Below are 72,089 nucleotides of genomic sequence, written 5' to 3'. Positions count from 1 at the left end.
TACTCGGCGAGTTCCAATGTGTGACTCGGCGAGTCGGAGCGTCAGACAGAGGGAATTTCGGATTTTATTGTTGTTTTGCTTAAGGATAATTACCATATTTTTTTTAAACTTATAAAATACAATTTTTAATGTTTCTAAAAAATTTTCCTTGCCAAAACACAAGATAATTACCAATTGATTAGATAATAACTTCCTTATATGATTAAAGATTGATTATTTGTATTAATTGGGTAACTTATCTTGCAAGAAATTGAAATTAGGTCAAATATAGATAATGACAAAATTAATTATTTAATTTCTATTATTTGTTATTTGATCCTTGTGTTGTGAAAAAGTTTCATTTGTACCCATGTAAGTTTTATGGTTTAAATTTAAACTTAAAGATTTTGTTTTGAAATTTAAATAGTTGAAACCCTAATGTTTTGAAATGTTTCAAAACTTGCCCTAGTGTTTTGGAATTTAAAAGTTTATTAAAGTTTAATTTAGAAATGTTAAATTCTAAAAACCTAGTATTGTTTTTAAAAGTTCAAATCACACCCTTATGGTTTTATTAATTAATTAAAATGTATAATTATTAAATTTGACCACCTAGTACTTTAAAAGTGTAAAATACACCCTATACTATATATAACATTAAAAGTCTAATATATATATATATATATATATATATATATATATATATATATGTATGAGTAAAAGTCAGGCTTACTGTTAGTAGGCCTCATTCACGAAGCTGGTCTATAAGGGGTGTTTAAGGAAATTGCATATAAAATGGCGATTGAATGGGTATCCACTCTTACCCACCACACTCTTGACTAGTGGAGGTTCGTTAGCCGAACAGGTAGGATAGGACATAAACCTTCCATTATAAGCATAATGAAGTACAAAAGTAACTAAATGCTTTTACAAATTCCCAATCTTAGTTACTTTAGACAAAAGTGAATTGATGCAATTCCATGAAATTACACTTTCTGCCCTTGCGAAGACGTTAATGGAGCGTGTGTGGTTAACCGGTACACTAAATGGTTCTAAGAAAAGGTAGCAATGGGTGACTCAATGTTTGTCATAGTTCGGTGGAGCGTGTGTGGTTAACCGGCACACATAATAGGTGACTGTAACATGTGGGGGCACCATGTAAGTCTGCATGGTTATTCACACCCACTTTGTGATCCTCGGTATCCCAGTCACAAACTAGAGGGGCATATCGAGATTTAAACATGTCATTAAAAAGTTCAATGAATCTCAAAAGATCTAGGAATTTTCAATAGATTTAAAACTTAAATTTCGTTTTCGTTTTTCATGGTGGAAATTAGTGAATCGTCATTCACTTACCTTCAAATATTCTGCAACTAGATTACGGCATCCCTTTTCTAGGTTGTAGAGTATTGTGTTGGGTCCTAGCCTTAATATCTCATTTGGGTGATTTATTAAGGACTCAATCAATCAAATAACTTGAATTTAATTTTTCTCCCGTTTTGTAGATGTGAAAGTATGACAACTATGGTCTTCCCAAATCCCGTGGAACAAGCTTTTCACATGAAGATGATATTCCACGATTCGATCGAGGAACACGAGATCATGCTTCGCTTCCTCCACCTCCTCCTATTGTTCTCCCTAACCCACGAGTTCATAAGATTGAAAAATTCAAACTCACTCAAGCCCTTTTTGCAAGAAAACATGTAGAAGGAAAGTCAATGTGTGCACACGTCCTAGAGATGAAGTCACACATTGATAGGTTAAGAATGTTGGGATCTATTTTCTGTGAGGACCTGGCTGTTGTTTGGGTTCTTCAGTCACTTCCTGACTCATATAGTGAGTTCGTAAGAGAGTACTATATGATGAACCACGACATAACCCTCATCGATCTCACCTATATGCTTATTGATGCTGAATCAGCAACGATTTGGCACACTGGAAAAGCAAAGTTGAATGGTGGATCTGCCTTCCAGACCTCTATGGATATAGGCAATGGCAACGAAAGGCATGCCATGATCGAAAAGTTTGATAATAAGAGAAAGGCAATGTCAGAAGTAGTTCCATGTGATGTTCCAAAAGAGTCAATTTGCTTTTATTGCCAAGAGAAGGGGCATTAGAGACGAAGCTGCCCTATTTACCTAGGAGATCTAAGAGATGGGAGAGTCAAAAAGTATGGCTCTACTTTAGGTAAATTCCATTAACTAACTCTTTTAAGTTCCTTGTAACAACGTAATTTTTCAAAACAATTTTTCATTTCTTAAAAACATAATTTCATCCAAATCAAACCATAAAAATCCAATGTAACATAGTCATGATACAAAACATGTCAAATCCCAAGATCAACTAAATCTAAATCCGCATGCGGGTGTGTGTACGAGTCATACCGGCTCCTTCCCACGGTCCTCGCTAGTACCTGAAACACATAACACAACAACTGTAAGCATAAATGCTTAGTGAGTTCCCCCAATATACTACTTACACACATACGCCCTTCCAGGCCATGACCTTCCGGTCCATGTGTCTTAGGGGATTTCCGTCCCAACCCGGTAAACCTTCCGGTCTTACCCGTGTTGACCTTCCGGTCCATAACTCTCTGACCTCCTGGTCCACATCATAATGCCTTCCAGCCCACAACATAATGCCTTCCGGCCCATAACATAATGCCTTCTGTCCCATATCAACATAGCATACAAATCACATACATAGCGCATACGAAACAGGCAACTCATACGATGCATATATCTCATAACATACCAAACCTTCCGGTCACACATAGGTACCCTTCCAGGTACAGTATAGTGAGAAGACTTGCCTCGTATGATGTTTAAGTCTCACGTGCTCGATATGTCTGATTCTCGTAACCTCGAACTAGCCTCGCCTAATCATGTCAAATAATCATTCTAAATCATTAATGGATCGCAAGGCTATACTATATTCCTTCTAACATTCCACAGAAGGGTAAAAGACCTTTTTACCCCTCCCTGACTCAATAGTCCACATGTTGACTAAAACCCTAAAAGTCAACAAAAGTCAACAGCAAGTAGTACACGGGGCATACCAGCTCCTGTACGTGGGGCGTACTCTTGCATTCCAGAAACGGGGTACTCAACCCCTTACGCGGCACGTACTGGGATTACGCCCGACATAATGCCCAGTTTCCTTATTCAGCACATTCAGGTCTTAAACAGTTAAGACTTGCATCCAAACTTCAAATCTGACTCCTCTAATATGTCTTAAACCATAAAGTTGGAACCTTTAAGCCTTTGCATGGCTGAAAAGGTCACTTTGTGCTCAAAACACCTTTCCTCTTTCCATAATGAGACTATAACTCATGCATGCCACAAGATCCACGTCCAAGACTCGATTTTTATGACTCCTCAACACATATTACACTAGAAAAGGTCAGATCTAAGCTTATGGAGACTCTTTGCACATAAAGTCTCCAACTTTGGACCAAAAACCTTAAAAATGGTCCAACAAGAAAAACTTATGAAGAACAAGGAAAGCTTTGAGCTTTTTACCTCAAGAAGTATCTCCAACCATTGTAGAACTCGGATCTACACTTGTTCTTGAACTTCTAGCTCCAACAATGGCTCCTTGTTCTCCTTTTTCACCTTGAAAAGACAACTTCAAGCTCAAAAAATCACACACAAGCTAAAGCACAAATCTCAGCTCTTCAAGGGCTCTCTCAAGGGTGTATGGTGGCTAGGGCAAAGGACTACATGTTCCTTTTATAGTGCAAGGCCACAAATTAGGGTTTTGCATCTGGGCCGATTACGCCCGGCGTAACCTTGGGTACTCCCAGCGTACCCGGATGACCCGCGTACAAATTAAGCGCGCGAGTACGCGCGGAGTACACCCCAGTACGCCCAACGTACTCTCCCATTACACCTTTCACTTTAAGGGACTAACTAGCCAATTCTCGAAAATAGAAGGGTTATAAAGCCAACCTGGATTTCGGACTATTACAATTCTCCCCCACTAGAACCAGACTTCGCCCTCGAAGTCTCATGTTGTGAACAACTCTGGATGCTGCTCCCGCATCTCCGACTACGGCTCCCAGGTTAGCTCGGACCCTCTCCGATGTTGCCACTGGACCTGAACCAGGGGCACTTCCTTGTTCCTCAAAACCCTGATCCTCCGATCCAAGATTGCGATCGGCTTCTCAGCATAATTCAGACTTGCGTCCACTTGGATATCCTCTAATGGTACCACTGCCAACTCATCGGCAATACACTTCCTCAACTGCGACACGTGGAAGGTATCATGAATCTGGTCCAACTCTGCAGGTAGCTCCAAGCGATATGCTACCTTGCCCACCCTTGCGATCACCCTAAACGGCCCAATATACCGGGGTCCCAGCTCGCCCCGCTTCCTGAATCGGATCACTCCTTTCCAAGGAGATACCTTCAGGAGCACATAATCACCGACCTGGAACTCGAGATCGGATCGTCGCCTATTTCCATAACTTTTCTGGCGACTCTGAGCTGTCAACAGCCTCTATCTAACCTGTTGTATCTGCTCTGTTGTCTGAAGCACTATCTTTGTACTACCCATCACACGCTGCCCTACCTCGCCCCTGCAGATGGGGGTCCGACACCTCCTCCCATACAACAGCTCAAAAGGTGGCATACCAACGCTCGAGTGATGGTTGTTGTTGTAGGAAAACTCAGCCAAGGGAAAATACGTGTCCCAACTTCCTCCGAAATCCAATACACACGCCCGAAGCATGTCGTCGAGCATCTGAATCGTCCGCTCACTCTGTCCGTCCGTCTGTGGGTGGTATGTGGTACTGAAATGCAGCCTCGTACCCAACTCCTCGTGAAACTTCTTCCAAAATCTGGAAGTAAATCACACATCTCGATCTAAAATAATCGAGATCGGAACTCCATGTCGCGATACCACCTCCCTCACATACAACTCTGCCAACCTCTCAGTAGAAGAGCTCTCACTGATAGCAAAGAAGTGAGCGCTCTTCGTCAACCTGTCCACGATCACCCAAATCGCGTCGACACCCCTTGCAGTCCTCGGCAATTTGGTGATAAAATCCATGGAGATATGTTCCCACTTCCACTCGGGAATGTCTAATGGCTGTAACTTACCATGCGAGTGCTGGTGCTCGGCCTTAACCTTGCGACAGGTCAAGCACCTCTCTACGAACCATGCAACATCCCTTTTCATACAGGGCCACCAATACTCCTTCTTCAGGTCCAAATACATCTTAGTGACCCCGGGGTGGATCGAGAACTTCGATCTATGCGCCTCTTCCATCAAGATGGTATGCGTTCCGCCTACAAACGGTACCCAAACCCGACCCTAGAAGGTCATAAGTCCTCGACTATCGGTAACAAACTTCGATACCTGCCCGATTACCCACTCCCTTTTGTGGTTCTCTGGTCTCACGGCCTCTGCCTAGGCCCCTCGAATGGTGTCCAACACCGAAGCCATCACTGTCAATCTCATGCAAATATTTCGAATCGGGGCGCCCTCCGCCCTACGACTCAGGGCATCGGCTACCACATTAGCCTTGCCCGGGTGGTACAGGATCTCACAATCATAATCCTTTACCACATCCAACCACCTCCTCTGGCGCATAATCCATCAAATACTTCAAGCTCTTGTGGTCCGTGTATATCATACACCGAACCCCATACAAATAGTGACGCCAGATCTTGAGGGCGAACACTATCGCTCCTAATTCCAGATCATGAGTGGGATACCTCGACTCATGAGGCTTAAGCTACCTCGATGCATATGCTATCACATGCCCCCTCTGCATAAGCACCGCTACCAATCTGGATATCGATGCATCACAATATACCACAGAATCCTCCATCCCCTCCGGAAGGGCTAACACCGGGGCTTCGCATAATCTCTGGCGAAGTGTCTCGAACGAGGTCTGTTGCTCCGGACCCTAAGAAAATACAACACCCTTCCAGGTCAACTTGGTAAGTGGCACGACGATCTTGGAGAAATCCTTAATAAATCTCTGATAATAACCGGCCAATCCCAGAAAGCTCCTGATCTCAGTGGGCGATCTCGGCACCTCCCACCTCATGACTGCCTCAATCTTGGCCGGGTCGACCAATATCCCATTCTGGTTGACGAGATGTCCCAAGAACTGAACCTCTCGTAACCAGAAATCGCACTTGGAGAATTTGGGATAAAGCCTATCCGACCTCAATACCCCAAGAATCTCTCTCAGATGCTCCTTGTGCTGCTCTCTAGATTTCGAATACACCAAAATATCATCAATGAATACGATCACTGACCGATCCAACATCGGCCTACACACCCTGTTCATGAGATCCATGAACGCAGCTGGTGCATTGGTGAGCCCAAAAGGCATCACCACGAACTCGTAATGCCCATAACGAGTTCTAAACGCTGTCTTCTGGATATCTTCATCCCGAACCCTCATCTGATGATAACCCGATCTCAAATCTATCTTGGAGAACCAAGACGCTCCCTGTAACTGATCGAACGAATCGTCGATCCTCGGTAACGGATAACGGTTCTTGACTGTCAACTTTTTCAACTCCTGGTAATCAATACACATACAGTGTGAACCATCCTTTTTCTTGACAAAAAGGATCGGCGCTCCCCAAGGTGAGCTACTCGGTCTAATAAACCCCATTCCCAACAGCTCCTGAAGCTGCGAGGATAACTCCTGCATCTCTGGCGGCGTGAGGCTATATGGCGCCTTGGCGATAGGTGCTGCTCCCGGAACCAAATCGATACGGAACTCCACTTGCCTCTCGGGAGGCACACCCGGTAGTTCCTCGGGAAAAACATCCGGAAACTCGCACACTATCGGAACCTCATTAATCGAACTTGGCCTCCCAGCGGCCACTCGTGTGTCCATCACATAGGCTACGAATCCACTGCAGCCTGGCTACAAACTCTATCTCGCCCTTGTAGCCGAACAAAACACTGACCCACATCGGGTTCCCTCACCGAACACCGTAAGTACTCCCCTACTAGGGTCTCGTATCGTCACCAACTGACGCTCGTAGTCTATAACAGCTCCATTTCGGCTCAACCAATCCATGCCCACTATAACACACACATCCCCCATCGCAATCGGGACCGGATATATCGGGAACTCCACACCGAAGATCTCAAGGATACATCCTCGAATCACATCTGTAGCATACACTGCTCGCTCATCAGCTATGAAAACTCGCAGAGGTCGACCTAACGCCTAGCCACGGATACTAATGTGCTGACTAAATGCCAAGGAAACAAATGACCGACTCGCACCCGAGCCAAATAACACCAAAGCAGGTACAGAACTCACAAGAAAAGTACCTATGCATATCATCATATAAGCACAATATCTCAAAGGAAAAGATAAATACAAAATACATACCAGCCACGACATCGGGCGCTACGCGGACCTCCTCCGCAGTCAACTGGAAAGCTCTCCCACGAGCCTTCGGAGCCTCGGCCTTCACCGGTCGAACCTCGGTAACCCTAGCAGCAGGTGCAGATCCCTGTGCTGACCCCTGATGCAACTGTGGACACTCAGCCTTTCGATGGCCAGTCTGGTTGCTTCGAAAGCAAACCATAAATCCGTTGGGGCAATCCTTGGTGATATACCCCTCCTTGCCACATTTGTAGCAAACACCCGATCAACAAGCTCCCTCATGACTCTTGCCGCACCTCCCGCAAGTGCGGCCCTTCTAGCCTCCAGTCCTCGAATTAGCGGGCTTGGACCGCTTAGCTGCCGGCTGAGACTAAGCCGGTCGCCGATCCATTCTCTGAGACTCGGCCTCCTCCCTGGCCTGAGTCTCCAACTCGATCTCTCGTTTCCAGGCATTTTCCTGAAGCTCAGCAAATGTACGATACGTCGAGTTCTACACGAACTCTTGAATGTCCCTCCTCAAAATGCCCAAATACCGGCTCATCCGTGCCTGCTCAGTCGACACCTGCTCAGGGCAGAACATCGCCCTCTCATGAAACTTCCGGGTAACCACAGTAACTGAATCATTACCCTGCTTGAGGGTCAAGAACTCTTGAACCAACCGTTCCCTCTCCACCGGGGGAACATACTCATCCCTGAACATGGCGATGAATCTCTCCTAGGTCACCTAAGAAATCTCTGCCAGAGTGAAGCTTGCCGTCACGAACTTCCACCAATCCTTCGCTCCCAAGTGAAGCTGGTTCAAAGAGAACCGCACCCTCAAGTGTTCCGGACAAGAACACGTATAGAAACATCCCTCAATGTCAGAGATCCACCTCATCGCCGCAATCGGGTCATGCGTCCCATCGAACTCTAGTGGCTTCGTGTTGCTGAACTCCCGAAACAACAACGAGTCACCTCCCTGAGGTCTGACAGTAGCAATAGTTGCGGTAGCTGCAGCAGCTGCAGCCTCAGTCACCACTGCATACCGCTCGTCAAAGGTCTCAATCAGTGTGGTCTTGATGTCCCCAAAAATCTCTGGAATCTCAGCCCGGATGGCAGCAGCCACCTCCTCATGAATCAATCGACGGATCTCCTCGTCACTGACCCCACTGCTCTTAGGTGTGTGTCGTGTCCCAACCATGATGCCTTTGAAATACAAAATAAAATATCAGAGACTCGATCGAGCATACTCGCACTCGATAACGCGACCCTACTCGTCCTCCAATACCCAAAGGATTCTTACCTGGGCTGCTCACTGATCCGGTGTCTTCAGTAGTACGGGCCCTATACTACTGACCACATCGCATCAACATTCATCCCAAGCCCTCCTCCTTGGATCCTGGATCACAAGTACTCTACTCTCGCTATGCATTGGCTACCCTCCGATAGACCTCTCATGAGCTCCTAACTGCTACCTACTCGCTCTCAAGGCAACTCAACAACAGAAATCTCCTAGGCTAAGGCATCACAAATCAGGCCACTCTAGTCCTAATATGAATACCTAGCCTACTCTAGCATGCATAATATAACATAGCATATCTCATAACACATAATGTAAGGGTAAATTGGGGATTCACCGTTCGGGTGCTGGCTGACCGTACACACTGCTTTGTTCTGGTTGTCTCAAAACCTCTTGCTCTTTTAGAAAATTCAGTTTTTATTGTTGAAAATTTCTCAAATCCTCAGTTTGAGTTCAGACACGCCCAAAGGTGCATCCGAGTCCCTCAAACGAAGGCTCTGATACCAACTTGTAACAACGTAATTTTTCAAAACAATTTTTCATTTCTTAAAAACATAATTTCATCCAAATCAAACCATAAAAATCCAATGTAACATAGTCATGATACAAAACATGTCAAATCCCAAGATCAACTAAATCCAAATCCGCCTGCGGGTGTGTGTACGAGTCATACCGGCGCCTTCCCACGGTCCTCGCTAGTACCTGAAACACATAACACAACTATTGTAAGCATAAATGCTTAGTGAGTTCCCCCAATATACCACTTACACACATACACCCTTCCAGGCCATGAACTTCCGGTCCATGTGTCTCAGGGGACTTTCGTCCCAACCCGGTAAACCTTCCGGTCTTACTCATGTCGACCTTCCGGTCCATAACTCTCTGACCTTCCGGTCCACATCATAATGCCTTCCAGCCCATAACATAATGCCTTCCGGCCCATATCAACATAGCATACAAATCGCATACAAAGCGCATACGAAACAGGCAACTCATATGATGCATATATCTCATAACATACCAAACCTTCCGGTCACACATAGGTACCCTTCCAGGTACAGTATAGTGAGAAGACTCGCCTCGTATGATGTTTAAGTCTCACGTGCTCGATATGTCTGAATCTCGTAACCTCGAACTAGCCTCGCCTAATCATATCAAATAATCATTCTAAATCATTAACGGATCGCAAGGCTATACTATATTCCTTCTAACATTCCACAGAAGGGTAAAAGACCTTTTTACCCCTCCCTGACCCAATAGTCCACATGTTGACTAAAACCCTAAAAGTCAACAAAAGTCAACAGCAAGTAGTACACGGGGCGTACCAGCTCCTGTACGCGGGGCGTACTCTTGCATTACAGAAACGGGGTACGCAACCCCTTACGCGGCGCGTACTGGGATTACGCCCGGCATAATGCCCAGTTTTCTTATTCAGCACATTCAGGTCTTAAACGGTTAAGACTTGCATCCAAACTTCAAATCTGACTCCTCTAATATGTCTTAAACCATAAAGTTGGAACCTTTAAGCCTTTGCATGGCTGAAAAGGTCACTTTGTGCTCAAAACACCTTTCCTCTTTCCATAATGAGACTATAACTCATGCATGCCACAAGATCCACGTCCAAGACTCGATTTTTATAACTCCTCAACACATATTACACTAGAAAAGGTCAGATCTAAGCTTATGGAGACTCTTTGCACATAAAGTCTCCAACTTTGGACCAAAAACCCTAAAAATGGTCCAACAAGAAAAACTTATGAAGAACAAGGAAAGCTTTGAGCTTTTTACCTCAGGAAGGATCTCCAACCACTGTAGAACTCGGATCTACACTTGTTCTTCAACTTCTAGCTCCAACAATGGCTCCTTCTTCTCCTTCTTCACCTTGAAAAGACAACTTCAAGCTCAAAAACTCACACACAAGCTAAAGCACGAATCTCAGCTCTTCAAGGGCTCTCTCAAGGGTGTATGGTGGCTAGGGCAAAGGACTAAATGTTCCTTTTATAGTGCAAGGCCACAAATTAGGGTTTTGCATTTCGGCCGATTACGCCCGGCGTAACCTTCGGTACGCCCAGCGTACCCGGATGACCCGCGTACAAATTAAGCGCGCAAGTACGCGTGGCATACACCCCAATACGCCCAGCGTACTCACCCATTACATCTTTCACTTTAAGGGACTAACTAGCCAGTTCTCCAAAATAGAAGGGTTATAAAGCCAACCTGGATTTCGGGCTGTTACATTCCTATTCTAGATTCTTAATACATGATGTGATAAGATTGCCTTTCGATGTCTTGTAGGATCAAAGAAAAGAAAGGAAGCTTAAGGGAAGAAGTGAGCGGAATCTAATCGTGAAGAAATGGATTTCGATCGCATTACTTAAAGATTAGAATCTTGAGCTACTACTTGGAGTTAGAATAAGATTGTTAAGAAATATGTATTGACATAGTGTTTCAATTAAATTGCATTGTAAGGACAAATTTTTTCCGCAATAAAATAAATTTTGATTTTATATTATTTATTTATCCTTGCAATGGCGTGTATGAAAAATTGATGTTTGTAAGTTTCTATTATTAGCAATAATGGATTTGATTCTTAATTATGTTATTTGTGGAAAGGTCAAGAATTTACCAAATAGGGAAAGTTTCTCATCGCCCAAGTTTCAATTGGATAGAAACTTGGAATCATACAACTTGGTTGCATGATGAATCAGAAATTTCATATTTGGAAATTAGACTAATTCATTGACAAAGTGTCAAGAGAAGGACTAGGAGATCGAGTACACAAGGTTGTGCGTTGATCAAGTCCACCACAAGAGTAACAAAGATATTCGTCATGATTTACTAAGGTTAAGTAAATATGATTATACTTATGAGACTAAGTGTAATTCTCAGTTGATTGAAAGAGTTTCAATCAATAGCAGAACGAATAAGAAGAATCAAATAGGCAGAAAGATAAAAGTTTCTCTATTCTAAGAAGAAGGGAGAGTACTTTTATTATGTTTTATGATAAGTCTTAATGATTAAGAACCATATCTCAATTGATCCTCTATGTGAGTCTTAGTGCAATTGTATGTCTGAGAAGAGGAATCAAGAATTGAAGAAATGGTTAAATCAAGAAGTCAATCATACTTCGTTCCAAACCAAGTCTTAGAGTTAAGATTGTGACATTGAGTGACAAGTCTTAAGAAAGCTTATAACATTCATCAAATGTGGAATTTGAAAAAGTTTTCTTATTTTTGAAATTGGAAAGTTGTGATGTCTTGGATAAGACAAAGACCAACTAGAACTAATTTTGTGAAGTGTTTTGTCTTGATAAAAGCTACACTAACTCTTGAATATTTGTTTGTCAAGAAATGTTTGTTGACAAGAGAATCTTATATGTCAAGGAGTCAGTGGGAGTCTTAATGGTCTTGAAAGGTTTCAAGAACTAATCAAGAATAAACCTTATCAATCATCACTAGCACACGACTTGAGGTTTACAACCTATCGTGTTGACACTATCTTATTTATGTGTCGTTCCAATTGAGTTAATTATGCATGTGAGTTCTATGAGTTATCATTTGAATGCATAAAAGGCAAGGACCTTGATCAATGAAAAGTACATTGATAAGAAAGGATGAGCTACTTAACTACTTGGAAGACATGGTGGGCACTCGTGTTACCATAAGGTAAGAAATCAAGATTAAGAAAGTTCGGTCCATAAGAGTTTGGATCTGTCGCAAACTTTGGTTTTGGAAAAATTCGCATGGATAGGAACACATACACCATTAAAATCTAAGTGTCATAAGATTCCCTCCTTCATGAAAATAATTGTGAGGAAATACTTTCACTAAGAGAGATTTTAAGAAGATAGTGATTGTGCAAATTGTATTCTCAAATTCGATTATGGTTACGGTATCCCTTTCCATAATTCGAATTGTGAAATTTGGCAATTAGTCTGAATTGTTTAAACACACATATGAGCTATCTAAGTCAAAGGTGTATAAGTTTAAGAAGCTTAGATAAAGGATTATCATGTCAAAGCTAGTGGGAGCATAAGTGTTATGCTTATTTGATAATAATCATCATGATAGTGGGATCATAAATGTTGTGCTTGTATGATTATTAAGGCAAGTATTGCAAGTTAGCAATATTAATTATAGAAAACAATAGTTATACTTTGCAAAGTCGTAAGGGTTGAAAAGTTCTTTTGCTATAATTAAGGGAGAGAATATTGTACTTCATTTCAAGTCTAAAGGCTTAGGTTGTGGAATGTTAATAAATTTAGTCACGGATACATAGTGTTTATGCATTGTTTGAATTGTGAGAACGTGGCACATTAAATATTATGGCAGAAGATTGATAAAGTATCATATCTTTATGTAAGACATTATGCATCATATCCCATACGCTTCGGGTATAGGATTGATTGCTAGTGCTATTATATTTGACCATTCTAAAATTTTCCAAATGTCTAGCGTATTTAGAGGGAAAAAGGACTAGAATCGGTTTTGACTAAAATAATTAAACAACTATCAAAGGATGATCCAAAGCTTGCTGAGGATTGGTCGCTTGTGAGTAGTTGGAAGTATGGTATTGGATGGACCATATCGACATTATTATGAATAGATAAGATTCTATTAAGAACAACCTGTCGTATGGCAAATATGGAAATGTTTCGATATTGGGAGTTGGATATTGAGAATCTATGTCTAGATTATAAACTTTTATGCAAGAAGGATGTTCAAAGGAATGTACTTTGAATGAGAGACATCATATCTATAGAATTGCTTCTGATAGAGAATGGCCAAGTCTTGATGATTTTGAGCTATGAATTTACGAAAGGATCATTTCATAAAATGTTAGAATCTCGCATATTCTATAAGTGGCAAGAATTTGATATTCTTATACTTATGATAAGGATTGGGAATTGTGAAATGAGTATGATTGGAAATGTTTTCATTTGATCTATTTCACAAAGTAAGGACCGTAGGTAAACATTGTGTGCATGCTAAGAGCATGGGACAATTGTTGTTATAGTTCAAGTAAGAAGTTGATTACCCGAAGCAACAAATAATGAGTAATCAATATGGTGATTAAATAAAATGTTTTATTTATACCCAGAGTTTGGGGCCATATGGGATTAGTATTATTCTTGTGTTTCACTTTGCATGTTTTGACTTCCTGAATAATTAAATTGATTCAGAACAATCAAATTATTCGAACAGACCATAGTCGTTCATATGTTAGAAGTAGGTATGAATGAAGACTGTTGTGAATTGGTGTGTGGATTGTCTAAAGTGTATTAGACATAAGCAAATGTTTTCTGCAACGTTCATGACTGCTTATGAATATGATTTGAGTATTGGATTAAACCCACGCTCACTTGGATCACTTCATGGATTTTATCACGAGTGATTGGTGAGACGATAATATCTTATATTCTTGAAACCGAGATGTGTGAGTTGTATCTTGTGAGTTAGTTACACATTGATAATATGTAAACGCACCAGTAACTTGGTGTCATTAAACATATTGTTGTGTGTGATTCGGTGAGTGAGTACAAGCAAGCATTGAATCAAAGTTTATTCGTTCCTTTTATCCAAAGTAGGATGAAAGCGATATCTTTGGGCCCCTCGATGATTTAATGATGACACTAAGTGCTTGGCCAACCCGGGACTAATTTGATGTGTTCAATTGTAGTCTTTTGTCAGTCGTCATAAATCGGAAATCGAGAAACAACACATAGACAGAGAGAATGATTTAAATCCATGTCACAGTCTATATGATATCTAGAATAGAGGAATATATGATCCCTTATCTAAAGGAAGCGTCTCTGATAAGATCAGAGTTGACAGCAGCTTTTGAAAGCTACGATTACAGATCAGGATCTGAAGTCATACGCAGAATAGTTATTAGACTTATCCAAGTGGGAGACTGTTGGATTAGTGTCTAAGTCCATAACTATTTTGGTACGTACTTGACCCGATGGTGCATGGTCCTTTTGGGTTGCCTTCACGAAAGCAACTTGATAGGATGAATTATGGAGAGAGAAGATTAATTATGATTTATTAATATATTATGAGAATAATATATTAAAGGAGAAATCAAATTGTTTAATTAATATTAGTCAAGAATTAATTGATAATTAATTTTGTGGCTAAAAGAGTTAAGGGATTGGAACTGTAATTATAAGATAATTGCATTTGGGCTATGGATTACCTTGGAATAATATGTTGGATGAATTCTATGGGGAAACCCATTAGAAATCGTCCAAGGGATATTCTAAAAGAGTCCATGGGCTGCTTAGGGCTTAAGTAGTCAGATTAGGGTTTCCTAGTTGAAAACCCTAATAGCCTACATGTATATATAGTACCCTTAAGCCCCAAAAACGGGGCTAAGAGTTCCACTAGGGTTTCTGGACGTTTTTGGGCAGCCTCCTCTCTCCTTATTCTTCATCCTCTTGCTCTTGGTGTTTGTGAGCCATTAGAGGAGTGACAATTGTGACTCTAAGCTTTCTAAAGTCATTACAAGGAGGATTTGAGATTGTTATTGCTACATAATAATCAAAGGTAATTCTCTAAACCCTAATTTCAGTTTATAATATGTTAGATCTAAGATTGTAAGTCTTGGATACATTGCATGTGCAATAGAGAAACCAAGATCCAAGCATTAGGGTTTGCATGAGCACATAGAATGTTCTTATGGCTAAAACCCATCAAACACATCAATTCAGTCCTGACAGAGCCCGACACATAAGTCAAACCAAATCATAGAGGATCCCATATATCGCTTTTACCCTCTTAGGATAAAAGGAACAGATAAACTTTGACTTATATGCATTTACTATTCACTCATCAAATCATGCATAACAATGTGTTTTGTAACATCAAGTTACTAATGCGTTTACGCATTATCAATGCACAACCAACTTGCAAACAATAAACTATATATCTAGGTTTAAAGACTATATGATATTATCGTCTTACAATCACTCGTGATAAATTCCATGAAGTGATGCCAGCAAGCGTGGGTTTAATCCAATGCTCAAATCCTATTTCATAAGCACTCATGAACGTTGTAGCAAACTTTTGCTATGTCTAATACACTTTAGACAGTCTACAAACCAATTCATGATAGTCTTCATTCATACCTACTTCCAAAGTATGAGCGACTGTGGACTGTTCGAATAATCTTATTATCCAGGAAGTCAAAACATGCAAAGTGAAACAATAGGTAAATAATTAACACAAGATAGTAACTTTACTTATAAATAATACTTCGTTATTTAGTCATCAAATGTTAATTACAATTTATATATTACACGTTTTGAAACTATCTAATCTAAACTAATATCGTCCTTCAACCCAATGCTCCTAGCGTGTTGCAAGTGTTTAACCCTACTGAGTCCCTTCGTAAAGGGGTCTATTGGGTTATCCTCTATCGATACCCTCTTTACCATGAGGATTCCCTCTTTTACCCAATGTCTAATAAAGTGATATTTCCTGTCGTTATGTCGAAATCTGCCATGAACCTTTGTTCCTTGGTCAAGGCAACCGCTCCTTCATTATCACAGAAAATCTCCTTAGGCTCCTTTATGGCTGGCACAACTCCAAGGTCTCCGATGAGATTCTTCAACCATATTTCCTCCTTTGACGCTTCGCTCACCTCTATGTACTCTAATTCACACGTTGAATCAGCTACAGTCGCTTGCTTGGAACTTTTCCAAGTCACTACTCCTCCATTTAGGGTAAAGACCCATCCCGACTGAGAGCGGTAGTTGTCCCGGTCGGTCTAAAAGTTGGCGTCACTATACCCTCGCACCCTTAAGTCATCACTCCCACCGAGGACAAGAAACCATTCCTTGGTCCTCCAAAGGTACTTAGAATATTCTTGATTGCGCTCCAATGTGCTCTACCAGGATTCCCTTGATATCTGCTGACTACGCTCAAGGCGAAGGCCATATTAGGGTGAATACAAGTCATAGCATACATGATCGAGCCAACTGCGGAAACGTAAGGTACTCGACTCATCTCTGCTATCTCGACTTTGGTACTCGGGCTTTGAGTCTTACTCAACTTCGCATTGCTTTGGATCGGTAACTCCCCTTTCTTAGAATTCTCCATACTAAAATGTTTTAGTACCTTGTCCAAGTAAGTATTCTGACTAGTTTCTATTAGTCTTTTACTCTTGTTTTTAACTATCCTTATTCCCAGAATATAGGCAGCCTCTCCGAGGTCCTTCATAGCGAAACACTTCCCAAGCCAGGACTTAACTTCCTGCAAGGTTGGAATGTCATTTCCTACGAGTAGTATGTCATCGACATAACATACGAGGAAGCTAACTATACTCCCACGACTTGCACATACACACATGACTCATCCTCACTTCGCAGGAAGCCAAACTCTTTGACTTTCTCATCGAAACAAAGATTAAATCTGCGAGATGCTTGTTTTAATCCATAAATGGATTTCTCAAGCTTACAAACTCTATTAGGATGCTTTGCATCGAAAAAACCCTCTGGCTGACTCATGTAAACATCCTCAGCCAACTTCCCATTAAGGAAAACGGTTTTGACATCCATCTGCCATATTTCATAATCATGAATGTAGTTATGGCTAGCATAACCCTAATAGACTTTATATTTGCAATTGGTGAGAATTTCTCATCATAGTCAACTCCGGGAGTTTGAGTAAAGCCCTTTGCAACCAATCGCGCTTTATAAGTGTGTACCTTCCCATCCATGTCGGTCTTCTTCTTGAAGATCCATTTGCACCCACTCGTCTTACGACCTGGCACATTGTCAACCAAATTCCAAAATTGGTTGTCATACATGGACTGAATCTTGTAGTCCATCGCCTCTTTCCATTTCGCAAACTTTGGGCCTGCCATGGTTTCTTTGTAGATGTTAGGTCCATCCAAATTTATTAGTGTACTATCACTAATAAATGTATCATGCTCACTTGTTATATGAAAACCATACAATACAGGCGGAACACTAACTCTATTGAAACGTCTAAGAGGTAAGTACTCATCAATCAGTTCAACAAGAGTTTCCTCCTCAGGTTGAGTGCCAGTGTTTGAGTTTCCTTCATCGTTCGATTCTTGAAGCTCTTCAAGATCAATTTACCTCCCACTGTCCCCTTGGCTTATGAGTTCTCGCTCTCGGAAAACCCCTCTCCTCGCAACGAAGACAACATTGTCACTCAGTCTATAAAAGAGATTGTTGGGTTATGAGCATTCTAACACTCCTATGGTGTACATGCAACCCTATAAACCTTGGATCTATGTTTTCTCTATTATACATGCAAATAAGAACTTACCAAGGCTTTAATCCTAACTAGCATATTATGAGGCTCTTATACTACAAAGTACTAGTTAGATGACATACCTTTTGATGTAGCTTGATGTCTTCAAGCTTTAAGAGCTTAGCACTAATAGTGTGGAAGCCTCAATTGGAATCACAAATCACCAAAACACCTTGGAAGACTTTAGAGAATATGGATACTTGGTTCTCTCTAGTGAAATCGGCTAGCCCTTTTTGTGTAACCACACTAGTGCCAATTTCACCAACCAATGACATCTTTATATAGTATGGAAACTAGGGTTAAACCCATGACCTTTAATTTCATATGATCCATGGGTTAAACACTCCATGGACTATCCATGAAAGTTTAGTCCAACCTAAATGAACTTGGCCCATTCCATATATATAAGAGTCCATATTTAATTAGTTCATTTTGATCACTTAATTAATTCTAAATTAATTCTAGATCAATACTAATTAAAAAATATGATTCCATATTAATATATTAGAACTTATAATATATTAATATAAATCATAAATATACTATTCTCAAAAGACTATCCATATAAATTGTGTCGGTGAAGTGAAACCCAAATGGACCATGCCGGATCGGGTCAAGTACATACCAACTATAGTTATGGACTTAGACATTAATCCAACAGTCTTCCATTTGGATAAGTCTAAAACTATTATTGAGTATGACTTCAAAACCTAACTAGCAATCGTAGCTCTTAAAGCCGCTGTCGAACTCTGATCTTTGTCAACGAACTTGTCCATTAGATAAGGGATCATATATTCCTCCATTCTAGATATCATATGGACTGAGACATGGATTATAATCATTCTCTCTGTCCATTTGTTGTTTCCCGATTTCCGATTCATGACGACTGACTGATTGAACAAATCAAATCAGTCCTGGCTTGGCCAAGCACTCACATGTGTCATCATTAAATCATCGAGGGGCCCACATATATCGCTTGTATCTCGAAGGTAAAAGGAATGGATAAACTTTGACTCATATGGCTTGTTCTACTACTTGTTGAATCATATACAAAGGCACGTTTTATAACATCGAGTTACCAATGCGTTTTCGTGCAATCAATGTACTATCAAATCATAGTAACAACTCATATCTCTAGGTTTGAAGAATATAAGATATTATCGTCTCATGATCACTCGTGATAAAATCCATGAAGTGATTCAAATGAGCGCGGGTTAAATCCAATACTCAGAACTTATGAGCACTCACGAGTGTTGTAGCACAACTTTGTCCACCAACTTGGACCTCTACAAGCCAACCCATGATAGTCTTGATTCATATCTACTTCCAACATATGACAGACTGTGGATGGTTTGAATAACTTAGTCATTCTGGAAGAATAACCTAGTTTATTCTGGAAGTCAAAACATGCAAAGTGAAACACAAGAATAAATGAATCAAATATGGTATCAAAACCTATGAATATAAATAAACACGTTTATTTATCACCATACTGATTACTCATTATTCATTGTTTCAGTTTTATCAACTTTATACTTGAATTAAAAACACTAGTTGTCCCATGTTCCAAGCATGTACACTATGTTTTTCTTAAACAATAGCTTTGCCATACACCAAGTATGCACTCTATGTTTTTCTATGATTCTTACTTTGTGAATTCGATCGATTGAACATAACTCCAATGATCATCTTTTCACAGTCCCAAACCCTTACTACAAATGCAAGAATTCAAAATTCATGTCATTTACTGAAATCTGCTAGATTCTAAACTTATATGCATTGATCCTCTTGTAATGATTATGCACAAATTCACTTGGCAACAATCATTACAGAGTATTCCAAAGGAGATCAACTCCTTGGAAACATCCTTCTTGCATTAAGTTTCTTAATCTTACACAGATTTATTGAACAACTTCCACCTATGTGATCATTTCCATATTCCCCTTTTGACTATCACTTCTAAACAAGAGTTGCCTCTTTCCAGAATATGTCAATATGGTCCTTCCAACAATTAACACTATACTTCCAATTGTCCTTGAGCAACCAATCTTTGGTAAACCTTAGATTGTCCTCGACAACTGCTTAATCATTTTAGTCATATCAATTTCTAGACCTTTTTTCCTTCTTAATGCCCCAGGCATTTGGAAAAACTTAGAAAGAATGAATATAACACATGTAATCGATCCTATATCCGAAGCATATGGGACACGATTCATGATATCTCACATAAAGACTAAACCAGTCTTTTGCTATAATACTTCCATTTCTATATTCCAAGTTCTAATAATTCAGATTATGAAAAGGGATGTCGTAATCATAATCGAATTTTAGAACGCAAATAATGAACCCATATATAGAATTTCCTTATGTTGAGCCATTCCAACATGAAATTCATATATATTCTTGACTAAATACGATTAAGATCTCAATCTAAGCTTTTAGATTTGAGATGAAGTATAATTTCCTCTCCCTTAATTATAGCAAAACAATTTTTTCCCAATTGAGACCTTTTGTTTTCTATAATTAACATTGCTAACTTGCAACCTTTATCATAATTATCATGCTCCCACTAATATGATGATTAATAGCATAACACTTATGCTCCCACTAGCTTTGACATGTACCCAGTAATCAACTGGACTTCTAGAAATCAATACTTTATTGACTTTCTTACCAAAGTTCAGATTTCTGATACGAGATTGCCTTGATAAGACTTTATCAAAATCATACACCTCTCTTAGATAGCTCACAAGTGTGTCTAAACAATTTCAGAACAATGAAAAGGGATGTCGTAATCATAGTCTCAATTGTTTAGACTTTTTTCCATTTCCACAATTGCTATCTACTCAAAATCTACTTATTGAAAGAGTTTCCTTACCATCATTTTCATGAATCGAAGAGAAACCTTATGACACTTAGATTTTATGGTGTAAGTGTTCCTATCCATGTGAATTTGTCAAAACCATAATCACAAGACTAGGTTAATGACAAATCCTAACTCATATGGATTGACCTTGTGCAATCTTAACTTCTTGCCACCTGGCAGATCAAGGGCCTGCCATTGCTTCCAAGTAGCTATCCAAACAACTGAGAACAGGTAGAACTCAAATGTATAGCCAACTTAACTGGAATGGGCATAGAAATGTCATCACGATAGGTTATAAACCGATAGTTGTGTGCTAGCGATGAAATACAAGTTTTATTCTTGATTACTTCTTGAAACCCTTTCAGGATCTTTTAGACTCCCACTGTCTCAAGACAGACACTTAACATTATTAGCCTTAGTTGGTCTTTGTTTTATCCAAAACATCACAGCTTACCAATTTCAAATGTACAAGATTAGAAAACTTTTACTCTTACATTTGACAAGTGTTTTAAACCTTCTTTAAGACATGTCACTCAAGTTACTATCTTAGAGTGTAACTCTATGAATTGTTTTGGAATGAAGTATGAATCATCTTCTTGATTTAACCACTTCAACAATTCATAACTCCTCTTCTTAACTATCAGAATGTACTTAGAGGATGAATTGTGATAAGGTCTCAAAATCATGAAGATGATCTTAAAACATGATACTAAAGTACTCTCCCATCTTTTCAGATTTGAGAAACTTTATTTCCTTCTGCCTAATTTGATTCTTCTTATTCGTTCTGTCATACATTGAAAATTTTCCAATGCTTCAGAATTATACTTAAGCTTGTAAGTATAATCATATTTACTAAACCTTAGTAAATCATGACGAATAGTCTTATCCATCTTTTTTGGTGGACTTTGACAAGTGCACAAAAAAGTGCACTTGATCCCTTAGTCCTTCTCTTGACTCACACATCCATGTGGACATGCAGTTAGTCTTAATTTTCCAATGCTCGAAAGTTCTCATTCATCATACTATACAACTTGCATGATTCCAAGTTTCTATCCAACTGAAACTTGGGTGATGAGAATCTTTCCTTATTTGGTAAATTTAGACACTACCACAAATGAAAGACTCAAATTCATATTTCCAATATTGCTATCAATGGAATCATATAAGCAACATCTTTTTTTCCCAAATGCCATTGTAAGGATACTTTAAAATAAATAAAATTAAAACTTTTCTTTTATTTTAAAACTTTGCGGAAAAACTAATCCTTACAATGCAAATGTATATGAAAACTTGTTTTCATCTATTCCTAAGCAATCTATCACAACTCTTAAGCACTTGGTCAAAATTCTGATCACCGAACCATGCGATTGAAATCCATCTTCACGATCAGAATCAGCATATACTTTCTTTAAGTTTCTTTACTTTTCTTTGATTCTTAAAACATCAACATGTGACCGAGCCACATCATATAATAAGAATCTCTAATTAGGAACTTAATAGAGTTAGACAATGGACTTTACCTGAAATAAAGTCAAACTTATTGACTTTACCATCCTTAGGTATGTTTGGCAGCTTCGTAACCAAAGCCCCTTCCTTTGGCAATAGAAACATATGGACCCTTAGGTAATAGTACATTGGACTATCTCAAACTTAGCCTTTCTGTTTACCATTTGGTCAACCAAGTTGACTATGGCCAATCCCTTTCCATTGGGAAGAGAATGCATTTCTGGATTTCCTATGTCACTATTATCCCTGTCCATAAAGTTTTGGGAAGTTGATCTCCTAATCAAATTTGCTTTACTAGTACACTAAATCATTTTTGATTTAGCAGCACCAAGCAAATAGATAAGATCATTAAGGGTCTTGTCATAGTCTATTTCATAGGAGTCCTAAAGGAACTCACTATGTGACTTAGAAAGTGATTGAACCACTAACTTTCTCAATACTTTGACACCCAACTCTCCCGACTTGACAATATGTGAATTCATCTCCAAGATATGTTCACACCTAGACCTTGCCTTGCCAATAGGGTTTGAGTGACCTTGAACTTGTGGGTTAGGGAGAATAATTGGAGGAGGTGGGGGAAGTGAAGTTCCAAGATATTTGGGAAGATCATAGATGTCTGAACTAGACATATTTTTAGGAGATATTCAAGATAGTTGATTTAAAGTCCTTATTATAACACCCAATATGAAATATTAAGGCTAGGACCCAACAAACTATTTTATAACTTGGAAGAGGGATGTTGTAATCCAAGTTACAGAATATTTGAAGGTAGGTGAATGACGATTCACCAATTTCCACCATGAAAAACGAAATAATTTATTAGGTTTTAATTGGATTTGAAACTCCTAGATCTTTGAGATTCATTGAACTTTCAATGGCATGTTTCAATCTCGAGTGTACCCTTCAGGTTTTGTGACTGGGATGCCGAGGATCACAAAACAAGGTGTTAAGTAACCATGCAAATTACTTGGTACCCTTAAGTGTTTACCCCTCAATCGATGTGTCGGTTAACCACACACGCTCCATCGATAATATGATAAACATTAAGTTACCCTTTGCCTACCTTGTTAAATACGAGTTAGTGTGTCGGTTAACCACACACGCTCCACTAACCGACTTAAACAAAGTGCAAAGTGTAATTTCATGGATTAGCACCTTATTCACATTTTCCTAAGTATCTAAGATTGGGTATTTATAAAAGGTTTAGTTACTTAGTATTTATCATTAATACTTTTAATGAAGGGAGAATTATAGTCCTTGCCCTACCCGTTCGGCTAACAATCGTCCACCAGTCAAGGAAGCGGTGGGTGAGAGTGGACACCCATTAAACTGCCATTTTATAGGCAGTAACCTAATACCCCCTTATAGACCGGCTTCGTGAATGAGGTCTACTAACGGTAAGACTGACTTGCTCTTATACATATATATTATTAACTTATAATATTATAAATTATAAGGGTTGAATTTTTAACTTTTAAAATTCTAAGGGCTAAACTTGGAATTAAAGTATTCATAAGAGAAAACTTTTCAAATTCCAAAACTTGAGGGCAAGTTTTGTAACTTTCAAAACTTTTCTATTCCATAACTTATGTGTTTAAAGTAGTTTTAATTAAAAAATTCTTCAAGTTCCATAACTTGAGGACAAGTTATGGAAGACATTAAATGAATTAAGAAAGTGACTCTTCATAATTCATAACTTATGGAAGTTTTATGAGTTAACTAAGGTTACACATATTTTATTTAATGAAGAGACTCTTGAACCTCCACAACTTGAGGACAAGTTATGGAGTCAAAAAACCATTTAATAAGAACACGACTCTTCATTTTGTAACCTATGACAATTTCTATTAGTTTTAAGAAACTTAAATGTGACTTTTCATGTAACTTGAGGACAAGTTACACAAACACATTTTAGAATCAACTTTTAGATTAAAATGGATTAAAAACAACTATTCAATTAACTTTTCTATTAATCTTAAGCAACTCATATGAACAAAGATAATACACATCAAACTTTTTCATGTAATTAGCATAATTTGTAAACTAATACAAAACATGAATCTATTGACAATTATCTTTGAAATTGGATTAGCATGAACATTACCACATCAAAAACAAGTTTATAAGTCTAAAAACATCTTAGGGTAATGTTCCTAGTCCAATTCCAGCCAAAACAGTCGAATTTATGTTGTCTGGGGGTCCAACTCGTCGAGTGCATGAACCAACTCGGCGAGTTGGATCGTTTTGATCACTTTTTAGGCATGGACTCGCCGAGTCTCCTGATGGACTTGCCGCGTCTGATGCCCAGACAGCAAAAAACTTCGATTTTTAAGCAGATTTGCAAGGATAACAAGAAAACAAGCCTAGGATCCGATACCACTATTGGGTTATGAGCATTCTAACACTCCTATGGTGTACATGCAACCCTATAAACCTTGGATCTATGTTTCATGCAAATAAGAACTTACCAAGTATTTAATCCTAACTAGCATATTATGAAGCTCTTATACTACAAAGTACTAGTTAGATGACATACCTTTTGATGTAGCTTGATGTCTTCAAGCTTTAAGAGCTTAGCCCCAATAGTGTGGAAGGCTCAAGTGGAATCACAAATCACCAAAACACCTTGGAAGACTTTAGAAAATATGGATACTTGGTTCTCTCTAGTGAAATCGGCTAGCCCTTTTTGTGTAACCACACTAGTGCCAATTTCACCAACCAAGGACATCTTTATATAGTATGGAAACTAGGGTTAAACCCATGACCTTTCATTTCATATGATCCATGGGTTAAACACTCCATGGACTATCCATGAAAGCTTAGCCCAACCTAAATGAACTTGGCCCATTCCATATATATAAGAGTCCATATTTAATTAGTTCATTTTGATCACTTAATTAATTCTAAATTAAGTCTTGATCAATACTAATTAAATAATATGATTCCATATTAATATATTAGAACTTATAATATATTAATATAAATCATAAATATACTATTCTCAAAAGACTATCCATATAAATTGTGTCGGTGAAGTGCAACCCAAATGGACCATGTCGGGTCGGGTCAAGTACATACCAACTATAGTTATGGACTTAGACATTAATCCAACAGAGATATCCAAAGGACTTTTTTGGGTAGCTGATGAAAATGCACCGCTCACTACGAGGTTCGAGCTGGTCGTGTGTCTCTCGTCTTACGAAAGCCTCGCAACCCCAAACCTTGATGTGTGCCAACGAGGGAGCTTTCCCTGTCCAGATCTCGTGAGGTGTTTTGGTAACCTTCTTTGTAAGGACTAGGTTAAGGATATGAGCGGCAGTCTGTAAGGCATACCCCTAGAATGAGATAGGTAACGAAACCCAACTTATCATGGAACGAACCATGTCTAGCGAGGTTCGATTACGCCTCTCAGCCACACCATTCAACTGCGGTGTCCTAGATGGTGTTAATTGCAAAACGATTCCACATTCCTTGAGGTAGTCATGGAATTCAAGACTAAGGTACTCTCCACCTCGATCGGACCGCATCATCTTGATTTTCCTGCCCAGCTAATTCTCCAGTTCTTGCTTAAACTCTTTAAACTTTTCAAAGGTTTCTGACTTATGCTTGTTTAAGTAGATATATCCATATCTGCTATAATCATTGGTGAAAGTCACATAGAAGTGGCTTGCATCCCTTGTGGTGGATCTAAAGGGCCCACACACATCGGTGTCTATGAGATCAAATAAACCCTCACCCCTTTCACAAGTACCAGTGAAGGGTGACTTGGTCATCTTTCCAAGTAAACAAGACTCGCACACGTCATTGTACCTAAGGTCAAATGACTTTAACACTCCATCCTTTTGGAGTTGGGCTATGAGTTTCTTGTTGACATGTACAAGATGACAATGCCACAAGCATGATTTGTCCAAACTATTGGAAGAGTCGATATGCAACACATCATTTCCTAAGTTGTCTATAACCATCACAGTTTCATATATTCCATTACAAGGCAATGCTTCCAAATAAAAAATACCAATAAGAAAAGCATTAATAGAACCTTTTTCATTATCAAACGAAAATCTAAATCCTTGTTTATACAAACCATGAAAATAAATGATGTTTCTTGCCATTTCTGGCGAATAGCAACAATTATTCAACTCTAGTCCTAACCTACTACTAAGCACTGAAGAATAAACTCCAATCTTGGTGACAGACAACGATCTTCTGTTCCCCATGATCAAGTTTATATTCCCATGCTCCACATCCCTATTTCTTCTTAGGCCTTGCAAATCAGAACAAATGTGAAAACCACATCCTATATCAAGAACCCAAGAAATAGCATGTGATGAGTTATTAAATTGAATAGTATAAATACATGAGAAGGACGGCTTGATCTTCCCATCCTTGATATCTTGCAAATATTTCAGGCAGCTTCATTTCCAATGCCCCTTCTCATGGCAGTAGTAGCACTCTGTATCCTTTGGGTTGGAGGTGGGTGCAACAGGACCAACCTTGGTTACACTAAAAGAGGTGCCATCATGGGACTTTCCCTTATGGTGGCTCTTGGAAGGAGTTGATGCAATGTGTGTCCATTGAGAACATTGAAATTTAAGGAATGTGTGTCCATTGAGAACATTACTAACCAAAATGTTTGATAAATACATGTGGATTTGAGCCATGTGACATTGAAATTTAGGCAGTGTGTCCATTGTGAACATTACTATATTATATTGTAATCATACTTTATTACTTACTAGATAGTAGCTAGTGTTAGAATTATATTCAATTTAAACCCCTAAAATTACATAAAGCTATAACATTACCTCATAAAATTTAGGTTACATTTTAAAAGTTGTAAGAAAGAGAAATTTACCTAGGGGATATAATATATGCAAAGAGAAGAAGAATAAAAACATGTTATGTAGACAAATACCATAGAAATCAAGTGACTTCCATAAATGAGATACGGATGGCACACCTCTTTCAAGCATTATATCAAACACTTGAAGTGCTTCATTAGCATATCCTCTAAATGACAACCTTATGATTACATATTACAAATCAACACATGAAGTGAAATCCCAATATCATTAACCCTAAGAAAGTAATATGCATCACAAAAAAAAATTTGTGCAAACACCTTGCGAAATAGTTTGGAACATGCTCTTCCAACGGAAAATGACTCTAACTCAATAAGCTTCTGAAAATGGACATTTTCCTGTTTGAGTTTCCCTAATTTGTAATAATATGCTATCATGGAACTTAATAACGGAGAGACATGCTTAATCCCTTGTCTCATTATCCTGTTAATATACAAATATTTGTGTTTCACCCTTATTCACAAGTCTACAAATGAGAGAACAAGTGGAAAATTCATGTTTCAGACCTTGGAATACAACAAAATTAATGATGGAAATCTCATCAGTGATGGCCAGTGACTAAGAAAACCTTGAATAACACTTCGAGAAGATGATAAAAGCCAAAATTTAATTAAGTTTTTGGAAAAGGAAAAGCACAAGGATTTATGGAATCTTCACAAAGGGATATGTAGAAAATGAAGAACCTGATGAAGAATCTGGTTAAGGTAGAGGGCATGTAGCGAATGATTTTACTATCGATTTGAAGAAAGGTTTGAATAAATGTGGTTTATGATGAGGAGTAGGTAGCAATGTAGACGACAGAGAAATGCAACACTAACATTGGTATCGACAAGGGTTTTTAGAGAGAGGAGCATTTTTGAACTTCAGTTAAGGGATGGACAATTGTGAATTTGGATATGAGGCTAAGGTTTTTATTAGTAAACATGATATAGGAGATGACCCTTAGGATAATATCTTTTGGGAAGATTAAACGAAGATAATGGGGATGGGTAATTGGGTTGATTGTTTGATAATGGAATATAATAAATGTATTTTTGTGGGTTGAGAACCCTATTTGCTCACCAGGCTCTCAAGCCTGACCCACTCAGTTTTCTTTGCATTACAGGTAATGACACAAGGGTATAAGTTGGTGGACTTGACGAGAGATTTTGGATTATAGATCAGTAGTTATAAATAACTGTTGTAAGGTTTATTTTATATTGTTTATGCTTTTGGTCTGTATCGAACATGACATCCCAAGGTTTTATTATTTAATGAAAATACATTCTCTTTGAGAAATGTTTTGGATAAAATTCTTATCATATTTTATTTTGGGAACAAATTCCGCAGCTGTTTTAATCAAAAGATTACTTTGATTTTATAAAACAAAGCATAAACAAATCGGTCTTTTCTGGCCGTGAAATTGGGGATGTCACAGTAACTGCAAAAAGGTAGCGACTTTAACCCTTTTCATGTCAATACGACTCAAATTCATGCTCTATTGGCTTATGTCGTACAAATAACATTAGATGTTTAATCTAATTTAAAGCGATAGCAATGCTATTTTTAACGTTTCTGCTTAGAAATTTTGAATTAATCATGTGCTTTTTTGTTTTATTATGATTTTCATATTTTCAGCAAGTTAGTTGGGTCACAATTGGTTGCCTTGGGGGTTTTACTGTGATAGTTGGTGTTTCGAATTCCTTCTGTAATTTTTTTTGAGTTATAATTTCTGATATTTGGTGTGAATTTTCTGATCTCTGTTGTGATTTTCTGATTTCTGGTGTATATACAGTTCTCAATCACGACATCTAAAAATTCGACTTCACCATCAGTGGGATCAACCATTGTGACCCCTTCAAAATCTTTTTCCATTTACATGTTTGCAAATTATTTATGCTTAACTTATTACAACTATTTTCATATCTATGCAACCCATTTATCCCTAATTTCATTTTTTTTTGCTTTTACCTTCCACCTAATAGCAGATAGCAGGTTTGTGTGTGTATGGCAGGTGGTTGGGGCATAACAGAATGAAATGATGTAAGTTACTATTTCTTCCATGTAGATTCACGAGTTGCATAGCCGATGTAGCAAGATCCAACACTATCTTCAATACTCACTGCCTCCCAACATGAGGGGTAAATTTGTCCAAAAAAAACACTAAAAAATTCAACATGTTATGTAATGCAGATTGTTGTTCCAGACCATCAACATCACCATCATCATCAGGGGCAACTTATTTCCAGTCGGATTAAGTTGGACTAATAGAATTCTAATGATTGGGTGAAATGAACTTTGGGAATCAAATTTTGCAATGTTCAAAACAAATTCAAATTGTCATTGCTTGTTCATAAACCATGATAAGAAAAAAAAAATTAAGAGTACAAATTCTATAATTAAATAGATTTTAATTCATTATTAACAAAAGCTTGAAAGTGCAATGTTGAAGGAAGCAATTAAACTTGGGTGTTTGTTGCTATTTCTTTCATTCAGCCCTAATTGGACAGATGTAATTTTTCAGATTATAAGGTTTTAACATTCAAGTGGGTTGTAGTAGTTTACTTATAGTTTTGAAATGCTGATTGTTTGTGTAATGTAAAATAGTGGTTTATTCTGATATTGTTTTGAATTAAAATGATTTTAACCTTAATTTTGTTTTTATCCTTTTGGCTTGGAAGTACCCAAAATACCCCCGAAAATGATTCTTCCAATTTTTATATTCAGTTTTTTTTTCTTACTAGAAGTTGTGAATAGGTGTCAAATATTGATATAGTTAGATGCAATAATTGGCAGGACTTCGACAACCCCTTCGTATTTGTGTCCATTTATCCTTAATGCCTCTAGTCTTTGTGTCAAAGTATCTAACTTTTCTTTTGGTGTTGTACAAACAACGACACCATCACATACAAAAAAATATTGTTTCAAGTAATTAGATCAACATTGTTTACACAAGTATCCATACGTACCAATAGACTAACTTTTTCCATTGTTTGACTAAATTTCGTCATATATGTAAGGAGTATAATGTCTAGATATCTCCACCTGTAGGGAATCATTTATTTTTCAACAAGTGCATAGTTTTTAGGCTTTAATCTACATAAATTACCAAAATGTAGTTTCGTTTTTATGGGATGGAATGGGTCATTCCCGGATATGTGATTCAATTATTAATAATGACTGATTTTCATTCCATGCCATTTTGATATGGAATGAAATTTTAATTTAACTGGTCTTAATCATTATCTTTGTAATCTTTTCTAGCGGATAAATTCATTTAAATTAATTTTGGAACTTTAATAATATTGCTAAAATTTAACTATCTTTGACCGTGTGCATCATGTCTAATTTCCTTTCTATGTGATATACGTTTTTTTGGTTTCCAAACGGCAGTTATCACTGTTTTGTTCGTTAACTAAGACTTAATACTATCTAGAATCCACTATATGTTACGTGTTATTATTGGACCAAAAAGAGTGACACATATAGTTACTTTTTAATATTAAAAAAATTAAACAAAACTAAAGTTAGTATGATGATTTAGGATATGGAGTTTTTCGTGAGGTACAACAAGAATGTTCTATAATTTTAGAATCTAAACATTTATAAGTTCGAGATTTCCACGTGCCAATACAAAAGTATTACCGAAGTCTGACGAATAATTCAACGTCAATGAAGTCTATACATCAAATATGGTGTATAAAGAACCGTTGCACGATTAATAACGAACAATCAATCATATGTTTATGTATATTTGTAAAAAATCCTAAGTTTTTATTTTTAATCTTATTGAGTTTGTTTCTACTAGCATGACTGTTATTGATAATTGTTTAGATATAGTAAATCATTTGCACAAAAGAACTAATTGCCTCTAGAAACTAATTTCTGAAAAACCTATTCGTACTCGTCGCTTGGCGCGGGTAAACGGCTAATATATATATATATATATATATATATATATATATATATATATATATATATATATATATATATATATATATATATATATATATATATTCTAAACTTTCATCCAGATATAAGAAATGATTACTAGAAAATCACGATGTTCCGACGGAAGAATCCGTCGGTAATGGCCTTACCAACAGATTTTCTACAGTAATATTTTTGCTCGTGTGTAAACTTGACCGATAGGTTGCCGATGGAACACAGTTTGACCTCGTTTTACAATTTTACCATTTGTCACAAAAATAAGTAAAAAAAAAAAAATAAAAGAAAAACTTTCTTTTACTTAAAATTTAAGAAAAAAAAGAACTCAATACATTAAACTTATAATAAAATGTTTATTCAACCACAAAACTAATAAACATTACAATTAACTTTGCCAGTTATAATATTGCACTTTGTATTACTCAACGTATTTCTTAAAAGTATCTTAAATACAAACCAATACAATTAATGCAAATACAACACATTTTAATTGTTTTACCGTACTTTATACAAGATATTCCTTGTACTTAATTTACATAAAAACTAGGCGTAAACTCATGCGTTGCGCAAGAATGCATTTAAGTGGTTAAAATAATTATGAAAAAAGTAGAAATATGTTGAAATTTACGTTTTTAGTTATGTTTTGGGCATTAACCGAATTATCAAATAACATAAAAATTCATCAACTTATATTTTGAAACTATCTAATATAATCCATACCTTATAAACTTTACTTTTACTTTTATAATATCCAATATATTATAAGTTTTTGGATAACATTAATATAATCTATTTTCTTATGTCCGATAATATTTTTTTGGGTCAAAAATATGGTTTATACTTTGTTTTTCTAGGAAAATATATTTTTGTGTAATGTTGTATGTGTTTGTGGTTTGTGTGTACGGCCGCACACTCTGTGTACGGTCGTACACAGGGTGTGCGACTGTACACATGTATGGCTGAGGGTCCATATAAATAGAGGAGTGCATGTGGGAGTGAAAGGGTTAGACGGCAAGAGAAGAGAGAGAAAGTAAGAGAGAAGAAGTGTGTGTGTGTGTGAGAATCTATTGTAAAGAGCATCAATCATATCATCAATACATTAGATTCAAGTTATTCTTCTTCTCCTTCTCTTCTATATTGATCTGACATCATCCAATTGATTGGGATTCTGCACCATCAATTGAATCTAATTGATACACAAGTAATTTTGGGGACTTACAATTGGTATCAAAGTTTGGTTTGTATCAGTCAATTTTGTGAAATCTGGAGCTTATTTGATCTTATTTTGAGAAGATAATAGCGTTTTTGGATAGATCTCGGAAAATTAAAGCGGGTTACTTCTTTGCATTTTTCATCAAAACGAGTTTTTGATCGAGTTTTGGAGCAAAAAAGAGTGAAAAACGTTGTTTTTTCGGGAATCTGTTGAAGGTGTGCGGCCAAACTTTGAAGGTGTGCGGCTCAGCAGCCTCGGTGTGCGGCGTCGGAGTGTGTGGTCCTCGTCCTCGTCCTCACATTGCAACCTCGCTTCGCAACCTCGCATCGCATCAGCAGCGCCTTTATAGAAAAACTAAACGTGAATTGGGGCTGCCGGGATTCGAAACTGGGTCCCTTAGTCCAACAAACAAGCGCCTTACCATCTCTTCTAACCTGAATCTTGTTATTTAACTCCTGTTTTTTATTCTTAAAGACTCCCATTTGGTTCCAAACTTTCACAATTTGACAAAATCAGCCCAAAAATTAAAAATTTTATTTTTTAAAATTTTATTTTTTAAAATTTTATTTTTTAAAATTCTATTTTCAACCAAAATTTTAGTTTTTAAATTTTAACTTTTATTTTTGATTTTTTACTTAAATTTTTGACTTTGACTTTTAAAAGTTGACCTTTGACTTTCTCGTTTGACTTTTAAATTTTCAAATTTGGCTTTTCGGTTTGACTTTTCAAGTTTGACTTTTGAGTTTGATTTTTTAAATTCGACTTTTAAGGTTCACTTTCTCGGTTTTTAAGTCAAAAGGCAGTTAAAAATATAAAAAAAATGAGTTCCTCATCAATTCCGGTAAATGAAGTTTCATGTACTCCATCTTGTAAAGCTACGATTAAATTTCTTTGCGAACAAATTGATTTGCTAAAAAAGGAAAATGAGGACCTCAAATACGAAGGCTATACTCTTAGGAAAGGTCAGAAACCTTTAAAAGCACAATTAGAGGCCAAGACTAAGGACTTTAGGAAATTACAAGAAGACTACAGCAACAAGTGTGAAAATTATGATCACATTAAACACAAACTTGCTGCTGTAACTGAAGAACTTGACGCTTTGAAAATAAAGTGTGGAAAAACAGATGTTAGTTTCAAAAATTACACTGCGTCAAGTAAGACAATCGAGTCCTTATTTTAAAATCAATTGAAATTCAAAGATAATCAAAACAAGGGTCTAGGGTATGATAGTGTTGCTCCCCCTTTCAATCATAACTATATATCCATGCCTTTGACTCAGGAAGAGATTGACCAAGAACCGTTTATGGTATATGGTAAACCAGTTGTTGAACAGGCAACTGAGGATGTTGAGATGAACAATACTAATGATTCTACTTCTTGTGCAGGTAAAGTAGTAGATGATGAGAACAAGGAGAAAACTATTGAACAATCCAATGACTCCTTGAACTCTGAATCTGTTGCTTCGAACTCAATTGCTTCTGATCAACCTGCCGTTGAGAAATACAGGCCTCCAAAACAAGCGAAGCCAACGGCCTGTTGCAATTGTGCTTGTAGGAACAACCAGAAACAAGGCAAGGATACGCCACCAGGGGCAGGAAGAAACAACTCCACAGTGAAGAAAAAGACATGTTTTCACTGTGGAACACCTGGACACATTGCCAGAAATTGTCTTAATCGCGTATACATTCCCTACTATGCACAAGGCTGGAAAAATGCGCCAAGAGGCAGATACTTCAAAAGAAACCCTTCCAGGTCTAATTCAGACAATGGTGACTGGAACGCGCAGAAGGCCAAGAGTTCAACTCCCAAGGCCAAGAATCCGAATCCAAAGAACAAGAAGGGAATGTCGGCCAAGAAGCCAAATCCAAGAGATGCGCCCATGAAGTCAAAATCAAAGTCATCTCAACGGCCGACATCTAGAAAAAAACAAGTACTAAGCCACCCATTGGATCGAAAAAGAAATGGGTTAAACCCAACTACAAATGGGTTCCAAAGGATCACTCTCCCAAATCATCTAACGATTCTAATATTTTTACATCTTCTGTTTGTGATAAACAGGATATTTCATGAGAGAGAGTACCCTGCAAAGATGACAAAGGTCGACCCAGTTTCAAAATGGACTGGGTTCCAAAGACCAACTGATCCTGCTCTGTGTCGGAGCAGCTATGGAGGCATATCATCATACTTCGGTTTGTTGGTAGTGGCTACTCCTGGCACACGATAGGGGACATCTCTCAACTTTACAACACTCAGAACCTTGTTTAAGAGTATGTGTCCTTTGCGGGAGAAAGGAAAGAAAGGAAGGGATCACATGGGGTCTGTGCTTAACGACATGAAGAATTTTCGGATCTGTTCTGAGATTATGCGTGCTATTCTCAGACCTTCTAGATGCAAATTCAATCGGTGACTTACGGTTTGAGTTTTCTTCTCTATTTTTCTTAAGCCGATTCGCTTTAAAGACAAAATTTTGTTTTAGGATAGTTTAAATTTGCGCATTTACTTTCATTTCTCTCCTATGCACAAATTTAGGGGGAGAAATAAAAACAAAACAAAAATTAGAAAATTTAAAAAATAAAAAATTAGAAAATCAAAATAATAATATGTTGGTTATGGAATGTGCTTGATGGAGATGTTTTGGGAAGTGATATGATTATGTGATAACAGGCAACCTGAGTCTGCGTAACGTACCCAAAGTTGAAGGGTCTATGCTCTAGTTTGATGCGTCGGTAGACACGAAAGATTCTAAATGGACAGGACTAGGTAGAGTTGAACTTAAGAAATCAAATGACTTGATAAATCTTGACCTAGATAGTTCCGTTTAGCCTGACAATACGACGCTTGGATAGGTTGAGCAGGGAGATATATATGGGAATCTACTCGTCACATTAATTGAACCCGTATCTGGAACAGTGGTTTAACTTTTCCTCCATGGGGCAACTGGTAAATTCCGATAAATTAGGTCTGTAGAAAATCATTTTCTTTCTTTCTGTCTGTTAGTCATATGTTACCTCCTCTGCGTGATTGGAAGAGATCTGACCTGGACTGCAACATATGCAACTCTATTTATATGCATATTATACATACATACATACATACATATATATATATATATATATATATATATATATACATATGAAATTCCTCTCATCTGTTAGCCATATGTTGTCTCCATTGCGTGACTAACAATCTGACCTGGTACATAGCATATGCACTATATGTGATAATACTCTGAATCTATCTTCTCCCTTAATGATGGTCTGCTCATCCGATGTAAGGAGTACTCTGGAAGTCCTTGATTACCGGGGCATATCTGGAAGCGGGAAACATGTTCCAGTACAATCAAAATTGAACACTCAAAGATTGTCTATAGATCTCGCTGCTCAATTTAGGTGGACAACAATATCCCTGGTCGTCGTCAGCTGAATGGTCCTTAAGATATAGTATCTAGAAACTTAGGATCAGATATAATATCTAGGAACTTAGGATCACATTGTCTTGTCACTTATAGTATGTCCTAATTTTGTCACAATTTTTCGTGTTTAAGTGGACAACAATACCGGCGATCGACCAGACAAAGATGTGAAGATGGAAGGTACCGACAATCGGATAAAAGTTGTCTAACAACTTTGATCCCAAATCATTCTCAAAGTTAGATATCATTTTATTAAATTTGTTTATAGTTTTCCTTTATGTACAAATTTTAGGGGGAGAATTAAAAATAAATCAAAAATCAAACAAAAAAATCAGAAAAATTCAAAAATCAAACAAAAAAAAATAGAAAATTAAAAAAAGTGTTATTTCTGTTTTATTTTTCCAGAAAATATCAAAAATCCAAAAATATTTTTTTGTGTGCTAATTTTTCTTTTAGTTTTGTTTTGTCTTGAAAAGTGATTTCAGGCGTAGATGAGACTCGTGGAGACTGTATTGAAGATCTTCTGAGCAAAGGCTTCATTCGTGAGCATCGAAGAATTCACATTCGAAGGAGCAAGAAATGAAGATTATTCTTTCGACATTCAATCTGTCAACCCCAGAAGCAAGGTGAAGCTGAAATTGAAGATTATGTGACAGATTGCATTGAAGCCTCCTCAATTAGTCTGCTGCTATCTTAAACCAGCTGAAGTGATCCACTAGATTATTTCTCTCCGTTGTTCTCTCTGAAGATTCTCAAGCTGAAAGCTCTATCTTTCAAGAATCTCTACAAGAAGCCTCCTCACCCGACGTGCGTTCAAAGCCAAATTCTGAAGAAAAGCCCAACCGCTCAATATGAAGTCATTCATTGAAGATTCATCAAGTTCATCTTGAAGCTATGAAGAAATCAAAGATTTAAGTTGAAGCCAAGCTCCCATTGAAGATTAACAAGAAAAGGCCATCTACTTTTTAGGGGGGGTTTGTTGGGCCAATTAGAAAAGAAAGCTATAAACCAAGGGGGAGATTGTTGGGTCAAAAATATGGTTTATACTTTGCTTTTCTAGGAAAATATATTTTTATGTAATGTTGTATGTGTTTGCGGTTTATGTGTGCGGCTGTACACATATGTATGACTGGGGTTCAATATAAATAGAGGAGTGCATGTGGGAGTGTAGGGTTAGACGGCAAGAGAAGAGAGAGAAAATAAGAGAGAAGAAGTATGTGTGAGAGAGAATCTATTGTAAGGAGCATCAATCATATCATCAATACATTAGATTCAAGTTATTCTTTTTCTCCTTCTCTTCTATATTGATCTGACATCATCCAATTGATTGGGATTCCGCACCATCAATTGAATCTGATTGATACACAAGCAATTTTGGGGACTTATAATTTTGTGGATAAAATAAGAAATAAGTTTTTTTGAATGAGCTATTAATAAACAATATTGAACTAATAAACCTTGTATTATACTATTTATATTACACCAAAACATTCAAGGTTTCATATATGAACTTTCAAATATTAAACATTGAAATTAAGAATGAAGTCATACAAAATATATCAATATACATAAATGTCATCAAGAGTTTTTAAATAAGTTGATTAGTAAATATGATATTTAATTTTAATTACATATTTTTCAAGCCGTACGTTTGACTTTATGTTGGTGCGCTGAGAATCCTCTTCCAAAATTTGTACCTAAAAAATTAAGATGAATCGGAATATAAAATAGATATTACTAATCATTAATATAAATAATTAAAAAGGATATGTGGATCTCCTACCACCGGTTAAAGAAAACATACGTCTCTTGTGGTATTGATTCCTATGTGAAATTGAAGTAGTCATTCTATGTAAACCTTGTTTTCTAATTACATAAACAAATATGAGTAACCAAACATTAAAATGTTATCTTTAGGCAGAAAAATATTTTAGTTAACTAACAAATTAAATAATATAAGTTTAAGAGTTTGGAGTTTCAAAACATTAATATTTTTATTAATCAATCAAATAAATAACAAATGTTGAAATTTTTACAATCATTACTAAAAAGCATTTGAAATATTAGATTTTAAATGAATTTTGGTTAAAGTGTTTTGACCTCTATAATATATATATATATATATATATATATATATATATATATATATATATATATATATATATATATATATAGAGAGAGAGAGAGAGAGAGATGGAAAGTATAACATATGTATTAGTTTTAATTAATTATCTTTTTGAAACGGTACAATTACAAAACAAAAAGCATATTTAAAATATTTAATTAAATATTTTCGACATCACCCTATATAACATATGATCACTATATTAACGATTAAACCACAATATACAACGACTGTATTACAATAATCCAAAAACGAAGAAAATATAAAAACGAATTAGTATAACAAACTTACAAATTAAAACCTCTAATATAATAGCATATCTGCAAAATTGGTCATCAGACCTCAACCCAACACAAAAACCTTTGAGTTTGTTTTCTTTCTGAAATTTGTATATGATTTGTATGCATGTCTTCCCAAAAGAGTGACTTCTTTATAGTAAATTTTTCACTAAATGCTAATTAAACATAATATAAGTTATAAAACTTTTGAGTGTTAAATCATAATTAAGAAAACTTTTGAGTTGCATTAGTTAACAAATGTGGTTTGAGGAAGTTAAAAAAGAGGGTTTTAAATGCATGATATTCAAGAAAAATGTTAACTTTATAAGTATGTATGATACATGAAAATAGATGGCCATTTACATACTAAATGTATGAGCGAGTATAACTTTTTATAGCTCTTAAACCTTGGTATAATGACCTGTAATAAAATCTAAGATTCAGTACATCAGTCATTTATAAAATAAAGAAAATGAGAAAAACAAGTAATTATAGAGAATAGCAACGTACTATACTCCCTCTGTTAATTTGAATCTTCGGACCAGGAACCTAGGCAAGAATGGTTCAATATGACCAGTTTTATGCTAAGTTTTAAATCAGATTGAACCGTACAGTTTCTTCAAAAACTGTGTTGAATCGGTGCGATAGAACCAATAAAAATCGTTTGAACTGATTTATTAAATTTGGATAATTAGATTTCACTTAACTCATTAAAAAACAGTCAATTCCAAATAAAATTAAATAGTTTGATCAATCAGGTTATCATAAGTATATACGACTCGAAGGCCGACGTACAGTATAACCGGCCGAATCGGTTGAACCGGAAAGTTCAACTAAAAAACTGATTTTTAAAAGATTGATTCTAATGGTTAAGCCGCATATTTTCATTAAAGGGTCTTCATGTACTACTTACATAAATAAAGGGTCTTATTCTGAAATTTTAAAGCGACTTTCTTTTTACGATTTTTTTTGTCTTTACCATAGGATGCACCCGCGAACTCGCCACGCTCTGTAGGGGTGTTCATGATCCTGTTTTTTCGGTTTTTAGGTCAAATCGAAGTCAAACTGTTAGTAACGGTTTTTGTCAAGCAAAAACCAAAATCAAACCATTGAAAATTTAAAACCAAACCAAACCGTTACTAACGGTTTGGCTTTACGGTTTGGGCTTTTTAGGCTCATTTTAATTGAGTCCCTTAAACTAATTTAGTAAAATGAATCGATTACATTTGTACATGAAAAAGAAAAACTTGCAAAAATAAAAATAATCTAACAGGACTAAGTTACATGATATTTACTAATTTAAATAACAAAACATATGAAAACACTATTGTTGTCCATATCCTTTTTTAAATATTGTAAAACAGATGAACCTAGAAAAAAAACATATTAGATGAAAGTTTTCCTTGGAGAACAAATGTTGTCCATAATACCCTCGGGGGTTCTGAATTCTGAATGTTGAGTCTTATTGATTGAGATACCAACATCTCATGCACTCTATTCTTCAACCGGAAACCACTACAACAAACATATGGAATGATATAGTTGTAATTTTATTTATATAATCTTCAAGACCAATAATATTTACAAAGGTTGAATTAAACCAAATAGACCCTAGGTCTCTTTTATACATTTATATATCTAGAAAATATCTAGCAACTCTAGAAAAACTCGCAATAATTATATGTTGGGCTTCATTTACACCACAGTGGTACACAAAAGAAACTATTTTTAATCTGGGCTAATTAAACGTGGGTTTTAAATTTTATTATTTGTATATAAAAATTAATTTATAATACAATAATATATATATATATATATATATATATATATATATATTATGGTCCGGTCCGGTTTTTTATATAGTTTGAAATCATAAAAACCGTAAGCTGAACTGTTCACTACGGTTTGAAAAGTTCGAAACTGCCAGTCAAACCGTAACGAAAATACAAACCGTAAAACCAAACCGATGACCGGTTTGGCCGGTTTTACGGTTTCAAACCGTACCGCGAACACCCCTAACTTTCTGTAATGTTTTAGTTAATAAGGACCCATGGTGCCCCGCATAAGTCATAAAGATGGAACACCAACATAATGAAATTGTCTATAAGACTATAATTAGTTAACTACGAAAATAATCACACATAATATTGCATGGCTAACCGACACCACAATTCATCCTCTTCTCAGCTGCCCCGAAACGAGACTTCTTAATCTGTCGCAGCTGGCGGCTCATCCAGCGGCCACCTAGTTCACCATGGTATCCGATTGCGAGATGGGAAATGGGTGTCTGAAATTCGTGAACGGGAAAATGACTTAAAAGCCTAACGAAGTTTCCAAACCATTCAAAAAAACCCAATCATGTTTTGTATGTTCAAAAAAACCCAATGAACTTAACATTTTGTCTAAAAAGTCCAACAAAGTTACAAACCGTTTCAAAAAATCCTAATTTTGTTTTATTTAAGTTCGTTAGGTTTTTTTTGAACAGTCAAAACATGATTGAAGTTTTTTAAACGTTTTGGAAACTTCGTTGGTCTAACAAGTCATTTTATCGATACGGTAATAAGCCATGTCATCTGTTTTTCTTATTTGACTTTCAGGAAAGTGTAACTTAGTTGAGCTTTTTAGACAAAATGTTAAGTTTGTTGGGTTTTTTTGAACAGACAAAACATGATTGGGGTTTTTTGAACGGTTTGAAAACTTCGTTGGGGTCGTAAGTCATTTTCCCTTCGTGAACCAAACAAGTCCAGTCGCATATGGCTTGGATCCTATCCAACACCGGAGATGGCATTCGCTGCTTATGACGTGGCTGCATTGGCACTTAAAGGTACCTATGCAATCCTACACTTTCCAGAATCTATTATCTCAAATACGCTTCCGGAGTGTCCTACGACTGGCAACATCCGTGCTGCAGCAGCAAGAGCAGCTGCTGCTCAATCATCGGTGTATGAAAGTGATAGCAAAAGCATGAAGGACGTGCGTGGTAGAGTTGCAGCCCCTCCTGGTGTATACATGGACGAGGAAGCAGTGTTTGGGATGTCGAATCTGTTATCGGAAATGGCGGAGGGAATGCTCTATAAGTCCCCCAAGGCTGGATTCTCTTCCGTCGGACGATGAGACACATTATTATGGCGGAGGCAATCTGTGGAACTACTAATAAGGCAAGTGTCGTAACAACCGGGGGCTTTACTGTTTGTGTTTTAAGTTTTAACGATTAAATAATAAATGTAACATAATTGGCCTATCTTGGTGATGTACTAAAAAAAGACAGGTTCAGTTGACGTTTTGTTTAATGTTATTGATACAGGTTCTGTTTCGTTTATCATAACAAGTTTTGATCATCGATCGTTACATTTTCACATTGTATGCGAACGACACAATTTTCAATAGGTTACGACAAATGTTTTTGACTTTTTACACTATCAATACAACTATTAGTACATATTGGTACGTGATGATATATAACTTGTATTAATATTGGCACTTGATGATAACTTATGCATGACACTTCCTTAATAATTGTGCTTGATTATAGAGTCTTAGACATAGTTGTCCCTTCTTTTATATTTGTGATATAACTTTTTGGAAACGGTGAAATTTATTAACCACTACTTAGAAAGCGCCTAAGCAGGGAAATGAAAAAAACAATTACATAATGGCAAAATGATTGCAACACCAAACCCCCCAATTACAATTCCCAAATCTCCTTATATGCTTCACCCAATTGAAAACTGAAACAACACATTTTCAGCAACTTTAGACGGAGAGATACAAACATTGTTGAAAGCTTTTTGATTCCTCGCCTTCAAAATGCAGCAAATAGAGCCATAAACAATGGTAAGAAGAATCCTCCTTTTTTAGGGCAATTCCCCCAATTAATCACAAAAGTAATGATCTCCTTTAATATTTATCAGTTTGTTTAAGAAATTGTTGTTGTTTTGCTTTAGCTTTTAGTTCAACATAGGTGGGTGATGAAATCTTTAATGTGTATATTACTTTAAGTTCATTCACATATTTTAAAAGTGATTTAAAGGCAAATCTAAAATGAGGCTAACGTCTAGGGGGGGGGGGGGGGGGGGGGGGGGGGGGGGGGTTTAAGATTGCTTTATAGTTGATGGACTATATTAATCATGAAGACTTATAATTTGCTTTAAGTTTAATAACCAAAGGGAAGGAAAAGAAATGAAATGAAAAGAAAATCCAAATATCTAGTTGTGTTATTAAGTTGGAAGGGAATGCAAGGTAAAATATATTCTTTAAGTTAGAAAGAAATTGAAGGAAATCAAAATAGAGGCGGGTCTATGAAGGTTTATGTGGGTCACTTAACTTATCTAAAATTTAAAATTTATAAAAAAAATAATATAAAAGTAATTTTAGGACATACTTTAAATATTTGGAGTGATATATTTTATTTTGTTTGAAAAAAATTACAAAACAAAATTTTTAAAATCCGTATTTTATGTTTTAGCATACCAAATACTCAATCCATTTATAATATTACCTATTGGAATCTTGTGGCCTTGTTCCGTTCATCCTCCACCATCTTGCTTTATTAACACACGCAAGGGCACAAGACTAGTCAAGTGATCGATAATTCCAATAAGTCAGACAACTCACATCATCCCGACCGTCAGCAGCCTCGGACCTCCTCCCGTCAGTCCGCCTCGACCCTCAGTGGTCTCTGATATAGTTGTAAGCATATCTTAAGATATAAAAACTCATATGGTACAATTATAAAGACTTTTGACCTTTTTTTTGAAAGATTAATAAACATGATTCAAGATCAATTTATACATAAACATCAAGAACCCTAAATGATTTAAAGAAAACTTACTTGGAGAAGATTATATCCTTTGATGTTGAAGATGAATAACTTCATATTATGATTCTTCCACTTCACATAATGGTGTCTTATTCTGATGGATAGAATAATACACACGATAATGGTGTTCTTATAGAGAGGATTTTGAAAATGGAAAATAAAGAATCATATTCTCTCCATGACACATGCGTCCTCTCACATGTGTGTTTTAATTGATCATTTACACCTTATGGAAAGTATTAGAAGTTTAGAACCACACATAATTGGTCCCTAGAGTTATGGACAAATGTCATATCCACCATACTACATATAATTAATCCTAGGGGCCTGATATGTCACATGGAAAATGTTACAATACATATTATAATTGTACGCAACACATAAAAAACATTACAAAATAGTACGATGACCACATTAATAGGTTATTCTCCAACATTCTCCCACTTGGTCGAGTGATTATTTGTATACATGTTCTTTTATCTTGTCCAAATTACATTCATCTTGTTTCATATTAACACCAAGAGCAGAAAAGTACAGCCTCACGTTCCATATTAAACATGGGACCCTGACTGATATATTTTGGTACTTCATATGAAACTTACGATTAATTTTAGCTATATGACTTTATTGTTAAGTGGTAATGCATTACATTTGTGTATATAAATAGTAAGTGTGCACAAGTTAGTAATATAGAAAAATTGCATATTATGGTGGAAGAATGATCAAGTACTTGAATAATAAAAATTTTAGTAAAACATTATGCTATAATTACATTATACTAGGTCTAGCCATAAATCCATACTAATGACATGTTGAAATGTTGTGGGTGCTAGACCATTTGTAATTGGATCCATTAGCATATCATTACTACTGATATGCTCGATACAAATATCATTCTCCTCCACTTGCTCTTATACGAACAAGTACTTTGTATTGAGGTAAATCCCCACTCAACTTTCACTATTGCTAGTGGAAAAGATTATAGGGGAAATTTTATAGCAATAAAGTTTCTTTTAAAAGCTTTAAAATGGAATTTATAATTATGAGTCTTTTAATTGAATTTCTCAACAAAACTAGATGACAAGTTGCATTATATATTTCAACATATTTTGTCATCATAGTTGATGTAGTCTTCAAATTTTGATTAGGACTCTTCCATAATATTTGGCCAACTAATAGCACAAATATGTATCCCAATAATGACTATTTATCTTTGCATGTTGCAAATTCAAAGTCTAAAATCATAGCACTTATAAGTTTTCACTTATTGTATAAACAACTTTGTAATTTTTAGTCTCATGAAAAATCACAAAATTTCTTGGCAACCTTTTTTTTAATGATTTAGATTGTGATTTGATTGATAATGACATATGATACCAATAACACACGTGATTTTGAGACGAGTACAAATATAGACATATATAAATCTTCCAACTACTGAAGCATAATCTATTGAAGTCATTTGATCTCATTCTGCCTCTATTTTTTAGGTATTGAAATAAACCAAAAGTATCTTCTTTAACAATGGAAGCAGCTGAAGGGAAGCAATGTGCATGTTATATCGATCTACTACATACTCGATATATACCTTTTGGAATGATACTAAAATCCTTTAGTTTTCTCGATGTATTTATATGCCCATTACACATGAGGCTTCTTAGAGAATTTTCATATCGAGGTGATGTGATAGTAAGTGTTCTGATCAACATATCATGTTATTTATTTTCCAATATAATTTCATCTATATATAGAAAAAGCATGAAAAAGTTCCTCCCACTCAACTTAAGGTATATACATTGATCTAATTAGCTCTTAATGAAGTCATTCCTCTTTATGACTTTGCTGAATTTAGATACCATTGATACGACGTTTGTTTTAGCACATATATGTAACATTCGGAAGCCTAAGGTACTACAATCATTCATTTTCGCATTTTGAGGATCCTCGCGACGTGAGATATTGGGGGTCACATCGTGAGTGACCATTGACCCGTTGACCTGCATCTTTGGAGTCTCACGATGTAAGACATAAGGTCTCACGATGTGAGAGTGGCATAATGACCCCAAACCCTAATTTTTGGGTATTTAAGAGAATGAGAGGCTATGGTTACCTATCCTCAGCCTCTCTCACCCTCTAAACCTCTGGAAACCCTAGATTTTGTGTAGCCTTGAGTTATTTGGTATTTTGCTTGTGGAAAGGAAAGAAAAAGGAGAGAAGAAGAATCATATTGGAAAGGAAGTTGCTTGGGATCATCATCATCATCAATTCTCATCTTGTTTAGACCATTTCAAGTATCAAGACTTAATTTTTACTCCATTTCATGGCTAGATCTAGGTTTTTGGCCCATTTTCTTATGTTTTGGCTTGATTAGAGTGGAGTAAATCCATAAAGTTAACAACTTTATGGATTCAAATGGTCCTTTGAGTCTTATATCATTCAGATATGGGATTTGGTGGAGTATTAGAGCTTGCATGAGGACTTGATGCCATATTTGTACTTTTTGACCTAAAATGGTGAGGGGACATGCATGGTGCATGCATGCATGTCCATAAAGCAAGCATTTTTATGTACCATTAGGGTCCTACTTAACTTTTGGAAGGGGTGAGATTGAGGGTTGAATGGATTAAGAATGTTGGAAAGGTGGTTTTGGCTTAAGACCGTTCTCACGACGTGAGACATAACATCTCACAACGTGAGCATGAGTTATCGTCCCCGCGGAGTCGTCTGAGTCAGGAGTGAGTCTCAGATTCGGATCGGACACGTCTCACGACATGATCAAGGATTGTTCATGACGAGAGGTGCTGCTTTGGGCTTTTGGGCCTTATTGTGCTTGGGCCCATGAGGGGTTTTGGGCCAATTTAGGATGATGGGCCACTAATGGGCTTCTAATGTTAAAGGATTGGGCCTTGATTTTGGGCCAAGTAAGAAAATGGTAAAAAAGTCTTTTACCCTAGATATTGGTCAAGTAGCTTAGATTCTTCATGTGGGTCGAGATCTAATTATTAATTGGGTATTATTTTGTTGATGTTAGCACGTGGATTTTTCCAGACCAACAGACCGAGATTCATTTGCGCATTTCAACAGCTAGAGGTGAGCTTCCTCACTGTGTTTAGCGGGTCGAAGACACCAATGCCGACACATGGTTTGATATGTTTAGAATGTTAGATGTATGTGTGACTCTTGCATATGTTTATATGTTTATATGATTACCGGGCGGGGCCCAATGTCCATTCTATATGCTATTTATCTTTGTGATTATTGCATCTGTTATGTATTTATCTGTTTATATGTTTACATATATATACCTACGAGACCCAATGTCGGGCGCGACCCGATGACGAGCAGGGCCCGTTATATGTTTATTATGTATTGTATGTGGTATCTTGGGAAACTTACTAAGCTTTGTGCTTACGGTTTTCAGTTTATGTTTTCAGGTACTTCTGGTTCAAAGGGGAAGAGCCCAAGATGATTACAGTGCACATACCACCTCGTCCCACATTTTATGTTACTCTGATGTTTTGTGATGTTCTTGATACACTTTGTTCCTCCATGATTTTTATGATGATGTTTTGGATGATAGTTTTATTAATTTAAAAACGAAAATTTTTAGTCTTAATTCTTGGGATGTTACAATATAATAATTCCTTCATTTTAAGCAATAGATGTTCTTGACCCTTAGAAATAAAACATATTGGTTGGGTCATGAATACATCTTCTTGTAAATCATTATTAAGAATAATAATTTGACGTCTATTTGATCTACAACACTAAATAAAAATGATCTATGAGGGCCATTACGATCCTAAGGAAGTTGGGTAAGAACATTTATTGATATCCTTTTATGAATACCCTTTAATGACCAATCGAGCTTTATCCCATTCGATGTTAATCATTGGAGTCCAACTTGCTCTTAAGGACCGACTTGCATCTTACAAGTTTGAAAAAAAACCCTTTGGTAATTCAGCAAATATGCAAAACGTCTTTCTTTTATACCAAATTAAAGCTCTTTCATCATTTCTTCACTCCACTTACTTGATTGATCACAAGTGATGGAATCACTATACATAACTTAGTCATATTCCTTCCTTATGTGAAGATCAACCTCATTTAAATAGGTTATTTAATCATCAAAAAATTTCGGCCACCTAACTTAAAGAAAATGTATTATAATTATTGACTTTCATGTGTTTCAATTTCAATCTCTTGAATGGGATCATTTTATGAGGAAAAATATATTGACTAAAGAAAGGTTACTTAAGTTCTCTCTTTTTTTATCGTTTTAATTAAATTTATCTCTTCTCAAGAAATGAACCCCAAACATAGTCTTGTTGTATTTACGATTCAAAAGAAGATTAGGAAAAGAATCGAAAGATGAATTTTTGGGTTCGTACTTTTCAAATTTAGTGGGTAAGGATAATCACGAATCAAACACTAAAATTGAAATTATAGTGTAATACTAATATTACAACGTGACTCTGATACTACATGAAAGATTAATATGCATGATCCAAGATCAAATTATACATAAACATCAAGAACCATAAATGATTTAAAGAAAACTTACTTGGATAAGATTATATCCTTTGATGTTGAAGATGACTAACTTCATATTATGATTCTTCCACTTCACATGTCTATGTTATTGATCTAATGGATAGAATGATACACACGATAATGGTGTTCTTATAGAGAAGATTTTGAAAGTGGAGAATAAAGAATTATGTTCTCTCCATGAAACACGCGTCCTCTCATGTGTGTTTTAATTGATCATTTACACCTTATGGAAAGTATTAGAAGCACACATGATTGGTCCCTCAAGTTGTGGACAAATGTCATATCCATCATTCTACATATAATTAATCATAAGGACCTGATATGTCATATGAAAAATGTTACAATACATACTATAATTGTATGCAACACATAAAAAAATTACAAAATAGTATGATCACCACATTAATTGGTTATTTTCCAACATTTTTTTACTTATGTGATATTACTGCCCAACCTGCTACTAGCATTTTTTTATACTCTATTATTTATATCGGTTTTACTTAAATAGTGAACCAAGTTGATTTTTATTCTAAACTCATCATTGAATCAAACATTTTATATTTTTTCTCTTCATTTGAGAAAATGAAGAATTGATGAAGAGCAAAAGGTAGTTTGTGTAAATTACCCTTCCCTTCCTGAAAATGAACGAGTGACTTTTATGCATATTTTCCTTCCTTTCCCCTTCCCCTTCCATTCTCTTTCATAAAAAGCTCAAGAACACAATTTGTAACTAGACTTTTTAATATTTAAGACGATAAAATAAAATATCTTTGATTTGGACCATTGCGATATAAGAATGTATTATAAAGGTCTAAATTGACATTTTATCAATTTGTTGGGGTTAAATGTTGTGAAATGGAAACTAAAATGAAGGAGAAATAAATACAAAGTATGAAAGTCAAGGGGGTAAATTGGAAGATTCACAAACACATAATGAAGAAAAAATAATTTGGGGTAGTTTGTGATTATAAGAAAGAAAATAAGGGACTAGTAAGAAAACTTTGTAACTTTAAATGGATGATAATGTTATGTTATAAAAAAACAAGAACCACCAGAACGTATCGTTTCCGTTTCAGTTCAATTTCTTTGACATTGTTTATCGTGTAGAAATCTGCACATGAGATCCAAATCAAGACGATGAGAGAGGATTGATGGTAAGAGAATTGATTAACTGGAGGCAAACACGTTTGGGCATTGGGGCACTATTATGAAGTATGAGGCCCAATTAATATGATTTTTCTTGTCCATTTAATATGATTTTTCTTGTCCATTTACATCCTCTAATTAGCCCAAATCAATATCTTCCTCATAGTCATGGATACCTTAAGATATGGTCGTATCACCAAGCAAATCGAAATTATTATGTTAAAAAAGGACAATTTTAAAAATATTATACAGCTATTTAGGGGGTGTTTGGCTTAGCTTTTTACAGCTAAAAGTCCTTTTTGTAAAAGAAAAAAACAAAAAGATGTTTGGCAAACTAGTAACTTTTGGAGTTTTAATACAAGGAAAAGCAAATTTTTGAAAAGGTCAGGATTTCCTGACTTTTTATAACTTTTTGGAAAAGAACTTTTGAACTTTTAAAAGCTAAGCCAAACACGCCCTTAATAGACAAAACTGTAAAAATAGTCCATGTGGTATACATTTTTTTCTAAGGTTTAGTCAAAATCTCGATTTTTTTGAGCTCCGTGTCATTTTGAGCTAGTTTCTTTGCGTATTTGGTCCCTAACTAAACAGAAATAACTTTAATACATTTGGGGTATTATTTTTTTTATTTTTCTTTCATTTTTTTAAAATCTAATACTTATTTATTCAATTAAAAAATATAAAAAATAAGAGGGTCCACCTCTCACACTCTCTCTAGAATTGCAGAGATTAAAAGGTGTGTAGTCTAGAGAGAGAAACCGCAAAGACATGTTAGAAAACCTCACATTCGTCTATTTGTTTTCTTTAAGATAATGAATTGAAGCTTCATACATCTACTTATCACAAAAAGATTAAAAACCAAAATGTGTATTCTGAAAACCCTGCATTTTCTTTTAATGATGGTATTTTATGTGATAACCAAGAAAACGATTTGGATTTATATGTGGGTTTGGGTTAGGGTTTGGTTTATTTGAACAAGATATTCAAATCGTGACACAAAAAGCTGATCTTTTTACCCATTTTGAACATGATTAGTTGTAGGAAGAAGACGGGCTTGCTACCCTGTAACGTCCATAAAATTTCATAAAAAATTAAACTTTTTCAAACCAACCAAAATAATAATTCTTTACATTGTAGTTTTCAAAACACGTATAACATCAGAGTTTTGCCCAAAATCACAAAACATAATATGAGAAGGTGTATGATCAAGCCTTTGCCTTCCCACGATCATCTGAGGTACTTGAAACATAACCCAAAACTGTAAGCCTAACGCTTAGCGAGTTTCCCCAAAATACCATCACAATACATAATCATAAATATTACAACAACAACATGCATATAGAACCTTCCACATGTCTGGACCGCTGCACCGAGCCTTCAGCCTGTCTGGACCATTCTCCGAGCCTTCGACCTTACTGGTCCGCCTCACAGGCCTTTATTCTATCCGGGCCGCCCTGGTTTTGTTGGCCTTCTGCACACAGCAGGACCGCCTCAACCCAACCAACCATCACATATAACATAATCAAACATAGCTAGCATATACAAGTAGTAATACAGGTCTAACAGATCACTATAGCATAACAATCATATAATAAAAAAGGATAACAATCCAAAGGGACGACCTTGGTGCCTTTGATCCGAGAGTACATTGAGAACTACTCACCTCGCACTGATGAGTCGCACTAAAAACCTCCGACTGCGGGCTCACTAAAACCCCGAACTATCACAACAAATAAACATCCAATTAATAATTTGATTACCATCCTTGACTAATAACCCATACCTAGGGTATATGGCCACTTTACCCTTTCCCATAGTGGGCCAAGACCTATGCCTAATTCTTGATCCAAAAGCCTAAGGTTATTCAAGACCCATAATTGGCCCAATTTTCCAAATTGGGCCCAAAATCTTTTCTGGGCCTTTATTCTAAGGTCCAACCCTTCCCTTGGCCCAAAACACTCATACTCAGATAGTCCAATAAGGGCCTAAGAATTTAAGCCCAAAAAGGTGGCCCAAAACTTGAAGCCCAAATTCCAAAATCCAACAAAAGGCGTACGTGGGGCGTACTCTTGTAGTACGTGGGGTGGCTGACCAAGTACGCGGGGCATACTCCCCATTACGCGGGGTGTACCCTCGCAGATCCAAAAGTTTCATCTTATGCTTAATGGATTAAGCACTTAAGCCCAAACTACAGATCCATGGTCCAAATGTGCACCTTAGAGTCATAAAGTCTCCAACTTTATGACTTTACACGTCCAAAAGTTCTTAATACAACGTACTCCACCAAAAGCATAGGACACTTCTAGCCATTTGTTGGGCTGAAGATAGTTTTGATGTTGCGTCTTTTGGGCTCGTTAGTTTAGCCTTGTATTCTCCGGTTTGGGCCTGTGCAACCGAGAGCCTTTTATGTATTGTATATAAGTTAATGCTTGCATGCATATTAGGGTAACGTTTTAGAGATTATCGTCATAGCGATTCATACAGAGTACAATATTTTCTTTAATCGTTCTTGTAATCTTCTAATCCTCTACAGTTGATGTTCTTAATCGAGCTCTTCTGAGGATTTTATTTAATCATTCGACACGTTTGATTCAAGCTGCTTTGTTCTTATTATTGCGTTTTTACTGTTTCATATTCATATAATTGTTCAAGATCTAATCGATCTTCATAGATTAAAAGTTGTTTTAATCCCATCAATTGGTATCAGAGCAGGAGGCTGTGTAATCGATACACATCTTTTCTGTGAAAAAGATTTCCATTAGGGTTTTCCGCAATCATCGATATTTATTGAGCCGTCATCTTAATTGACGTATCTTAATATTTATTGTTTTGCCCTAATCTGCTTTATTACAAGTCTGATCTTTGAACAGGTTTTTACGATCATAATGGACGCGACGCAATCAAACCCTATTAATATTTCCAACAGCATCGGTTCGACGACAAAGATTCCAATCTTATACACCCATGACTATGAAGTATGGGCGCATCATTTTGAAGATTACGTGATTGGATCGGAGGACAATGGTTATCTCATATGGGAAGCCATCATCAATGGACCGTTTTCTCATTCTGCTACATCCAGAATCATCAAGACACAAAAAGAGTACAACGATCTGCTTAAGGACGTGAAGGATATTGCACAAGACGAGAAAGACAAATTCTAGTGTAATATTAAGGCGTTAAGGTTGATCAGATTCGCCCTTCAGTCAGACACATTCAGACTGGTCAGCTCATGTACTACGGCGAAGGAAGTATGGCATAGACTTCGCGAACTGTATTCCACAGACGAAGATCTTGAACATTCTATCCAAACCTTGCTTCTATCTGAGTTTGGAGAATTCAGGCAAGGGGCTGAAGAAACGGTGACCCAGACGTTTGATCGCTTCAATCATCTTCTCAGCAAGATGATCAAACACGACATTGAAACAAAGCTTATCGAACAGAAGGTTACTTTCTTGAACGGACTAAGGTCTGAGTGGAGAGCAGTGGTTTCCACAGTCAAAGCCCATGAGCAGTTTAAATCATACTCTTTGGCGAAACTGGTGGGTATTCTAAAGTCTCAAGAGAAGATTGTGGTACAAGAGAAGAACGTTGTTTCTAGTCTTGGTTCGTTGGCCCTCCTATCTAAAAGTAAAGCTGTGATGGAGGATGAAGAGCTTAACTTGGAGGAATATGACCTCACATCTGAGGATTATGCCATGATGGTGTCCAATCCTAAGAGGTTCATAAAGAAGAGACTCCCCAGCAACAAAAACCGAAACTGGCAGGGGAGTTACAGCTCTGAAAAAGTGAACAATGAACCGAAGGCTGAGGAGCCCAAGAAGGAACCGAAGGCAGATAGCGATTTTGGAGTAAGCTGTTTCTACTGTGGTGGCAAGAACCACTATGCTAAGGACTGTGTTCTTAAGAAGATGGCTGAAAAGGACGATGGAAATGATGAGGAAGCCGTGCTGCAGAAGAGATTGGATGAGTTGAGAAAGAAGAAGTCTACAGCTAACCCTTCTATTAATGCTCTTGTTGTGCAGGGTTCGGTTAATGACGATGAGTTCGGTAGCACAGAAGTTTGGTCTACTGACTCAGAAGATGAAGAAGTGAGGAAGCCTACCCATGGAAAGGCGTATGTGGCTAAGGAGGAAAGCAGTGGAGGAAAATGCTTCATGGTGACTGACGTATCATAAATGAGGGGATACAACACCGATGGAGGAAGCGATGGACCGAAGGTACAGGAGGATATGTGCTTTACGGCCAAACCACTCAGCCAGCAGTTCAATGAGCTCGATGAACTGATAAAGAAGGTACAATCTGTTTTTATTTCATCTAAAGTACCACCATCTTCATATAAGAAAGAACTAAAAAATGTTAATACAAGAATTTCTCATCTAGATAGTAGCTTAACTCAAACTCGAGTCACCATTTCTAACCTGACTGATCAATTGAGCAGGGTGGCGTCGAAGAGTGAGGAGCGGCGAATGTGGATTGAGTTAAAAGAGTCGGAATTAGTTAAAGTCAAAGACGAAAACATTTATTTGCAGAGAGACAATTTAAAATTGTTAAAACAACGAAATTTTTTTGTTTGATTGCTAAACGTTTATATTCCAATATTACTCAACTTCACTTAGACTGTGAGATAGGCCAAAGGATCCATCGCATGATTTTGCCCTTCCTAGAGTTTAAGGAGGATGAAATCGATGCCGAAGCCTACTATTGTGAGAGTGTGATATCGTCTGATGATGTCAACCCATCCTATATGTATGGACTGGACAAAATTGAGTCCTTCATCAAATCCAAAGACCACAAGGACATGCTCAAAAATCTTTTGGACGAAAATGACAGACTTAAACTGAGAACCGAAACCATGCAAAAATTTGACTCTCTAAACGCCAACGTAAGCTCAGAAAATAAAATCGATGTTGAAAATGCATCTGAGCTTAACGAGGACGAAAACATGAGTGAAATTTCTGTAGAGGATACGGTTGACTGCTCAGAATTTGTTAAAAGCGAAACTGAAAACCACAAAAATCTTATTTCTGAAAATTCTGTGGAATTCGCTAGATTTTCCCAACAAAAGTCCCCGAAATTAGTAGAAAAAGCTGTTGTGTATCAAAAGGTCAGGACCACTCCGAATCAGGTATACAAGGTGACTGGAGTAACCGAACATCAAACAGCTGAACTCACAGCTATTGTTAACGAAGACAATGCTGATGGCTGTGATGAGTACTTCTGGGAAGCTCCTATTGATAATGCAAACGAAACCGTTGGCTTGTCTGAAAGAACCTCCTGGATGAGCAAAGGAAGATACATCCCTGAACCATTAAATAAGCCGGATAACTTCAATGAGCCAAGTACCAGTGGTACGAAAGATATTCCTCAGGAGAATGATCATTCAGCAAAAGAAGACATTCCCTCTACTCCAACAGCTCAAAGTGAAACTTCATCAGATATTCCTTCCACTTCCTCAGTGCAAACTGAATCTTCTTTGGATATTCCCTCTGCTCCCTCGGCTCAAAGTAAAACTCCTGAAGTTCAAAAGGAACCAGCCAAGGTGACAACAAAAACGAAAGCGAACGTTCATCATCAACCTAAGCAGATGAGGGATAAGAAGATAGAAAGGAACCAAAGATACAGGAAAAACCTTTCTGAAAGGAAACAATTCTGGCACTCCCAGAATGCATACTATTCACACAAAGACAAGAATTTGAAGTATGAAAACAATCCTGTAAGAAAGCCTGAAAGTTCCAACAACCGAAAGCCAAGGTTCGGTTCACAAGAAAACAACAACCGAAAGCCAAGGTTCGGTTCACAAGAAAATACCAACCGAAAGCCAAGGTTCGGTTCACAAGAAGATACCAACCGAAGGCAAAGGTTCGGTTCTGAAAAGGACTTCAACCGAAACCAAAGGTTCGGTTACAAGAACAACTCCAACCAAACGCAGAGGTTCAGTTCTGAAGTCAAAGGAGAACAAGACTCTAAGGTCAGTCCCTCCAATGATCAAAAGCAAAAGAGTCACCTAGAGTCACCAGCCAGGAAGTCCTCTCCATCCAAAACCTCTCATTCTAACTCTTCTTGTTCTTCTAATTCTTCTACTTCCACCAATTCATCTCCATCTTGCTCTAAAGCTAATCCCGCTTGTTCTCAAAAACCTCATTCATCAGTTGAACAGAAGGGAAAGCAGAAGGTCGATGAATCCAAACCAGAGTCCAAAACGAACACACCCAATCCTAACAAAATAAAAGTCTTTACCATTAAAAGGAAAGATGAAACAACTCTAATAAAACGAACATATCTAGTTGACATCTCTCTTACTATTCCCGTTCCCATGAAAAGCTCACATGGACCCAAGAAACTTTGGGTTCCTAAATCTGCTTAATTTTTGCAGGTTATAAGTGACAAGCAGTTTGACGAAGAATGGTACATCGATAGTGGCTGCTCACGTCACATGACAGGGAGGAAAGAGGAGCTCAGGGAATACAGATCTCTTGCAAATGGTGGCAACGTTAAGTTTGGAAATAACTCTTTCGGCACCATAAAGGGATACGGGATGATAACGAATGGTGACTTTACAATAAGGAAGGTGGCTTATGTGGAAGGACTCCAACCCAACCTCATCAGTGTATCTCAGCTTGTTGGAGGTACAGGTCTCAAAGTCTCATTCGATGATGAAGGTTCTGAAATCATAGAGAAAAAGACAAAGAAAATGATTCTAAAGTCAGAATGAAAGGGTGAAATGTTTCCTCTGAACATGAAACCCATCAAAGGAAACCCAGCCATATGTCTGTTATCAAAAGCTCAATCCGACGAAAGTTGGTTGTGGCACAGAAGACTCCCTCATCTCAATTTCAAAGATATCAACCGACTTGTCACTGGAGGTCATGTTAGGGGTCTTTCATTGCTCAAGTTTGACAGAGAGCATTTGTGTGCTGCATGCGAAATGGGAAAGTAGAGTCGTCAAAGTCATCCATCTGTAATCAACACAAAAGTTGTTGAACCACTCGAATTGCTTCATATCGATTTGTGTGGTCCTTCATCTATCGAAAGCATCGGTGGTAGCAAGTATATTCTTGTTATCGTTGATGACTTTTCACGATTTACATGGGTGTTCTTTCTAAGGCTCAAATCTGAAGCGACTCAAAAGCTGAAAGTGTTTATCAAGCAAATTGAAGTCCAGCTCAAGAAGGTCGTTCGCAACATCAAGAGCGACAATGGTCTCGAATTCAAGAACAGGGAGTTTGAAGAGTTTCTTGCAGAAAAGGGAATTAGTCACAATTTCTCAGCTCCCTACACACCAGAACAGAACGGAATAGTCGAAAGACGAAACCGATCCTTGTGTGAAGCTGCCCGAACTATGCTAAGTTTCGCTTCCTTACCTCTTTATTTTTGGGCTGACGCTATTTCTGCTGCGTGTTATACACAGAATAGGTCCTATCTCAATAAGCGATGCACGCTCACACCATATGAGATAATAAATAACAGAAAACCCAATGTGAAATTTTTCCATGTGTTTGGCTCAAGGTGTTTCATCTTTAACTCTAAAGAACACCGCAACAAGTTTGATGTCAAAGCCGACAAGAGAATCTTTCTGGGTTACTCACTCACATCCAAGGCGTACAGGGTCCTAAACAAACGTTCAAGAAGGATTGAAGAGACATACTATGTGACCTTTGACGATAGCTATGTCAAGAAGCTACAGGCCATAGAAGACACTGCCAGGGAAATCTTTCCTCAAACTGGCCAAGTCACAGTCTCGATCGCCAACTTATACGAGAAATTTATGGAAGTCTTTGACGAACTGGAAAAAGCTTCTCTCTCAGAAGCAGGTGCAGCTGACAACAAAGTTGATCATATGAAGCAGATTGTCGAAGATGCTGCAAGAAGAATGCATGAAAGAGAATCGTCCACTGATGAATCTCCATCCATCAATGCTTCAGTCGAGGGGGAGCCAAGTTCTAATGTCGAGGGGGAGCCAAGCTCACAAGTCCAGGGGGAGCCAAACTCTACATCTTCAACCGAAGGTCCTCCACCAACCAAAGATGCCTCTCCAACCGAAGATGCCCCTCCAAACGAAGGTGCTTCAACGTCTGAAAGTCCAGCACCACAAGAAACCCCTGAACCTCATGTTTCTCAAGACTCATCAATTGAGGGGGAGCATGATGATATGACGCTTGATTACGATAGCCAATCTGAGCCAGAAGAGATGATCAACGCTGAACTAGATCCAACCTTCGATCCGAATTACCCTCCTCTTACCAAATGGACCAGAGATCGTCCTATCTCTCAAGTAGTTGGTGTTGTATTTGAAAAAGTTCTAACCCGATCTCAACTGAAGGCAAAACAGACATCCTTATTTTCAAAGGTTGAGTTTTGTATGTTTAACTCATTCGTATCAAAAGTTGAACCGAAGACAGTGAACACTGCCCTCGATCACTCTGATTGGGTTCAAGCAATGCAAGACGAACTAAACGAGTTTGAAAGGAATAAAGTCTGGCGCCTCATTCCAACTCCTCCAGATGCTTCGGTTGTTGGTCTCAAATGGGTTTTAGGAACAAAATGGACAAGGAAGGTAATGTCATAAGGAACAAGGCTCGTCTGGTGGTCAAGGGATACTGTCAGGAGGAAGGAATTGATTACGAAGAGACGTTCGCTCCAGTAGCTAGGCTAGAATCTGTTAGAATATTTCTGGCCTATGCTGCTCACAAAAACTTTGAGGTTTTCCAAATGGACGTCAAGTGTGCATTTCTCAATGGAGAACTCGAAGAAACTGTGTATGTGGAGCAACCTCTTGGGTTCGTGAACGAAAAGTATCCCAATCATTGCTATATTCTGGATAAAGCTGTGTACGGCCTCAAACAAGCTCCGAGAGCCTGGTATGAAACGCTTACAAAATTTTTAAAGATATCTAAATTCAAACAAGGTTCGGTTGACCCAACCTTCTTTCGCAAAAAGGAAGGTAACCACCTTATGATAGTTCAAATTTATGTCGATGACATCATCTTTGGCTCCACGAATCCCAGCTTAACAGCTGAATTCAGAAAGTTGATGGAGACTAAGTTTGAAATGAGCTCAATGGGTCCTATTAATTTTTTCCTTGGTTTAAATATAAGACAGGGACCCGAAGGCATCTTTATCAATCAAGAAGCTTACACGAAGACTCTCCTAGCGAAGTTTGGAATGATGGGCAACTCAAAAGTCAAAGTCCCAATGGCATTCGGCACCAAGCTTACCCCTTCACTAGATAAACCGGCTGTCGATATCACGCTCTATCGTCAAATGATAGGCTCACTGATGTATCTAACTGCTAGCAGGCCTGATATCATGTTTTCTGTGTGTTATTGTGCTCGATTTCAGGCTAACCCACGCGAACCTCACATGCTGGCAGTAAAGAACATCCTACGCTATCTCAAGCGAACCACCTCCTTAGGTCTATGGTATCCATCCAATTCAGGCTTCTTCGTTCAAGCCTATTCTGATGCTAACCTTGGAGGATGTGGACTCGACCGTAAAAGCACAACTGGTGGCTGTCAATTTCTTGATGGGAAGTTGGTCAACTGGCAATCCAAGAAACAAACATGTGTGTCGCTGTCTACTGCCGAAGCGGAATACATTGCCGCTGCATCCTGCACATCCCAAGTGATTTGGATCCAGAGTCAACTTCGAGACTATGGACTCAATATGAAGAAGATCCCACTATATTGTGACTCTGAAAGTGCAATTAGGATCTGTCATAACCCAGTGCAACATTCTAAAACCAAACACATAGCACTGAGGTATCACTTCATCAAAGATCATGTGGAAGATGGAAATGTCGAAGTTCACTTCGTAAGAACCACTGATCAACTGGCTGACGTCTTTACCAAAGCTCTTCCTGAAGCATCATTCAATAAAATATTGCAAGGGCTAGGTATGATGGAATCTGAGTCGGTACCTCACACTACCTCTCAAACTCAAACGTAAGAAGCGAAACCAATCGAACGTTCGGGTTCGGTTCAACCATCTGACTCGCTCATTACTTCAAAGGTAGTTTTTCTGAGTTGTATATTTTCTTTGTACAAAATTTGTTTTTCTTTGTGTAAAAAGTTTTTCCAAATTGCATATCTAAACTCCTTGGTTTCTTAAAATTTTCCAAAACCGAAACCTCCAGAAGGTTCGGGTTCGGTTTTCCAAAATTTTCCTGAACCGAAACCAACCGAAGGTTCGGGTTCGGTTTTCCAAAATTTTCCTGAACCGAAACAAACCGAAGGTTCGGGTTCGGTTTTTCAAAATTTTCCTGAACCGAAACCAACCGAACGCTCGGGTTCGGTTTTTCAACTTTTTCCCAACCGAAACCAACCGAACGTTCGGGTTCGGTTTTTCAACTTTTTCCAAAGTTTTTTTAAAATCGTATTTTTTTTCTTTTAACTCTTTTATAATTTTTTAAGTCTTATTTTTTTAATTTTATTTTTATTTTTTTTTAAATATCAAAACTCCAAAAATATTTTTTTTTTGTGTGTGCTCTTTTGTTTATGGGGATATATTTGATGACTTACTTAAGTGTCCCTAGAAGCATGTTGTTGTATGTGTCCCAAGCCTCATAAGATTTTGAATAATAGCCTTCATGACCTGGTATACACAAACCTTGTCTTCCCAATAAGGCTAACATATTTATTCTAATCGTGAGCTACCTCACTCTTTTCTTACATGAGTTAAGAGTTTCCTGCTTGGTCCTTATGTTCGCAGCAGAGGTACTATGTTTTCTTACACCATCCCTATTACCCTTCTCCATTACATTCGTTTCATTAACGTAACCCTTGAGACTCTCAGAAACTACCATTGAGGTTTATGGTTACACAACATCTGTGTTTATGATCTTAGTTTCGTGCCACTACGAGCTGAGTGAAACCCAAAATTCAACACCAACGAATTGACGGTGACCAATTAATTTGATCAAGATTTCACCAATGAATTGAAGAATGTACCCTCATGAAATCTCAATTTTTCTTTTGAGTGATTCCCATGAAATTGTTACACACCATAACATTTCTTCCCAAGGGATCCAGTTTTAAATTTTCATATGAGATTTCATATTAATCAAAGCCAAAACAAAATCAACTCCAACCTACTTGTTCAACAGACTACACCGGTCTCACAAGTACTTTGTTCACTTTCTTTCTTATATCAAGAATAGAATTGATGAATCAAAGCGAAACCACCTTTAATTAGCCTTCTTAAAAGAAGCCTTTCAACATTTATTAATAAATGTTTGATCGTAATTCAACGGGATTCCAAACTAACACTTTGAGGACTCTCTTGACCTTGAAGGAAGAGATTCGTGCCCGGGATCATCAATTTCGTGTCATTATTGACATCATAGAATATCCTAAAAAGAGTTGCTTTATTTCTTTTCCTTTTACACTCTTTGCACGAAAATCCTAAATTTTCCAAAATTCTGTTACTAATTATTTTACAGGCTGGATTATTACTGGATGGTAAATAATGAAATTGTGGTCAAAAACTATCCACGTGGTTCATTTATTCTACAATGCCATTTAAAAGGGATAAGACGAAAGGTTGCTGACGCGGCGGGAGTCCAAAGGATAAAAATTCAAACGACGGTAAAAAGGAGGGCGCGTGAATTTGAAACGGCCGCGCTTTTTCTGACACTTAAAGGACGCGTGTGCGATATTGAAGCGTCATCACTCTGGCATTAGAGGCGCGTGTGGAAATGGAAATGGTTCCTTTCTCTGAACCGACGCATATTGGGCGGCGTAATCCTAGGAATCTGACACTCTCTCTCTTACGTGATCATCGCACGCCCCAACTGTTACCAATCAGTCACTCAAAAAAAAACCCGCTTCGTATTTCCATAAGAGATTTGAAACGATTTTTCTCTCTCCTATCACCCACTATAAAAAGCCATCAACACCACCTTTTACCTCTTTACTGCCTCCATAATTTCCAAAGCAAAAACACTCCCAAACACTCTCCCGTTCATCTTCTTCTCAAAACCTGCAACAATGGCTGAATCTTCTTCTGTTCATGCAACTTCTCAGATTCTTCCCATCCAGCCCCAACAATGCCTAGTCATTGATCTGAACCCACTGGCGTATGATTCCTACATGTTGCCGGTCATAGAATGCCTCAAGTACTCCCAGCTTGCTCCTGCACTGTCACGGATCGAAACGGTGCCAATGGTGGCCTTATCTCAGGTCTATGCGACGGCTTACTACGACAAGGCCGTCGACAGGGTATTCTTTGAAGTGGCAGAACACAAGACCTCGATTTCTCGCCCCCGTTTCTGCACTATGTTAGGGTTTGCTGCTGACCCATCACGAGTTCACCCGGAGACGATTCCAGTTGGGATGTTGTACAGCATGTTTTACAACATGGGCTACACAGAGGTTCTCACCTCCGTCGCCAAGTTTAAGAAGTCCTGCCTACCGCCCCAGTGGAATGGGTTATTTACAATTCTCTTCAAGGGACTGTCAGAGAGGAGCTCAGGATCTGACGGTGCAAGTCGTCTTTTCCTTTCGATAATGTATGGGGTGTACAATGGGATAAACCTGGACTATGGGTTTGTCCTTTGGCAACAGCTGATTCAGAGCCTCTCTTCCTCTTCTCGACACTCTGAGGTGTCGTTGGCCCAGTTCTGGATCTTGATCACAAGATGGGCCATGGACAAGTTCAATGTTCCAACAGCCGATGGTGCATCGATGTCTTCTATTGGTATGTTTCATACCAAGAAGATCATCGTATCCGATGCATCAAAATTCTCATTCATTGGCTCTATCCCGGAGTCGATGTATGCCGATGTGCCCGCCGATAGCAGACTGATCAGGACGATCAAGGAGTTTAGGCCAACTGGTCCGAGGGAACTGACACCGGACATGCTGCGATCGATTCATGATGCCGATAAACCGGTGACCAGGGGCAAAAAGGCAGAGAAGGGGAAGCAAGTGTCCAAAGCTCCAAAGGGACCTTCTCCCAAGAAGCGAAAACAACCGAAGGCTGCTTCATCCCCACAGCCGAAAAGAAGGAAGACCCAACAGAAGCGAAAGCTCGTTATTCCCTCATCTTCAAGCAAATCCGAAGGTGGGAGTTCGGACTCTGAAGGATCACAAGGAGACGAATCTCCTCAACGAGGCAACACACCACCTCGGTCCCCAACCCCAGAGATGGAACTTCATCAATCCCCAGTTCCTTCACCTCCACCCACAATTCCTATTTCCATTCCCACCATAAACCCCACTATTCCCCCAACCTCATTCCCTATACCTCCACCCATATTCACCACATCAACCGACACACCACCAGTTACCGAAACCCCTCCTGTAACCGAACCACCACAAACTCAAACACATACAACCGACCCTACCCATACACAACCACCACCCGAAACTAACCCCCCACCCACTCAACCTGAACCAACCAAACCCATAACACCCCCAGCTTCACCACCACCTCAATCTCCAGAAGACGCCTCCGATGGCGACGATCAGTACCTTGGTGGTGATCACATGAACTTCGATTCGGTCTACTATAGTCCATTTCAAGTTCAGAGTGATGAGGAGGATGATGCTCCTGTAACAAAGAAGCATTTTCGCGAGCTTAACGAGAAGGTTGATCAACTTCTCGCCTCCTCTTCCAACCAGCAGTCATCTTTGTCTGAAGCTACCCTTCAGAAGATCGTTGACGCCTTCTCCAGGGCTCAACATGATTCCGTGGCCTCAGCAACTGCTGCTATCGACGCCTCCACCCGAGCCTGTGAGGCAGCGACCGAAAAAGTCGATAAACTATTCAATGACGCTTCTGTCCTGCTGCAGTCCTTGCAGGAGAGCGCCGAAGCCACTAAGACGACTCTGGAACCAGTTGTTCAACAATTGGCCAAGTTTGTCTCGACGGAGCTGTCTTCGTTCACTACTCTCAGACAACATCTTAGCGACGACAACTCAGCACTTCGTGCCTCCATCGATGCCCGCCTGGCAAAGCTACAAGAGGATCTTACGGCAGAAAATTCTCTGATGGACGTCTTGGCGAATAAGACTACCGCCCTTAAGGTCAAGAGCACGCAGCTTTCCAACTCCCAGCAACAATTGGAAGCTCTTCGATCCGAGAGGGAGGTCATAAAGACGTGTGTTTCGGATGTCCACGCAGCTCTATCAAACATCCTGGAAGCACACGACCCCATCCTTAACCACTCAGTGAGGCGTACCCTCACTGAAAAACTCTCTCCGGCCATGGACCTTTTAAGCAAAATTGAAGGTCTACCGAGTTTCGTGTCCATTCCGAAACAAGGGGGAGATGAGAAGAAAGGATCGAAACCACCTCCTTCCTCCAAAGCTACTCACACAACCGAACCACCCCCAACTGGTCATGCCTCGGGTTCGGGTGTGAAGAACAAGGGCAAAAATATTGCTGAGGGAGGAGATGAAGATGAAGATGAAGACAAGGAGACCATTGCTGACTTGTTAAAAAAGAAAGAACAGTCGCAATGCTGAAGACGATGTCAATCGTGTGGCGCGTGAGGCTGAAGAAGCCGAACGAAAGCAAAAAGAAGCCCACGATCTCCTTGAGAGCCGAAAGTTGCTCTTCCCTGCCTGGACCAGGGATCGTATGATAAAAGAGGCCATAGAGACTCCAAGCATACTATGGCTCGAGCCGGTGATATCATTTGACTGCAACAACTCCATCGATTCGCAGTTTGATATGCCGCTGACTCGAAAGGCGTTCATCTTCCACGTCTTCTCTAACATTTTTGAAGTCCCGCATCCGAACGATGAGCTTGACAGGGAGCTCATTGACTTCTACCTGGAGGCCGCTCGCCCTCAATACCTTACATGGAGCGCCCAGAAGATTGTTAATGTTCGGGTGCTGAAGCCTTATGCCGTGGGGAGATTCACAAACGTTAAGTTCAAGCTTATTCGTGGATCTGCAAGAACTGGTCACATTATCACCCTGGCGGATCTGCCGAATCTGAATCCTCATGACTGGATAGTCTTGTACAATATCCTACTGACAGATGAATCTGAATATGGTCCCATCATAGACCATGTCAAAAGGATGTTGGCTTGCTACATCATGGAGGTTGCCCTAATGGATCAGGAGGTCGCCACGGTTTTTAAGAAGAAACCGAAAGTAGCACCTGTGGGATCGGCCAGTGATCTAAATCAAATGCAAATGGGCAAGATAGATCCGAGGCGAAACTCAGTGATGTTCACTAGAGCTGAAGGACAGAAATGTCTCTTCGCTTTAGCTGACAAGCACCTTTACACCACAGCTTGCTTGGAACACGTCTTATCAATCATCAAGCGGTGTAAGGAGAATTCGGCTGATGACATCAAGTACTTCAATGATATGATCAATTGGTACATCCGGTTTAGACAGACCATCCTCTCCATAACCAAGTGTCTGTTTAAAACCGTGAAGAAGAAGGTACCAGCTTCAGCTGCCGGCCCAAGTCACAAGTGAAGGTCTCGCTCCAAATTGACGCAAAGGGGGAGATTGTTGGGCTGAAGATAGTTTTGATCTTGCGTCTTTTGGGCTCGTTAGTTTAGCCTTGTATTCTCCGGTTTGGGCCTATCCAACCGAGAGCCTTTTATGTATTATATATAAGTTAATGCTTGCATGCATATTAGGGTAATGTTTTAGAGATTATCGTCATAGTGATTCATATAGAGTACAATATTTTCTTTAATCGTTCTTGTAATCTTCTAATCCTCTACAGTTGATGTTCTTAATCGAGCTCTTCTGAGGATTTTATTTAATCATTCGACACGTTTGATTCAAGCTGCTTTGTTCTTATTATTGCGTTTTTACTGTTTCATATTCATATACTTGTTCAAGATCTAATCGATCTTCATAGATTAAAAGTTGTTTTAATCCCATCACCATTGGGACCTTATTTTTATGATAAGGGATCCCTCCGAGGGTATGAAAGGACGACTCAAAACATCCACGGCATGCCATGCTCAATATGGAGAATTTGGGACCAAAAAGAAACATAAAAAGACGCAAACATAAGATCTATCAAATAAACCATAAAGGTATGAAATTTATACCTTTAAATGGTGGAGAAGAGAGCCTAACTTCCAGATCCAATCGTCGCTTCAAGCTTTCAAGCTTCTTAATGCACATCTCCTTCCTCTAAAACACCAAGAACACGCTTTAAGGCTCTCAATCTCACTCTAGGAGGCTAGGGTTTTGCAAGAACAACTCTAAGACTTTGGAGGTTTAAAAGGTAGGGATAAATGAGCCATAAGGATGCTTAAATACCTCCACAAACCCTAAAACTTAGGGTTTCCTTCAAACACGAGTACACCCGGCGTACATACATGTACGCCCAGTGCACTAGGGTGCACCCGTAGTACACTCAACGTACCCACATGTATGCTTAGCGTACTCCTCTGGGCCCCAAAATTACAAATTTGCCACTAGGGCTTCCCAAGACTACTTCTGTCCAATCCAAGGGACAAAATAACATACATTAGAAACCAAGGGATGAATTTAGAAATACCTGAATTACTGGGATGTTACAACTCTCCCCCACTTGAACTAGACTTCTTGCTCGAAGTCTACTTTAGCAAACAACTCCAGATAATGCTCTTGCATCTCAGCCTCCGGCTCCCAGGTGCACTCAGAGCCCCTCCGATGCTGGCATTGTACCTTTACCAAAGGCACTTCCTTGCTACGCAAAATCTTTACCTTCCTCTCCAGAATAGCTACGGGCCTTTCGACATAATTCAGGCGCTCATCAACCGGAATATCATTAAATGACACCACTGCATCCTCATCCAATACGCACTTTCGCAGCTGTGAAACATGGAAAGTGTTGTGAATCTGACTGAGCTCCTTAGGATGATCCAATATGTACGACACCTTGTCAACCCTGGCAATAATCTGGAATGACCCAATATATCGGGGACCTAGTTTTCCCTCTTCCTGAAGAGAATCACACCTTTCCAAGGTGAGACCTTCAGTAACACCATGTCGCCGACCTAAAACTCCAACTCGAATTGGCGCCGATCGGCATAGCTCTTCTGCCGACTCTGAGCAGTCTGCAATCTCTGCCTGATATGCTGAATCATCTCCATAGTCTGAAGGACCACCTCGGCCCACCTCATAACCCTGTGACCAACCTCGCCCCAACAGACAAGGGTACGACATCTCCGCCCATACAAGAGATGAAAAGGTGGAGTACCAATGTTGGAGTAAAAACTGTTGTAGGAAAACTCCGCAAGAGGTAAGTAAGAGTCCCATCTCCCACTAAAATCAATAACACCGGTCCGCAACATATCCTCAAGGGTCTGTATCGTCCGCTCACTCTGGCCGTCGGTCTGCGGATAATAAGTTGTGCTGAAGTGCAACCTCGTGCCTAGTTCCTCATGGGACTTTTGCCAAAAACTAGAGGTGAAACGAACATCACAGTCTGAAACAATGGAGACTGGAACCCCATGGTGATCAACTATCTCGCAAATATACACATCAACCAACTTCTTGGCTGAAGAACTATCCCGAATCGCCAGGAAATGAGCACTCTTGGTTAATCGATCCATGATGACCCAAATAGCATCAAAACCATTCGTCGTCCTCGGTAACTTGGTGATGAAGTCCATCCAAATCTGCTCCCATTTCCACATGGGAACCTCCAGAGGCTGCAGCTTCCCATGTGTCATCTGATGCTCGGCCTTGACCATCCTGCAGGTCAAGCACCTCTCCACATACCAGGCGATCCCCCTCTTCATACACGACCACCAATAGCTCAATATTAGATCCCGATACATCTTGGTGGCCCCCAGATGGATAGAAAAGCAAGACTTATGAGCCTCCTCCAACACAATTTCTCTGACCCCACCATACATAGGAACCCACACCCGACCATAAAGGGTAAACAATCCACGATTAACCGTAACAAATATGGTGATCTCACCCATGATCCTCTCTATCTTCCATTTCTCTTCCTAAACACCGTCGCCCTGAGCCTCCCTAATCAATCCCAAAACCGGGGAATCCACTGATATCCTCATACACGATACCCCATCTGAAGACCTAGCTAACTTGAGGCTCACAGCATCCGCTACCACATTCGCTTTACCCAGATGGTAAAGGATCTCACAGTCATAATCCTTGACTACATCCAACCACCTGTGCTACCTCATGTTCAGGTCCAGTTGATCCATAATGTGCCTCAAACTCTTATGATCTATGTAGATGGTACATCGGAACCCATAAAGATAATGCCTACAAATCGTGAGGGCAAAAACCACAGGCCCCAACTCAAGATCATGCGTGGGATATCTCGTCTCGTGCGACTTCAGATGCCACAAAGCATATGCTATCACCCATCCTCTCTGCATGAGGACCGCCCCCAAAACAGTGATGGAAGCATCACAAAATACCACAAAATCCTCAATTCCCTCTGGGAGGGTTAAAAACACGGCCTCACATAATTTATGTCGAAGGGTCTCGAATGCTGACTGTTGCTCAGGGCCCCACCGGAAATCCACCCATTTCCCCGTCAGACGAGTGAGGGGTACTTCAAACTTGGAAAAATCCTAAATGAATCTCCGGTAGTACCCTGCCAATCCCAAGAAACTCTTGATATTCAAGGGAGATTTCGAAACTTCCTACTGCATCACAACCTCGATCTTAGCCGGATTGAACAATATCCCGTCTTGGTTAACGAGGTGTCCAGGGAACTGAACCTCTCGTAGCCAAAAGTCGCACTACGAGAACTTAGCATAAAGTTGATCTCACCTCAAACTCCCAGAAGCTCGCGAAGATGCTCCTCATGTTGCTCTATGGTCTTGGAATATACCAAGATAACATCAATAAATACGATAACTAAACGATCAAGCATCAGCTTGCATAATTGATTCATCAAATCCATAAATACCACAGACGCATTGGTGATTCCACCCGACATCACCACAAACTCATAATGTCCATAACGAGTCCGGGACGCGGTCTTCTCCACGTCCTCCTCTCTCATCCTGACTTGATGATCCCTAGACCTCAGATATATTTTGGAGAACCAAAATGCACCCTGCAAATGATCAAAGAGGTCATCAATCCGTAGAAGGGGATAACGGTTCTTCACCGTTAACTTTTCCAACTCCCGGTAATCAATGCACATTCGGTGTGAATCATCCTTCTTCATGACGAACAAAATTGGTACTCCCCATGGAGAACTACTCGGTTTGATGAATTGTTTGCCTAGTGGCTCCTGCAACTGAGATGACAGCTCCAGCGCCAAGCGGTACAATGCCTTGGCGATCGGAGCCGCACCTAGCACAAGGTCGATCCTGAACTCGACCTGCCTCTCAGGAGGCACACCGGGTAACTCCTCCGGGAATACATCTGCAAACTCCCTTACAAGCGAGACATCAGAAACTAAAACCTGACCCCCCAACACGCATGTCCACCACATAAGCCAAGTAGCCCGCACAACTATGCTGAATATACTGTCGATCCCTGGCTGCAAAAAAAACCCTGAACCCATCCTGGTGCCCTCTCCATAAATAACCAGTTCTCCCCAACTTGGGGCTTGAACTACCACGCGATGGCCCTCACAATCAATCATAGCACCAAAGTGACTCAGCCAATCCATGCCCACTTTTAGGTCAAAATATGGTTTATACTTTGCTTTTCTGGGCAATTATATTTTTGTGTAATATTTTATGAATTTATTGTCTAGTTTACGGCTGAGTTTACGGCCGTAAACACCTTACGACCGTAAACTCATTTACGGCCCATGTGTTTCCGACCCATGTTCCCCTAGTATAAATATAGGTGTTAGGGTGTGAGGAATAGATGGATAAACCCTAAGGAGTTTACTTCCAGAGAGAAAGGAACGTTGGTGTGGGTGAATCTTGTGTAAGGAACTTAATTCATATTATCAATACATTCAAGATTCATATTATTCTTCTTCTCCTTCTCTTCTATTTTTGATCTTACATCATCCGTTTGATTGGGATTCCACACCATCAAATGGATCTGACTGATACACGGGCAATTTAGGGACTTACAATTGGTATCAAAGCAAGGGTCTAGTGTATGATAGTGTACCTCCTCCTTATAATCATAACTACACATCCATCCCTATAACACAGGACGAAACTGACAGGGATCCACATCTTCGATATGGAAAACGAGCTGGATTTGTGTCAAGAGGAGTTATTAATGTTGAAAATACTAATGCTTCTGTTAAATGTGCAGGTAAAGTAGCAGAAGATGAGAACAAGGAGAACACTACTAAACAAACTAATGACTCTTTGAACTCAGAATCTATTTCTTTGAATTCTATTGCTCCTAACAAACCTGCCGTTGAGAAATATAGGCCTCCAATTCCAGCGCAAAAGAGTGCCTATTGCAAGTGTGCATCTGGCAACAACAAGAGACAAGGCAAGGATACGCCACCAGGGGCAGGAAGAAACAACTTCACAGTGAAGAAAAAGACATGTTTTCACTGTGGAACACCTGAACACATTGCCAGAAATTGTCCAAATCGCGCATACGTTCCCTACTATGCACAAGGCTGGAAGAACGCGCCAAGAGGGAGATACTTCAAAAGAAACCCCCCGAGATCACGTTCAGACAATGCTGAATTGAATGCCATGAAGGCCAAGAATTCAACTCCCAAGGCCAAGCATCCAACTCCCAAGGTCAAGCATCCAACTCCCAAGAACAAGAAGGGAATGTTGACCCAGAAGTCTAGTTCAAGAGATGTTCCTGTGAAGCCAAGACCAGTTAGGTCAAAGTCATCTAGGCAGCCGACTTCAAGTTCCAAAGCAAGTGCCGAGGCACCCATCGGATCGAAAAAGAAATGGGTTAAACCCGAATATAGATGGGTACCAAAGGTGAAAACTCCCAAATCTTCAAATGACTATAATATTTCATTGTCTTCTGTTTGTGATAAGCAGGATATGTCATGGGAGAGAGTACCATGCATTGATGACAAAGGTCGACCCAATTTCAAAATGGACTGGGTTCCAAAGACCAATTAATCCCGTTCTGTGTCGGAGCAGCTATGGAGGCATATCATCAGACTTCGGTTTGCTGGTAGTGGCTGTTCCAGGCACATGATAGGAGACATCTCTCAACTGTACAACACTCAGAACATTGTTTGAGAGTATGTGTCCTTTTGTGGGAAAGGAAGAAAGGAAGGGATCACATGGGGTTAGTGCTTAATGATATGAAGAATTTTCGGATCTGTTATGAGATTATGGTTGCTGTTCTCAGACCTTCTGAATGTAGATTCAGTCGGTGAATTACGGTTTGCATTTTCTTCTCTATACTACGAAGTTTTTCTTAATCTGATTCGCTTTAAAGACTAATTTTTGTTTAGCATAGTTTAAATTTGCGCATTTACTTTCATTTCTCTCATATGCACAAATTTAGGGGGAGAAATAAAAACAAAACAAAAATTAAAAAAAATCCAAAAACATTAGAAAATCAGAAAATAAAAAATATGGTGTTAATGGAATGTGCTTGCAAGAGATGTTTTGGGAAGTGATATTATCAAGTGATAACAGGCAACCTGAGTCTGCGTAACGTACCCAAAGTTGAAGGGTCTATGTTCTGACTTGATGCGTCGGTAGGCACGAAAAATTTTAAAATGGACTTGACTAGGGAGAGTTGAACTTAGGAAATTTATAGACTTGACAAATCCTGACCTAGTTAGATATGTTTAGCCTGACAATACGACGCTCGGATAGGTTTAACAGGGAGATATATATGGGAATCTACTTGTCAAATTAATTGAACCCGTACTTGGAACCGTGGTTTAACTTTTCCTCGATGTGCGGATTCTGTCCTTAATTCCGGTTGGATGGGGTGACTGGTAAATTCCGATAAATTAGGTCTGTAGAATATCATTTTCTTTCTTTCTGTCTGTTAGTCATATGTTGTCTCCTTTGCGTGACTTCCAATCCGACCTGGTACACAACATATGCAACTCTATTTCTCTGCAGGCTATATATATGTGAAATACTTCTTATCTGTTAGCCATATGTTGTCTCCTTTGCGCGACTTCTAATCCGACTTGGTACACAACATATGCAACCTTCTTCTTCTCAACCCCTCTGAAGTAGTTAGCAATAGAATTCTGAATCTCTTCTCTCTCTGAATGGTTGTCTGCTCACCCGGTGTAAGGAGTACTCTGGAAGTTCTTGATGGCTGGGGCATATCAGGAAGCGGGAAACATGTTCGAGTACAATTAAAATTGAACACTCAAAGATTGTCTATAGATCTCGCTGCTCAATTTAGGTGGACAACAATATCCCTGGTCGTCGTCAGATGAATGGTCCTTAAGATATAGTATCTAGGAACTTAGGATCAGATATAATATCTAGGAACTTAAGTTCACCTGTCTTGTATCAAATAGTATGTCCTAAATTTGTCATAATTTTTCATGTTTAAGTGGACAACAATACCGACGATCGACCAGACAAAGATGTGAATATGGAAGGTACCGACAAGTGGATAAAGGCTGTCTAAAAACTTTGATCCCAAATCACTCTTAAAGTTAGATATCAATTTTATTTTTGTTAAATTTGTCATAGTTTCTTCTAATTTAAATATTAGGGGAGAATTAAAAATTAAAAATAATGAAAATAAAAAAATAAAATAAATAAATAAATCAAAGAAAAATCAAAGAAAAATCAGAAAAATTAAAAATCCAAAAATAGTGTTATTTCTGTTTTATTTCTTGTTCAGAAAAATCAAAAAATCCAAAAATATTTTTGTTTTTGTTTTAATTTGTGTGCTAAGTTTTCTTTTTGTTTTGTTTTGTCTTGAAAAGTGATTTCAGGTGAAGATGAAACTCATGGAGTTTGTGTTGAAGATTTATGAGCCAAAGCCTTGTCCGTGAACATCGAAGAATTCGCATTCGAAGGATCAAGAAATGAATATTATTCTTTCAACATTCAATCCTTCAACCCCAGAAGCAAGGTGAAGCTGCAATTGAAGATTATGTGACGGATTGCATTGAAGCCTCCTCAATCAGTCTGCTGTTATCTTTGTACTTGCTGAAGTGATCCAGAAGATTTGTTCTCTTTGATGTTCTCTCTGAAGATTCTCAAGCTGAAAGCGCTATCTTTCAAGAATCAGTACGTCAAGCCTCCTCACCCAACGTGCGTTCAATGCCAAATTCTGAAGAAATGCCCAAGTGCTCAAGATGAAGTCATTCATTGAAGATTCATATGTTCATCCTGATGTTCTGAAGAAATCGAAGGTTAAAGCTGAAGCCAAGCTCCCATTGAAGATTATCAAGAAAGCCAGCTACTTTTTAGGGGGAGCTTGTTGGGTCAATTAAGAAAAGAAAGCTATAAACCAAGGGGGAGATTGTTAGGTCAAAATATGGTTTATACTTTGCTTTTCTGGGCAATTATATTTTTGTGTAATATTTTATGAATTTATGGTCTAGTTTACGGCTGAGTTTACGGCCGTAAACACCTTACGGCCGTAAACTCATTTACGGCCCATGTGTTTCCGGCCCATGTTCCCC

General features: G+C 38.3%; 1 long non-coding RNA gene and 1 pseudogene across 2 annotated transcripts; one reads left to right on the top strand and one right to left on the bottom strand.

The window, feature by feature from the left end:
• Nucleotides 1–40,248: 40,248 nt before the first annotated feature.
• Nucleotides 40,249–41,417, top strand: LOC111903274 (ethylene-responsive transcription factor ERF025-like; annotated as a pseudogene).
• Nucleotides 41,418–41,673: 256 nt separating this feature from the next.
• Nucleotides 41,674–47,555, bottom strand: LOC111903230 (uncharacterized). 2 transcript variants are annotated; one of them, XR_006188618.2, is made up of 4 exons: nucleotides 47,481–47,540; nucleotides 42,929–43,010; nucleotides 42,596–42,775; nucleotides 41,674–41,897 (listed from the first exon to the last, which is right to left on the bottom strand). It is a non-coding gene; the product is annotated as an uncharacterized LOC111903230 (long non-coding RNA). The 2 variants fall into 2 exon arrangements; XR_002854079.1 differs by having other exon boundaries at nucleotides 42,929–47,555.
• Nucleotides 47,556–72,089: the final 24,534 nt, after the last annotated feature.

Source organism: Lactuca sativa, chromosome 2 (assembly GCF_002870075.4).
Source record: "Lactuca sativa cultivar Salinas chromosome 2, Lsat_Salinas_v11, whole genome shotgun sequence".
NCBI lineage: Eukaryota > Viridiplantae > Streptophyta > Magnoliopsida > Asterales > Asteraceae > Lactuca > Lactuca sativa.
This window is presented reverse-complemented; position numbering and strand designations above follow the sequence as displayed.